At 27.4% G+C, this 72,089-nt stretch overlaps 3 protein-coding genes and 1 pseudogene across 3 annotated transcripts; 1 reads left to right on the forward strand and 3 right to left on the reverse strand.

Annotated features, from left to right (window-relative positions):
- The first annotated feature begins 2,320 nt into the window (after positions 1-2,320).
- On the forward strand, positions 2,321-5,661 carry LOC132932552 (uncharacterized). Its single transcript, XM_060998939.1, has 5 exons — positions 2,321-2,614; positions 2,676-3,289; positions 3,895-4,148; positions 5,040-5,197; positions 5,260-5,661. The coding sequence occupies exons 1-5, from the start codon at positions 2,321-2,323 to the stop codon at positions 5,659-5,661; spliced, it is 1,722 nt and encodes a 573-aa protein (XP_060854922.1).
- A 3,281-nt stretch (positions 5,662-8,942) lies between these two features.
- On the reverse strand, positions 8,943-14,352 carry LOC132936912 (uncharacterized; annotated as a pseudogene).
- A 2,256-nt stretch (positions 14,353-16,608) lies between these two features.
- On the reverse strand, positions 16,609-20,198 carry LOC132932553 (zinc finger MYM-type protein 1-like). The gene is made up of 6 exons (XM_060998940.1): positions 20,087-20,198; positions 19,639-19,713; positions 19,316-19,390; positions 18,999-19,073; positions 17,477-18,863; positions 16,609-17,422 (listed from the first exon to the last, which is right to left on the reverse strand). Exons 1-6 carry the CDS (start codon positions 20,196-20,198, stop codon positions 16,609-16,611), a joined length of 2,538 nt encoding a protein of 845 aa, XP_060854923.1.
- Positions 20,199-31,174: 10,976 nt separating this feature from the next.
- LOC132932554 (uncharacterized) lies at positions 31,175-34,873 on the reverse strand. The gene is made up of 4 exons (XM_060998941.1): positions 34,760-34,873; positions 31,747-32,005; positions 31,485-31,634; positions 31,175-31,284 (listed from the first exon to the last, which is right to left on the reverse strand). Exons 2-4 carry the CDS (start codon positions 31,937-31,939, stop codon positions 31,175-31,177), a joined length of 453 nt encoding a protein of 150 aa, XP_060854924.1. The 5' UTR covers positions 31,940-32,005; positions 34,760-34,873.
- Between the last annotated feature and the right edge of the window lie 37,216 nt (positions 34,874-72,089).

The raw sequence follows: 72,089 nt of genomic DNA on the forward strand, positions 1-72,089 counted from the left end.
TAAAGTTAACATTTATTTATTTCACTGTAACAAAATTCAGTGCATCTTTTATTATCTCAATATACCTGCCTACTGCAATGGCAGTTTTATATTATTTTACAATGTTATTATAAAAGATTGTATTAAGGTTAGGTTAGGCAGGGCTTGTATATTGGTGTAACTTGATCACATTGAACACACATTCAAAAAAAAAAAAAAAAAAAACAATTTGAACCACAACATGTATGCTTTTATTTGAGTGACATAAACCTTATTTCATATAAATTCACTTATTGCATATTATAGGTACCTACGCTTACTGTCATAGATATCAATCTAGCGAAACCACAGCCAAGGAGGTGGGGCCTGTGTGTTTCGCTGGGCGTCGCGGGGTTGACGGACCGCGGCGCTTGCCGATGGCCGGGGCGTCCACGTCGCCGGCGGATGGATACTGACTTAGAAAGTTTGCTAACACCGAGCCAATCGTCCCATTTACGGTCGATTACGTGAATCAACCGGTGACACGAGATCCAATCATGGCGTCTCCGACGAACGACTCGCTGAAATGCGTGAGATGAGAATCACAGAAGGCTCCTATACGCTTAAGGCGTCGCGTCGGGTGATTACTTCTCCGAACATCCCTCATGAGTACCTTGACCGATATATGGTTCGCATTAGCTATGAGCAAAGATGCGTCCCTGGCGGGAGAGATCAAACCGAGCGGATGGGAAAGCGCACTGGCGACTCGGTTAGAGCTCGAACAAGGCTACACCCTCGAGCGCCCTCACGAAAAGCTCACTCATGATTGTGCAGAACCGTGTGGAGCAAAAAGAGCCGCGGGATTGAGACCACGGCTGACGATGTCCTGCCCGGGTACAGGACTGGGCGGATGACGAACGGCCGAAAGGCGTCTTCGCACCCCCGGGCCACTTGAGGGCCCCGTCCCGATCTCAACGCCAGTGGAGGGCGCATCTCCAAACCGAGCTTCCCGGGGTAATAGGAAGCACCTGGTGGTGGTCTCAGAGACTTACCGGTGGCGACGGGAAAGGGTCATCAATGAAGGAAAAGAGGACTGGCTAGGCAGTTTTCAGCAGACCAGCCACTCCAACAGTATACCCCGGAGATGGGCAGCTTGCCAAATGCAGGTCCTCAAGGATCGCAGAGCATCTGCTTACACATACGACTGCCCGACCGTCAACTACGAAAAAGATCCGCGCTCAAGGTGCAAGCGATCGGAGCGGACCGAAACGCAGAGCGCGGACCCACGGGAAAAACCAATAACCGTGTTCCAGGCGTATCAACGCACTGAGGAAGGGTAGACCTGATAGGCACGTCAAAAGACCCCGACGTGGGTCCCCGTATAAGGACGACCGAGGTGATGGAGGGCACCTTCCTTTTCCGCATGGGAACCATCTACCCAAGTGGGGAATCATACCACCTGCGACAAACCAGTGGGCTTGAGCGAGAAGCGCCAGAGCATGACGTGAGAAGCAAATGCGGACCTCCGTCAGCGCGCTGGTGCTTCTAGCACGAACCTGACTGAGAGCACACGGGCCCGACCAACTTGTGTGCGAACACGTGCAAGGTGGAAGTCCGGCTGGGGGACATACACCGTCAAGCACTCAAACCCGAGCATTCAGTACGGACACGGCACCCGGCAAAAGAAAACCGTACCACTCAAAAAAGGTCGCATCGCGTCAGCGTAAGAACTGCCCCGGTGTCGATGCTAGTGGGAAAAGAGTCGTTGTGAGTACTCTGGATAACGGATCCTTCAATCTCATCTCGCGGGCGACGAGGACAGCCCCACTGAAAACCCGACCTAGCTTACGCCCGAACGGTAACAGTGCCCGTCGAGCTGTGTGGCGTGCGACCGGCTGACGCGCGCGTGTACCGCGCGTGCTCGCGCTCGCCGGCCGCGCGTTCGCGACATATGTGGATAACCTCGCGGGGGCTGTCGGGAGTATCGCCTTAGTAGAAGGGGAGTTACTTGACTGTGTCGAATCCAGCGCTCGCCGACGCGGTTATACGAAACCCACCGATCTATCTCGTACGAGAGCAGCCGGCGGGAGATTGTCAGCCTGGCGCCAGGGCGCCCTGACGTAACCCGTCAGAGGGATGTTTCCGCGTCACCCAAAGGCGTGAAGGAGCCGCCCTCGTGACATATGGCTAAAGGTGTAAAAACCCCCGAGGGAATGGTCTTATAACTCCCCGTCACACAGTGGTTAGAAATGTCATAGATAGCAATAATTATTGTTGTTATTATTATAATTATATAGAATTATCAATACAATTGTACCTACTCTAAACTCAACCTAACTTTTAGGTGCTTGGGGATGTCGAGATGGAAGAAAGGGAGGACGTGGAGGTCGTCGGCGTCCCCGTGGAGGGTGTGGAGTACGTGGAAGTTGTTGGCGTCCCATTGGATATAGGGGATGATGTGGAAGGAGTGGAGGTGGTGGAGGACGTGGAATTTGTTGAGGTACAGATGGACGGAGGGGATGACGTGGAAGTGGTAGAAGTCCAGATGGACGGAGGGGATGACGTGGAAGTGGTAGAAGTCCAGATGGACGAAGTGCAATTGGAACTGGAGTTTGTGGACATGCTCGACGAGTTGCAGCCAGACGTCGACGAAGAGGTCAGTAAATATGTCTTACTTATAAAAAAACCATAAATAAAACTTATCATTTAAATTGCAGTTCCGACCACTTGCCGTGGGTGAACAACCCCGAGGGCGTGCGCCAATAATTGACAGGCAGGCAGGCGTGACACACCCGCTTCCAGAGCAGCACAACGCGGGCGCGTTAAACAGAATCTGCACACAGTGTAACGCCCGCCACTTCGAAGGCGAGGTTGTGGGCCGGGATGCCAATAGGCACTTCTCCACTTGCTGTAACAACGGTCAAGTGACCGCTGCAGGACAGCACGCGTTGTTGTCCGCCCCTTTTTTACTAATGAGTTTGTTGATTGGAGATTCACAGGATGGTCGTAGATTCCGAGACGACATCCGCCGGTACAACAACGCCCTGGCATTCGCTGCGTTTAGCTGTGGCACAGACGACAGGCGTTTGCGAGGGCGTGGACCGCGAACGATGTGTATCCAAGGCCAAACTTATCAGAGGATAAATAATGACGTGGCCGTTGACCGAGTAGATGCCAACTACTGTCAGTTGTATTTCCTCGAGTCCTCAGAGGCCAACGCCCGCCGCGTTGGGATGGCTCTGCAGAGAAATCATCGTGAACTGTCCGTAGTTGTGATGGGACTATTGGACGGTTTTCTGCGGGACGTAAATCCGTACGCAATGGCTTTTAAGTAAGATATAAATTTATTGTATTTATTAACATTAGGAATATGAATTGCCCCTTAGAGTAAATTTCTTTTACAGATCCCTTTCTCAAAGTAGACAGAAAAAACAAAAAAATTTACACACTGTAACCAATAAACTAACTATGTTAACTGTCAAACTAGATATTACGTTGATATTAGACACTCACAGCTACCAATATACTGCAGTTATTACTTAATGTTCATTCAAAATAGTATACAAAGCAAAAAATTTTCTTACCTTTATTACTTAAATTATATTAAATATTATATGTATTTTATGTGTTTATTATAATTTTACTCTGCTACCAACAGAGTTATATGTACTTATGAATGATACAGGTAACATTAAATATAACTTAGGGCTGGGACGTTTTTATATTTTATATGAAGTATAGGTTTTATTGTTATTACCTAACCTATGTGGTCTCCTAAGCTTACTACACTTCACACACATTTATAATATATATATTTATTATTATGTATTATGTTAATTATACAATTATAGAGTTAAATGCACTGAATGATTTATTTATGATTTTTACATGGAGTCTGTCTAAGTATAAAAATATACATGTCTATATTTGTTCCAGGAACATGCGTGAGGTGTGGCTGGCAGAAAGAGACCTAGCCGACGCCGATCCCGCAGGTGTGCGACCTAGGCCAGTGACGATGCATTTTGTCCGAGATGCGGCCCGGGACGACGGGCGAAACAACCTGCCTACCGCAAACGAAGTTGCGGCCGTGTTCGTAGGCGAAGGGGGTCGTCCGCCAAGAGACATTAATCTGGTCATCTACGATACGAATCCAATCAACCCGCAACACAAGATGCAAACCATACCAGCGGGTTAGTTAATAATTATTTCCTATAAACACAAATGACTCAAATTGTTCACTTATATTCACTATATTTATTGCACATTAATATCAACACCATCAAATAGAATCATAGTTTTTGTTGTACAGTAAAGCTGACACTGCGATTTTAAATTTACATTAAGTATACACTACATTTTGGACATTCTTTTGAATGAATCTATTAAATTCTATTACTTAAACAATCTGAGGTACAATTATTTTAATAAACTTTACTGATGTTTTGACAAATCCTGCAGCAGTCTCCTATTTTTTTTATGCGAAATAAACAGATGAAAGACTATGAAGGATAATTATATTATTGTTCGCATCTCCGACAATAAGTGTCGTTCAAAGATTTATCAGTGATTAGAATGTTAGATAGACAGGCCAGGAATTCTATTCAGGATATAATTTAATCATAATAGATCAGGTATTGCTATTCGAGCTAGGGGACCTATGTATACATAAAATATTAGATAAAGTTAAATTAACAATATTAAATTCCTTACAACCATATTCATTATAAATTATATTCATCTTGTAGTGATAGTATGACAATAAGTCGTGTTATGATTTGTATGTAGTGTACTATATAATTTATCAATAATCAAACATAATATAGTCACATTACTTCGGTGCTTAATTTCATGATTTGTTTGGACTTCATAACAGACATCACTTACAAATATACACTATAAATCCTTGGAATACAAAGAGATCAGAGTTTATATTTTTTTTATACATTACCTTTCTTTTGCGGTTATGTACTTGCTATACTCACAACACAATCACAACTCCATCCTCTAACCCCCAGCTACTACAAATCGTTGATTTAACAATTCACTTTAAATAATATATACCATTCGTTACATTTCACAAGGGTCGTGTCACTCGGATCCGATGTTGTATCCGCTGTTTTTCCCGTACGGCGAGGCCGGTTGGCATAACGTGATGTTGCAAGCGGGCAACCGACGAAACAATGTCCGCAATCGCAACAGTATCAGAGAGTTTCCTACCGTTTGGCTGTTAGATATCAGGGTAATAACGACCAAAGGCATGAACTGTTTAGTTTATTACATCAAGGTCGGTTCTTGTTGCAGATGTATGTGTGCGACCAGTATGTTCGAATGGAGTCGAACAATCTGAACTACATACGTTTGCACCAGAGGGATCTCCTCGCCGAAGCGTATCAAGGGCTCATGGACCATGTGAACCAACAGCTCCACATCGATCCCATGGCGGTCGGGCGTAGGGTCATATTGCCGTCGACGTTCACGGGTAGCGACCGATTCAACAAGATGAATTATCAAGACGCCATCACCATAGTGCGTACCAAAGGGAAACCCGACCTGTTCATAACGTTTACGTGCAATCCCAGGTGGCCAAAGATCACTGAAAACCTGGCTGCCCACAGCACGGCAAGCGACAGGCCGGACCTGGTGGCCAGAGTGTTCAACTTCCAATCGACAGGCGCTTACACGACTGCGTCAAGTCTCACATGATCCACGGGCCGTGTGGAACAGTCAATCCACAGTGTCCGTGCATGGTGGACAACAAATGCTCCAAAGATTTTCCGAAAGCGTACGCAGAGGAGACTGTATACGTTGCGGACGGCGGATATCCAAAGTACCGCCAACCGGATGTCGGCCGGGTGGTACTTGTGAGAGGTCGTGAGGTTGGTAACGAGTGTGTAGTGCCATACAACCCTTATCTTCTGGCCAAGTATGACGCGCACATCAACGTCGAGATATGCACGTCCATAAAGAGTGTCATGTATATCTACAAGTATATATACAAGGGACACGACCGTGTGACGTTGGAAGTTCAGGACCAGGATGAGATTGCCAAGTGAGTCTTAACTTAATTTTATAATTTACATATTTCTAAATTTAGGTATAATGATTATAATAGTATATTGTATATGTTTATTTAGTGTGTTTTTTGTGTAGGAATTATTTACTACTTTTTATGTTCAGGAAATTTAAATATTAAATTGGACATTTTTTAAAATTCACATAAAAATCTTAAATTTAAAAATTCTGTTACTTAATTACATTTGTTTTTATTCCATTGTATTACTCTTATTTTGTTTTTAATTTTAAATATGTACGTTTTAGTTTGAAATAATAAAATTACTTTGGTTTGACATTGGCTAAAAACTAAAATTTTAATGATTAAAGAACTTTACTTTTTTATGAAAACATTTCTACATTTTAATAAGAATATTCAGTTGAGCAAAACTTTAGGAACTTCTACATTTATAAACTATTATTATTATTATTATTATTATTATTATTATTATTACATTTAATGCGTTATATCATGTGTTTTCATTCAAACTGTGTATAATAAACATTCTATTGCATACAGTAATAAACATCAATTGAATAAATAGTTAACTAATAAATCATTTATTAATTTTTAATAATTCCCATCAATAGTGTCTAAGATTTTTATAATTTTATATTACATTTAATCCTTTTTTTCATGTGTCTTCATTCAAGCTGTGTACAATAAACATTCTATTGCATACGGTATTAAACATAAATTAAATAAATAGTTAATTAATAAATGATTTAATAGTGTCTTAGGATTTTTATAATTATATATTAATTAATATGTAGGTTGTACCTTATATTATGTACTTCTATACAGAGAGTTCTATAGGTGGTCTACATTATTATTGATAGATTTTTATTATAGGTATTACATTGAAAATTATTACCATTCCATCATTATTAGCATATAACAATATTTTATGCATGTGTCATTTTTAGCAGTGTGTCCAGTGTGTATGAATTATTTTACTCACTATTTTTTAGGTTTTTAGGGTAGTTGTAATCGTTTACCGATAACTTTAAGTTTTTTTTACTATTGTATACTAGCTATATTATATACTTAACATTTAATGTGTGTTCTTTAGGTATTATTATTATTACATTAAATTTGTTATTTTATGCTTTTTCATTCAAGTTGTTTATACACATTACATTGCATACAGAACTAAACATCAATGACATTAAGTACACCAATTAACTAATATACCTAATAGATATAAATTTTGGTTTATAACCTGATCTAAGTTTAACCGTGATCACATAATATACTGTCTCAAATTGTAAACTTCAACACCTCGGCAATGTGAAACACGCTTTTATGGATTGTTATTTTCGTTGGCATAAATTAACATTCCTACAGCTTTGCCATTCTTAAATAATATTATACAGTTATAATGTACTCCACCTGATACAATATAATATAATATAATAATAATAATAATAATAATTTAAATTTTGAATATTTTATGTGTAATTCGAATATAAATCGAATTAAATACACCGATTGTACACTGTTATCACCTTGATCACCTAATATACTAATACCAACTCTGTAAATTATAGATTAAATTGTATAATTATATAAATTAATTCATAACATTCACTAGACGTCCACTATGATTATATTTAGCTACTCGAGTTGACATTAACAATTTGATTTCGCCACATTTATTTATCAAAACATCATAATATATCGTTCAACGGTTGTAGGGATTCTTCGTCATATGCACATTGTAATGCAATGCTTTGTGTCTACAGAACAAAAAAAAAATTACATTTACTTGAATTATATAATAATAATAATACCAATCACAACACCAGACGGTATCATCTATAGAGCCATTGTTAGTTATCTTTTCAATATTAATTTTCAGTTACGTAAACTCAAGATATGTCACCTCACCAGAAGGCATCTGCCCATATAGCAAAGGGATATTTAATACATATTCTATGTATATGAAATTTTTTATATTGATATCGGTTAAATATCTCAAATGGCACTATAGAAAATTTTTAGATATCAATGAGATATTGAATGTATGTCTTATGAACCAAAAGTTCATAACTGGTGTATATATGAATTAAGATATCTATTCAATATTTCTACTATAATAACCAAGAGATATCTCACATATATTTAACCATTGTTTTATGAATATTGATTTGTGTTACAAAATATATCTGTAAGATGTCAATAAAATAACCGTAGAATTTTTTGGATATCAATGAGATATTGAATGTATGTCTTATGAACCAAGAGTTCACATCTGGTGTATATACAAATTACGATATCATCTTTTCATTATTTCTACCGTAATAATAGCCATCATAAGAAAATATATTTATTGATTTTTTTTATAAAAATAACTATAATATACACCTATATATATTCTGTAAGATATCAACAACATATATAAGTATATAACTGTAGATCATTTTTAAATATACATGATTATATTTTCAATTCAATATATATTTTATGTATATATTTAATATAATAATATGTGATATTAATCTAATTAGATAATAAGATAGTGTATATATATTATTCAAATAAAGATATTTATTATTACCAATTCCATAAACTTAACATAATAATAATTATTATTACATTAATTAATAAATGATTAACATTTATGAGTTCTATTGAATTAAGTTTTAATTTTATAATGTAAAATTAAATTTGAACTGATAGTGTAAATATATTATGAGCCTTATTTATAGCCTAAAAATACAAAATGCAAATAAAAATAAAAATATACCAATTAATAGTATAATATGCTCTCATTATATTGAAACTCTTTTATATATTATAGCAGTCGCAGCATAAAAAAAAATAATAAACTTTTAATATAATTATGTTTAGGTACATTATAGCACCTATAATTAATTGAAATTAACATAGAAACCTAAAAACAAATGTTATAAAAAAAAATAATAGTGTATCAACTATTATTACAGCTGTTGGTTTTTTTTCTCCAGCCTTCCCTTAGCACTGGTGAGCCATTTTCCTATAGCTGTAATTACCTCATCATCACAGCAGCTTTTGAACTTTGACTTTTTGATAGCCTCTAAATAACAGCAAAAGTTTAATAAACAATTATTCTAGGTTATGTCTAGGTATATTATTATACAAAAAAAAATTATTTTAATTAAATTACCAAATATTGCTTTATTTATAGATAAAATTGAAAAACTATTTTTATTTCTTAGTTCGTAGTAAGTATATTCAGTTAATACTTTATCTGTAAACACCTTTTTCAAAATTTTATATATCATATTTGGCAATGATTTTCCACCAGTTCTGGCTAATTCACACACCTATAAAATAATTTAAAAAAAAATCAATATATTGATTATAGCTGGTAATAATTTAAAATCTTACAATAAGTTTTTGAAAAGAATTGTCTGATTTCATTTTGTCTTCCATATAATTAATTCCGTTTATATCAGATATTGGCCAATTTGACACAAAATAATCTATTTCAAAATTACTTTCATCAGCTGCAGCTGTCAGAGATCTACTAAATTGCGAGTAATTAAACAATTCAAATAGTTCTTCCTGTCTATTAGATATCTTGCATACCTCTACTTTTAAAAATGCCAAATAGTTTATAATAGTTTTTTGAAATTCTATAAAAAAAAAAATATATTTAAAAAATAATAACAATAATTTATAATCATATAGAAGTACAATCAATTTTATATACTTTCATTATTCGCAGTCTGCAATAGTGATGAAGAAATATCCTGTTGTGTGTAAGAATAATTTAAAGTATCAACTGAAAAATAAAAATCACAATATTTGTATTAAATATCACGAACATAAAAATAAAAATTGAATTGTGTTGACATTTTACACGTACTAGCTGGGTTTGGTAGTGTTTCATTTTTTTTTTTTCGTTATTATTGGTGGTAGGTAGTACTACCATTTTTGAAGAATTTATAACATGTTTAGAATTATCATCTGCATTATTTGACTCATCATCGCCATAATCTAACAATAAATAAATTAAAATTCTTTAAATTGTAATAACTGTGTAGATTATTCAGTAAAAATATATTAAAAATGCATAATTTACCGTTCATCAATTCATCACGATCAAGAATATCTGAAAAAGTAAATTACAATGTTTAGAATAATTGAAGAGGAAACTTTTTCAAACATCCAAATTAGTTTGAAATGTTTACAATTTTAATATACAATTCATATTATATTATGTAATATATCACTTTTATTGTTATGTTATATCACATATTATATTGGACCTATATATTATGCATGTATAAAATATTAAAATACCTGATATATCAAATAAATTATTATTCCCATCATCATTTTCAAGAAGAATATTTTGATTGGTAATAAGTGATGGATTGTAATCTTTATCAAGATCAGCATCATCTGCAATTGATGCTATATAAATAAAATAAATAAATATTGATTTAACTTATTTGGTTTTTTAAACCATAATATATTATAGTCATTATCAATATAAATAATTGATATTCATTATTGAATAACATAGACTCACAAATCTCTGAAGAACATTGATCGTTATCAACATCATTATTACAATCAATTAACGGTGACATACTGCAGTTGGAAGACTTATCTTTCTTATTTATTTTTTTTTTTTCATTGATGTTTTGTTTCTTAAATATTTTTAAATCTGGTGAATCTAATAATGTTGTATTCGGTCTTTTTAAAGAATTTCCTGGTGTTTTAGCAAAGGTTGATTTTCTTGGTAAATCAGTAACAGATGCTAAGACAAACAATAAAATAATATGTGATATAATTAGGGTTTTAAAATTTCATAAATACAGTGTAACAATATAATTAATATTATGAATTTGGAATGTACAACAAATAGATATTTTTAAAAGCAATGATTTTTTTATAGTTAGGTCTTATAGTTAAATTTCATTATGTTTTTTTTTTCAGGAGAGAAGGTGTATTTACTACCTGACGGCTTTGAAAACTTGTTTTGTTTTACTGTGGTGGTTGTTGATTTTTTTGGTTTGTAACTGCAAATGGTTGTTTGAACATCAAAGTCATCCAGATCAGAAGTATACAGTCCCCGTTTTGCTTTGTCTAGTGCATCAGTAAATGATACTATATAAAAATAAACAAAACATAAATATCTAATCCTATTATTTAATAATATAATAGGTATAGCTAGGTACCAATTATTATCTATTTAATTATTTACATAAATTAAACTTACATATGTTTGTTGAAAGCACACGACAGTCATAATATGAAAAATCATATCCATTAGGCCTTGTTTTATTTGCTCGATACTTGGCAATTTGCGCATCATTATTTGGCCATGCGCATTGAGTGCTATTATGATTAAGCCAATCCGTTGGAACGGGCTCCACTGAATCATCGGTTATAAAGTGAACAATGGTCCACATTTTTGATATTTAATATATCTTAGTTGTTAACTTATTAACTGCAACTATTAGCAGGTATAACAGGTACTATTAAATACAAAATAAAAATTACTTAAATTGATGTAATTAATTGTTTGACAAGAATATTTTTAAATTAAAATAATAGTAATCATATGAATTTATACTTATAATATTAGTACACATATAATAGATATTCTATTATGAAATATAATACTATCACTAAAATAAAACATTTTTATAAAAGAAAAGTATAAAAATAAATTTCCCTATCAAGGTAAATTGATATAATGTTGAATGCGAGATTAAATGTAAAAATTAAAAATTAAAACTTGCAGGATACCTACAACTTGAATTAAGTTATTTAAAAGTTAATAAAATAGATACTATAGATTAGGTGGGTACTTAGAATGATGCATTAATAGTTGTTATTAAAATGAATGATTGGATAAGCAACATTCAAGTCGTTAATTGTTAGGATCATATATTTAGTTACCACATCTTCAATATTCCAAATTCTTATTTGCTTAGAGAATTTTTCTACTTTATAAATGCCTAGTTTTTCACTTTTTAATGGTTTGGAAAAAAAGCTACCAATTTTTTCAAATTGTCTTCCTAATAGAATCAACTTCTGTAGATCTTGACTATAGCAAATATTTAAGACTTTAATAATTATAAATATATTTTCTATTTTCAAGCCAACATATGAATTAGGAGCAGAATGGGTTTTAATTTTAATTTTATCTAATAATAGTATTTTATATTGAGGAGAAGAAGTTCCATCTATTAGAGGACCGTCACTATGCAAATATTGAAAGTTCTGGTTAAAATCATTTTCAAGTTTATCTGTTTATCTACTAAGATGTTGGGTTTGAATTGTTCTTCACACCTTCTCACCACTTGTTGTAGCGGTTTATCATTTTTTCGAACCATTTTTTTTTAAATGGCTCATATAATTTTCAAATTTAAAACAGCTTACTGTATCAAGGGACCCATAGTTATCATAATCTTCAACCAAATGAATTAAGGCATGTATATTAGCCGAAATAAAGTGTTTTCCATATAAATTTCCAAACTTTTGTACAAAATTAATCATTAGTGATTGAGCAAAAGATGATAAATTATTGTAATTAGGACTTAGAAAGATAATCATCGCTACGTGTAAACACAAAAAATGTTCATATAATTCTTTAGATACAATTGATTGAATAGCTATAGGCCCAATATACAATAAAAATAGCCTAAACTCAGTGGCTTTCCATCTCGGTAATTCTTCTAAAGATCTTGGTTTTCTTGCAAAATCATTAGGTATATTATATTTTAAAGACAAAAGTCTTTCTGAAATTTTCTTGATCAAATTGGGGTTTATTTTTTGTTTATTTACATCTCTACCTAAGCCATCTCCTCCTTTCCATAACATGATCATTTTTTTCATAGCACCAAGACATACAACATGCATATAGTCTAAACTAAAATTCTTTACTATATTAAGAGAAAGGATATTTAATATTTCTGTTGTATCATCACAGCTACTATGATATTGTCGTTGAATTTTATTAACAAAATCATCATGAGTTCTTCTAGGACATTCTGTATCAGGGAAACAAACTCTTCTAAATAAATATTGACCTTGAACTGTGCACCTAGTGCATGAAAAAAATCCCGTATGTGATTTTGTCTTAAGCAAAAATGATTTAGCTGGCATATCGCAACAAAAACAATCAATAACTAAATCTTTATGAACTGTGGTTAAAGTTTTATTGTTGAAAATATCTACATCAATACCATTTTGAATAAGGGCCTTTACTTCATCAACAAAATCTTTAATATAAATATTACTATCACCAGGTTTGTTATGGCCCCAATAAATTCCAATAGGAAAAACAGTTTGATTGGTTTGCCTTATGTAACCTAGAATCGACCAGAAACAACTACCAGAACTCTTGGCTAATGATAGGCCGTCTATTTCAATGACTAATTTAATTGTTTCATCAGAAAATTGCTTATCTAAATGTTGTTTAATATTATAAGCTACTCCGAAATGATAATAATACCCAGGAGAAACACTTTTCATTTCAACAGGCTTATTATACGAAACACTGGAATACATCTTATAGAAAGTTCTGCTCGTAATTGGAAGATCTTGAAAACATTTATGGCCTTTCAAAATTTTTAGCAATTTATCAAATGTACTATTGAGTACATTATTTTCAGAAGCCCATTGATACAAATTCTCAGTAATAATTGATTGTTTCAAAGATGAAATATGATCCAGATCACTATCTGTATCAGTACTATCCAGGGTACTATCAGTATTTTCGGGTTTTAAAAATGCACTAATGGTATTTGCTTCACCATCAAAATTTGTATTAGAACAAGACGTAGAAGTTTCAAATTGGAAATTATTTACTGTATTTGTAGTATCCTGACTAGTTATATCATTAGGACTATTGCTAATTTCTGATGAAAGAGCAACAACGTTAGGTACTTGTGGGGAAGACGCATCTGCAAGTGAATGGTTAATTAAATTAATCTCGTTGATTATTCTTCTGCGTTTAGTTGATTTACTTAGACTATTTTGTCTTAGCATTATAGCTGTAAAAATGTATTTTATGAAGAAATAATCTGAAATAGTGACAAATATATGAATGTAAAATAAGCAAAATAGTATAGGTAGATAATATTATGTAAAGGTTAATAGTAATATTATGGAGATCACAGCTGCAGTATCATTACAATATCATGATTTATGGACTACCTTAGCTCTCAAATAATGCTAACAAGAACAAAATATTAATTATATAAATTTAAAATAGTAAATACTTTACGAGTCCACGACGTGCTTTACTGAATGTCGACATTAAAAAGATCTTTGAATCTTTTTATTCTTCGAAAATTATAACACTGTAATGATGTATGTGTGTGACACAATCAAATACGATGAATACGAAACGCACGGCAAAACAATAAATTATACGAGTACTAATGAGTACTAATGTAACGGCATAAGTAAACACAAGTCACAACAACTTACGATTCCACGTGCTTTACAAAATAACTTTGAATACCGTAAATATTTTATTGATTATTCTTCTAAATGAATAATTATAACATAACACTGTAATGTACTTGTATAACACAAACATATACGAAAGACGAAAAACACGGCACCACAATTATAAATGTATAATATGAGCTAGTACCTATCTATTATCTAATACTATGCACTATAGCTATGACAATAATACAATATGACATAATTTAGTAACATATATTATTATAGCTGCATCCCATGGTATAAATAACATAACGGTGAGACCGTTATTGCATAGAATACTATAGAAACGACACTCCCCCCACCACTTCACTTTTTTCATTTTGGCAGCGGACTGATTGATGTTGTAAGCATAGCGGGAGAACATGAAGTTATAAACAGTATTCTATGGTTATTGTTTACTTGTTGGCGGTCAGATTATCATTAGGTACGAAAATAATATGCCATGAGTGATACTAGTATAATCAATAAAATTGTTCTGTGATAATATTATTATGCTTGACGTATATACTATAGGTATAGTGACGAGCGCGTACGCTATCGCGTCGATACGTCGATACGTATCGCACAGGCACGAACCAATAAAAGCAGATTTTAACGATCATACCTTTATCATTTTAAAAAGTATAACTGATGCAGGTACTCGAAGCAATATAATATTATTATATTATCTTTAATACCTATATGAATATAATATAAGGCGACATTCATTTTCAACCATACGCATTTGTGTCTAAATCCCATAACCATACACAGATGAACCACATATTAATACTATATTATGTATTAGTTACCTGCACTACGGCAGACGTATTGTTGCGTACCTACGTTAGACGTTTTGTACACGATTCAAGATATTTAGATGTACTATAAGGTATTATAGTATATAATTATATACCTACTATAATTTCTATAAATTTGCTTTTATATTTATTGCACAAATTCAAACGGCCCGTGACGATATTATAAAATTAGAAATATTTAATAAGCTTTTCAGAATAACAAAATATCTTACAATTTTTAAGTATATTAATATTTTATCAAAATGAACCGGTACTTATATATGTGGCCGGCAGTATACATTTTGAATGTGGCCTGCAAGTTAAAAAATTAACTTAATGAGTTTAAAAAAAAATTTTTAAATTGTCCAGCCTTATTATATTGTGTATTTGAGTTATTTGAAATACATTTTAACTTTTAAGTACTATTGTACTGAAAGTAAACAATATTTTTTTTAGATACATTCCTAGTGAGCAATTATATTGTTATAATGTATTAATCAATTATATTAATATGATACTATATATAGTAGGAATTATAATATACACTATACTATATATAGTACAGTGCATACTCCTAGGTTAGGTTAGGTTAGGTTAGGTTAGGTACAGTGCATACTCTTTTCACTTGCATCCAAAATTATAATAATAGTATATTAGTATAGGTATGTTAATAAATGAATATTAGTTTCATTCAAAGATTAAAATGCGCTCAACTGCAGCTGAAGATAGGTAATCTTTTTTTATTTTCTATTTATTTATCAAAAATCTAATTTATTCGAATCAGAGGGATTTGATCAGAGGGATTAAATATATTTAATAATAATTAGAAAAAAAGATAAAATTAAATACTTCTATTATTGCTTATGGACTTACCTGCTGATTTTTTAACCATTTTTGATAAATTAAAATGTACTTAATAGGTAATATATAATTATTACATTTTTATAAATTATTATATAGTAAAAACTAGGTAAATCGTTTACGATCACGTCATAATAATATACTGTGTCATCTACGCCGTCCACCAACCCACCATACCAATATAATCATAAATATATTTTGTGAAAACGCGTGCACGATTATTGGTACCAGTGCCGCAACTACACATTACGGGGCTGGTGTGCAAATCTTAATTTGGGGGCCTAAATATTTTTTCAAAATGAATTTACCTATTGTTAATAAAATATGATAGCCGGCGTTTATATTATGAAAGGTTAATATTATAAGGAATATTATGGAAATTATTAAATTATACAGATAATGGTTGTATAATGTTGTATAATTACATTTATAATGGTTATAAACATAAAACATTTGTAAAATTATAGTATAATTTTAACACATTTGAAACTTAAGTTAAAAGAATTGTTTTTTTCTCGCTTTTGCATATGCGAAGTTGTCAATTATTTTCTCTATATCTATATCTGAAGTTCTTCTTCTTTCTATGTTTAGTATAGAAATTCCACATAGCCGTTCTTGACCTATGGAATTGCGCAAATAATTTTTAATTAATTTAAGCTTAGAAAAACTCCTTTCTGCAGATGCTACCGTAACAGGAATGGTTAAAAATATAAGACATGCAGCTAAAACATCAGGAAAACTTGTTGATAAATCCATATCAATTATATAAAAAGCCAAATTCTGTATGGTCTTAAGTTCCGATACAATAGTTTTATCAATTTTTGTAATATGTAACTTAAGACATAATAATTGTCTTGTAAGATCACATGAAACATCTTCTGTATACGAATTTATAAAATCATATGATGATTTTATAATATAATCTTCATTTTGTTCAATAATGGTTAATGGCGATAGAAATTTAAAATTATTTACTATAGTAACCATTCCTTCAAATCGACTATGTAATTGAAACAGTATAGTATCCAACACAGGTAAAAATACTTTTATTTTAAAATTTTCTTCATTAATATCAAGTCGAAAGTCACCATCAAAATCATCAAACCTTTTATTTGCAAATTGTTTACGTACTAAATGGAATGGCACTGTTATGTTCCATTTAGCACATAATTCTTTTGATTTACTTAATATCCCATCATAATTGTTCCTTAATTCATTGATTTGAGTAATTGATTGATTCATAAGTGTAGAAGCCATCTCAATGGAATAATTAACTCCTTGTAATAATTTTGATACAACATTTAAGATTCTCAAAATATTTTCCCATAAACATAAAATTAAAATAAATTCACTTGATTCCAACTTTTTTTTTAAAGTTAAACTTGAGTTTCTTTCATCTGTTTTCTTGGTAGTTAATGATATTTTAGTTAAGCACTTAACAACATCTATGAACCTCTCTTGTAAACTGAATACTGCATCATGCCTTGCTTCCCATCTTGTTGGGCATACTTTTTTTAATGTTTTCTTAGAAACTTTACATGCTTGTTCATCACCAAGAGCTAATAATACCCACCTTGGTGCACTAGACCCAAAGAAATTAAAAACATCTTGCACTATACTAAAAAATGAAACAATCTTTTGTGAAGTTTTAGCAGCATCAGAAATTACTAGGTTTAAATTATGTGCACAACAATGGACGTAAAGAGCTGTAGGCACAATATTAATAATTCGTTTTTGTACTCCAAAATGGGCACCACTCATTGCAGAAGCGCCGTCATAACCCTGACCACGACATTTTTTTATATCTAAACCAATCTTAGTCAGTATTTTTAGCAACAGTTCAGCATAATCAGATGAACCATGATTTTGTAATGCAAAAAATCCTAAAAAAGATTCCCTTATATCTAATGTGTGATTTTCATATTCAACAAAGACATACCTAATAATCACGCTCACTTGATCAATTTTAGTTATATCTTGGGTAGAATTAAGCATAATTGAAAACCAAGAACACTTTTTAACCTCATCACATATACTATTACGTACATCTGATGCTAAAATTTCTATAAGCTCGTCTTGAATTTTCCAACTTAAGTATTTTACATGTTTTTTTGAATCATTTAATAAATTATGAACAAAAGGATCAAATTTTGCAAGTAATCTAATAGTACGCATAAAGTTACCTTCAATTTCTTGAAGATTACCTTTCTTCCCTTCGTTTCCTCGGAGGGCAATATTACCAGATGTAAGAGTTAAAATTACATGAATAACTCGACGAAGAACATTCCTCCAATACTCTGCTTCTTCAGATATTTGTTTCTCTAAATCTGTATCTAATGTTTTATTTTTTTCCCAATATCTTTTAATTTCTGTTGCATTTATATGTTGAATAGAATTTTCATGTTTAGAAATTTGTTGTGATAAATGTTGCCAGTCGTCAACGCCAGAAATCCATTCATATTTAAAATGCTCATATTGCCGGTTAGCAAAAAGCCAACAAAACTCACAATATGCTTTATCTAATATTAAAGAATAACATAACCATTGCCGTGGAATTTTGATACCTGTTTTAGTTGTTATATAGTAATAACCAGTAGAAAAACATCTATTAACATGGTTCCTAGGAAATTTGATTGATGGTTTGCATTGTCCGAATAACAAAATACTCTTTTTTAATGATGTGCATACTTCACCTTCAAAATGTCCACGATCAGTTGGATACTTCAAAGTTAAATTTAGGCCTCCAAAATCTGAAATATATTATGAAATATGAAAATGAAATATATAAGTACCTATAATTTACAACTTATTTGTGCAATATTTAATGTTTTTTTTTTAAAAAAAATATTTTTATTTATAAATATACAGGTAATCAATAAACATACCTTCTGAACTATCATTCTCTTTTATAATTTCATTTTGTGGATCATTTTCAACAGCATCTGAAGTGTTGGATATAACTGAAAAATAATTGGTAGTAAAAATGTAATTAAAAATTTCCACATTACACAATATAGGTGTCATAATAATGATAATACCTAATAGACTAGTCTTACATTTTTTTTTTAAATACATGATATTCTAATAATATAAAATGAAATATATAAGTACCTATAATTTACAACTTATTTGTGCAATATTTATTGTTTTTTTTTTTAAAAACATTTTTATTTATAAATATACAGGTAATCAATAAACATACCTTCCGAACTATCAGTCTCTTTTATAATTTCATTTTGTGGATCATTTTCAACAGCATCTGAAGTGTTGGATACAACTGAAAAATAATTAGTAAAAATGTAATTAAAAATTTCCACATTACACAATATAGGTGTCATAATAATGATAATACCTAATAGACTAGTTTTACATTTTTTTTTTTTAATACATGATATTCTAATAATATAAAATAAAATATAGGTATAAGTACCTACCTATAATTTACAACTTATTTGTGCAATATTTATTGATTTTTTTTAAAAAAACATTTTTATTTATAAATATACAGGTAATCAATAAACATACCTTCTGAACTATCATTCTCTTTTATAATTTCATTTTGTGGATCATTTTCAACAGCATCTGAAGTGTTGGATACAACTGAAAAATAATTAGTAAAAATGTAATTAAAAATTTCCACATTACACAATATAGGTGTCATAATAATGATAATACCTAATAGACTAGTCTTACATTTTTTTTTAAATACATGATATTCTAATAATATAAACTGAAATACATAAGTATACCTATAATTTACAACTTATTTGTTCAATGCCTATTTAATAATGGCTATTTAATGTGGTTTTTTTTTTTAATAAATTTAAAAATATAATAATATAATCAATAAATGTATATTATATGTTATTTATAATATAATTTGAACATTTTTTTAGATATTCACTTAACATTTCACAATTTACAAAATTCTATTTACTAATATACCTTATACATATAATTTACAAATACTTACCTGATTTTTTAATCCACGATTTCATAACATTTGCTGCAATATTGTTTTCGTTCTGTTGTTTCATTTTTTTTTTGTGCTTATCCCAGCCACTCACATATATACGTTTTGACATTTTTAACAAATTTAAAATACTATTCAAAAATCAAAACATTATATCAGAAAAAAATCACTCAAAATCACTTTCATAATAAAACAATTATATGTTAGACGGTTAAAATTCTTACAAGGTACACTGTACAGTTACTGTAGGTACAGTTTAGTGTAATAGTGTACTATATTACAGTAAATATAAATTTTACAAGTAAAACCACGTATAGATCGTACAGACAAATAATGAACAATCAATAGACAACAATTAAATGACAAATGTATGTTTTCACTTCTACAGATATTGTGATTACTAAATCGTGAATCGTGATTACCATCTTCCCCGATGTCCCGATATTGTACGTATACAAATTAAAAACCCATTGGAATGATCTATTTTTATATACGATTAAATGAGCTCACATTGGTTGAGTGGTTAGTCGCCTGATAACGTAGACCACGGGGCATGGTCGCACGGACCCGCATTATTATTATTATTCTTATTTCTTATTATTATTATTCTGTAGAAGGTATTTCGTACGATTAATTGTATCGCGTATGGCCCGTACATATTATACGTATGGCGGTATGGGACACTTATTAGAACTAGTATTAGCGTATTAAGTTTAGCTTTGGCCATTTCTAACATTTTAACAAGTTAACAGTTTGGCTGTTATAGGTGATGTGGGGCCTATAAGGGCTTGGGGCCTTGGGGGCCGACGTGCAATGCACACCTTGCACACCCGGTAGTTGCGGCACTGATTGGTACATACCTGCTGCAGATAGCTATAATATATTAATATAGCTATAGCTATTAATATGTTATATGTATTATAATACAATTTATATAATTAATCATTATTGAATTATTCGCTAAAAAAATATCTCACTATTATAGCTGATATGCTATTGCTGTATTATATTAAGTAATATTATAATAATTGTATTATTGTATCATAAAATATATTTATAAATTATAAGTAAGCAAAATTGCACTTCAAATCAGTTTTTTGAATTATTTTTCTAAAATTAAATAGATATAAAATATAATATACATATTATATATGTTTGGTATAGTATATACGCATACACAATATATATTATAAAATGTTAACAATTATTAATATATAGAAATATAACTATATATTATGTATAGCTATATAGTCCCGCGCACTTCGTTTCCCGTAAAACATTACAACTTTTAAAAAAATTATGTTTGTTCAACTCCTTTCAGATGCAACTTATAGCCTCCCTATATATATTACTATACTAGGCAATCCATACTACGTCGGGTCGCGGAAAATGTCTGAGGTGAAAATTCTTTAAGACCTATCCTTTACGTATCAAAATATACAATACGGTCAAGCCTTTCTGGATAAATACGTTATTTGAACATTATTATTTTCGTTAGACGGTCGTCGAGTAACCTGCACCATGATTTTGCACCTGATCTGCCCAATTAACCAATATTATGGTAACCAATAATAAATAAATACTAATTTCTATTAGTTATTTTTCTAAAACCAATAGCAACCATTTATAAACAAAAATTTCCACAGTAAATCTCAAAATCTCCGTTTGCATGAGCACCTCAGATTGGACCTATATGAAAAATAGTATACGTCCTATTATTCTCAGATGACCTAGGTATAATGCTGCCAAATATACACACAAAATTATGTCATGAAAATCGGTCAAGCCGTTTTGGAGGAGTTTTGTTACAAACACTGTGATATACGAGAATTTTATATATATAAAATTCTCTATTATTGATATAGATATAATTATATCTGCTATTCATCTATTCTATATTATAATATATAGAATATCGCGACCCTCGTGCTAATACCTCTTATCTCACTTTTTTGAAATTGTTCAGGAGAGACAATAAACTAAATAAATCACTTTTCAATCAGAAAAATTTAATTTTTAGACTTTAACTTTATTTAATAACTATGATTAACTAGTAAATTGTATTAATTTCAACAATTAAGACAATTTTTTTTTATTTGTATGAGTTAAGTGTTATTTTGAAAATTTATGGGAGATGCGTGAGTAGTATATATATGTATGTTCTGGCTCACTTCATATTATATCAATAAAAGATCACAAAGAAAACAATGTGCAAAAAGATCAGAAAATTGAAATGCAATAATAATTAAAATATTTTTCTAAAAATCGAAATGCAATAATAATTAAAATATTTTTTCACAAATCTAATTGCAATAATAATTAAAATATTTTTTGCAAAATCACCCCAAAATATTTTTTTCAAAATCGAAATGCAATAATAATTAAAATATTTTTTAATATAATTGCTATATTAAAAATAAAAATCGAAATAACATATTTTTTGAATATCTTAGTTAAAGGAATTGAAATTTATAATAAAAGAATGGAAACAACTATCAATGATTTTAATAAATTACAAAAAAATGAAATGCAAAACGAAATAGAAAAATCAATATTAAATAATGAAATCTTTGTTAAGTTTTGTAAATATGAATACTATAATACTAATAATAAAAATATTAAAATTAAAATTATGAAAAATAATCTAAATAAAATTCCAATTAAAGGAAATATTTTAATTTTCGATCATGGAAATGGAAAGCCGTATGCTTCTAAAATACTAGAATCACCAACATGGCTAGAAATTTGTAAAATAGCTAATGATTTAATAAATACAACCGGTACTTATTCTTTCAAATATCTCCATGATATTTGTGTTGTTCAAGATTTAGGAAGTATTAAAATATGTTGTCTTGCCATGGGAGGTACAGATGCCGATCACAAAATGCTTAGAATATAATAATATAATTAATTTAATTTTTAATAGAATTGTTTTATTAAAAATGTTTTGATATTTAACGCGTCCCCAAACCGGGCACGCGTTATTAAAATCCAAAAATCTTTGAAAATGATTTTACACTATGATACTATGAGGGGGACTTATAAAGAATTAAAATCAAAAATGTTTAATGTAAAAATGAAGATTCTAACATAAATAGCAACGGAGTTATACTTAAATGAAAAATATGAAGCGGGGGGTAAACTTTTAATATGTAGTGTAGATAAGCATATAAAACACATCTGTGTTGATCCGACTTGATAATATCAAATATTAAATGAAATATAGGACTTGTAATATTTAACAAGGTCAAATTATACGACCGTGTTAATAATAATTTAAATCGAAAAAAAAAATAGAAAAAATTTGCAAAAGTAGTCCCCCATTGTACAGACATCGATTTTTTTATTTTTTATATTTTTTTTTTTTTTGTTGACATCTGTACAACAGGACTACTAAGATATATATAGCCGTCATCGTATCATAGCACAATGATGAGACGTTATTTGTAGACTCCAGGGACCAGTGAGGAGAACCTAGATATGATATCACAGGTCACACTAGTGTCTTAAATCCGACTATACTCATCATATAATCGAACAAGCCACGTGTCGTGTAGAGCTGAAAATACCACAAATAAATTCCCCCCAGCCAGTATCGAACCTACTATGTATGCATACAAAGCCTAACGTTTCCCCACTGCGCCACGACACTCGGGCATGTATAATAGTATAACAAACATTATTTAAATAGTGTTAAGCTAGTATAATTGTATCACATTGTATACTATAATATATAATACTTACGAATTATTATATTCACACTGTATACTAGTCAGCTGATAACATTCTACAACAGGATGTTAAAAAATAATCAGTCTAGTTATATATTATTATTATTATTATTATTATTATTAATAAATATATAAATATATAATACTTCGTAAGTATTATATGTTTAAAAAATAATTATTATTTATGTTTTTTAAATTTAATTCTTTCTAGTCGTTTAAAATTCTTAACATAACCATCATCACTATCATTATCATCACTATCATTGTCGCTGTCAGTGTTATTGTATTCATTAATCATATTTAAGATATGTAATATTTTATGTTGTTGTTCAACCAACTTTAAAAGTAATTCCAATTTTTCATTTACCATTTCTTTTATTTATTATAAAAAATAAAAAAAAATTTTTTTAAACAGTATTTAAAATTATATTAATTTCTAAATAACATACTATATTTAAAAACGTAAAAAAAAATAAAAAAAACGACTCGTTAACATAAACGTAAAAAAAAAAAACGACTCGTTAACGTTAACGTAAAAAAAAACGACTCGTTAACTCGTTAAGTCGTTAACTCGTTATTTTTTAATAGAAATATTTCTATTAAAAAAATTATGATATTTAAATAAATTTTTTATAATTTTCAATAAATTCTAAACATAAATGACCACAAATAGGTGGGTCATTATAGTATTGAAATTGGGAAACAGTACAAAAAAGATTATCTTTACCCAAATATTTTAAAAGTTCTTTTGGTGGCTCACCAACTATATGACCAAATGGGTCAAAATATATTTTAAATGTATTGTTTATTTTTTTCCATGCAACCCAATGAGAACCATTTTGAGTAGAATCATTTAAATTAAATACTCCACATTCATTTTCCCATGGTGTTGTAGGTAATTCATTTAACATAAAACACCCTCTATAATTTTTTATTTTATTTCCAAAGTAATTTATATCTATATTACTCAATGGGTCAATTTTTATATTATTTTCTTTAATCCAAAACCGTGTATAAATACCTTCAAATTTTTCAATATTATTTCTAAATGTTTTTATTTCAAATTTATTCATTTTTTTAATTTTTTTTTCAATATTTTTTTTTTTTTTTTTCAAACCAGAACCTTGTGATCTAATTTTTTCCATCTCTTTATTATGTCGAATTGTTTCTTCTTCCAATTTTTTTTTATGTTTAGCATCAGTTATTGCTGTATAAACTGCACTTGCACCTGCAGCCGCAGCACTTAAACCTTCAATCACAGCAATAGCTATTGGTAAAAATCCACCTTTTTTAATTTGAACATGTTTAAGTTCTAATCTTGATCTGGTATTATTTTTTTTAGCGTTTTTTAATTTTCTTATTTGTTCTGACTCAAGAATAAATTTATGTTTTCCACTATCAATTTGATTATTTTCAATTAGAATTGATACATCTTTATTATTTTTATGAGCTTCCAATATTTTATTAAATTGTTTTTTATTTAAATTTAGATTCATTTTATAATACAAAAAAATAAATTAAATTAAATTCATTCCAAATCGTCTTTTAACATTCATTACATTTGCTGTAAAAATGGCTGCAGTTTTTTCACCTATAGAACTATGAGGATCATAAAATCTTTCCATTGCTTTTTGTTCTAAAATTTTATCAGCAATATGTCTTGTTTTAGTATCTTTATTATCTTTATAAAAATAATCATGTTCTCTCGCAGCTTCATCTAATTTGTTTATAGGTTTTTTATTTTTTTCTAACTTTGTTCCCGGTCCTAAATAATTATAACCAGGCCAATGTATTTGAGGTAAACTTGAACAATTCAAAAGAAAATTAACAATTCCTGAACCTGTAATAATTTTCTTTGGTAAACATGAAACATATGATGATAAATAATCTGCACCAATAATAGGTATATCAATTAATTTTTCCATTTCTCTAATACAAATATTAAGAATATCAAGTTTTTCATCATGGTAAATATTATTTCCTGTACTTTCTTCAATTGATATAAAATGTATACGTTTAATTATTTTTTCTTTTGATATATTTTTCACATAATTTGGTAAACAAGTTACATATTTTAGTAAATATTCAATACCTTCAGGAGTATCAATATGGTTTTCCATAATTATTTTAAACAAATGAAGAATACCAAGTTTTTCGTTTTTAAAATTATTATTTCCAGCTCTTTCCTCTGCAGAAATAAACTGTAAATTATCTATAACTTGGTTTACATTACTAATATAACGATATTCAATACGATTTTCTGTGTATTTCTTTAAACCCTCCCCTATTTGATTATCTTCAGCTAATATTTCATTATTTTCTTTCTTTTCCATAATTTCATTATCATCATTATTTTCTTTCTTTTTATTAATTTTTTTATTATTTTTTTTATTATCAGTAGTTTCTTTCTTTTTATTATCCGTAGTTTCTTCATCATTTTCATTCGTTTTAATTCCATTCATTTCTCTCCAAATGTTTTTAATCATATCATTATATTTTTCACCACGACTTGATTTAGCTCTTTTCGTTGAAGGATCATTGTTTTGATATATAGAATTAGTTTCAATTAATATATTTTTATAAATATTAAAATCATCATCTGTATAAAATTTCGGATTGGTAGTATCTACATGAGTTAATAATCTCCACAAACCTAGAGTTCCTGTATATGTTTTTCCATTTAAAATTATATTATCATTTTCAAAATTTATTTTATCTTTTCCAATCATATGAATATCATCTTCTTTATTATAATATATTCCAAAAGAATTAGTATCTTTTACAGTTGGTAAATATCTTGTCGAAATAGCACCTAAGCTTATAACATTTTTAGGTAATGGAGAATTACTTGTTGATTTTTGACTAGAATATTTTGGAGTTCCAAAAGTCTCTTCTGAACTTGTTAATCTTTTTAATTCTGGATTTCTAGGTTGATAATAATAGGGTTTATTTAATTTTTGAATGTCTCCTTCAGTTTTAATAGCAACATCTTTAACTGCATTCATTGTTGTATTAACATTTGTTAATGCGTTCATTATTGGTCCAAACTTTTTTTGTTGTTCTTCAATTACATGTTTTTGTTTTACAACTGTATTTCTAAATCTATCCTGTAAATTTTTTTGAATATTAATTATTTTATTTACATCTGTAGATTTATGTTGTTTTTTTTTTTTTTTTAATATTATCTTCATCTTCATCATCTTTTTTTATAATAACAGTCTCTTTTTCATTAGGTTTAAAAAATTTATCTTTAAATCTATTTTGTAATTTTTTTTTAGTATTAATTATTGTCTGAATCTTTACATCTGATGTGTTTTTTAAATTATTTCCTACCTTAGAATTGTTTTGTTTTTGATCTTCAAATGTAACATTTTTTTTAATTTTTTTTTTTAATTCTTTTTGAATTTGTTTAATATCCATTTATTATACAAAATAAAAATAAAACATAATCATTCATCGATATATAAAATTGTATTACCTTTACTGTCATAGATTAAATTTTTTATCAAGTCTATTGTTATGAAACCATATGATTTTATTTTACTTTTTTTATCATATTTTTTACAATAAGTTTTATTAATTTCTTTAAATTTTTTTAAAGGTACATCTTCACTAATCAAATCGGACCATATTTTTTCAATATAATAATTTGATTGATTAAAAACAATTAAAACATTCCAATTATTTCTTATTGTTTTTATATCTACTGAAGTATAACTTTGTGTTAAATAAATAACACTAATATTCTTTGATCTTGATCTTATAAAATATTCAATTATCATGTCTTGTTTTTCTTTTAGAAAATCATCAAAAATCACTAAACTATTTTCTTCACAATCATCTACAGATATTATTTCATCATTAGAAAAATATGTGTTTATAGAAGGTATATCATCAAATATTTTTTTAATATATTTATAGACTGGTTGATCAATATTTTTTGTAAAAATATATAGATTTAAATAAGGAATCCAATAATTTATAATCAGATTATACAACAAGTTTGTTTTACCACAACCAGATGGTCCTATAATTAAAACACGTGAAGGTAATTCAAATAAAGATTTTTTTTTATTTTCATCTTCAATAAAAAATTTTACTTTTACTTTATCCATTTATTTAAAAAAAAATATATATTTGGTAATATAAATAAGAAAATGGAAAATATTTTAAATAAATATGATAATTATATAATAAATAGCCAATATGAAAGTTATATACCTCAAATCACAACAGAATTAAATAAACCAAACCGAAATACAATAGTTATAGTAGATGGTAAAGATAAATTTCTGAATGTTAAAAATTCAAAACTTTATTTATTACTTGAATATGTACAAGAAGATGGTACTAAATATCCAGCAAAATCTAATGTTATGTTATCTGATAATGGTGGAGCATTTTTGTTTCAAAAAATTACAATTAAATTAAATAATAAAATTATAGATGAAAGTGAGAATACTGGAAGACTAAGTACAGTAAAAGGTTATATGAGTTATGCTGTTGATGGAAATGGTCCTACACAAAATTCAGGATTTCAATCTACATCTGAAGGGGGAGGAAGTGTCGAACTCATCATTCCTTTATCACACTTAGGTTTAGGGTCAATGAAAGATATAAAACAAATTTACAATGCTAGATTTGAAATAATTTTTACAAGAAACACTGATGATGATGCATTGATTCTAGAAACAATCACTGAAGCTACAGCAGAGTCAAAAAATGTTAAAGCAAAACGTGGTAAAGTTAATATTTTAGAATTAAAAGTTCAAATGCAAACAATAGAATATGATGAAATAACAAAAATTCAAATAGTTGATGAATTAATTAAGAAACCGTTTATTTTAGATTTTAAAAAATGGCAATGTATTGAAATCAGAAATCTTACTGGAAAAAATATAAGATGCGATTTATCACCTAATTATCGAAATAATGAACATCCATTTTTTGGTGTTGTTTATTTTCAAAAAAATAAACTAGACAATCAAGATAGTAATGCTGCTTTTTTTGATGATTGTAATGTTGTAAATTATTCTTTTAAAGTTAATGGAAAAAAATATCCTAATGAATTGCAAAATCTTGATTTTAATGATATGAAATTTTGTCAAGCATATGAAGATCATATGAGTTATAAAAAAACCTATTATAAATCACATGAAGAAAATCCATTAATGTATTTAGATAAACAAATGTTTAAAAAGAGACCATTTTTTGTTGTTAACATGAGTAGACATCAAAGTCAAATTGCGGTCACCAACTGTACACTAATTTTAAACGTAGATTTCAGTAAAAATTTACCTGAGAACACAATTTGTTATGTTTGTTTAATTTCTAGTGCTAGTGCAATAGTTGATGAAAGTTTTTAAAAAAAATCGTTCCATACTTTAATTTTTCAAGATATTTTATCTTGAAAAAAAAGTTGCCCTCGGAATTTCCGAGGCCAACTTTTCATATTTATTTTTTGATTAGATCAAGAACACCAATAAATTCTTCATCAAAATTAACAATATTACCTTTCAAATCTAAAATATAAATTTTTATCTTTTGAAATCGATTTTTACTCACTGGTCTATATATCATTTTATGAGGTTTAATCAAAGCACTATTAGAATTATATTGAAATAAAAATAAAACTTCATCATAATGAGATAGCTCATCAATATGATGTGTAATAGATTCTTCAATTATATTACAATGTACTTCTAATATTTTGTTGTTATTATTTAATGATGAATTTTCTCCATAATGTGTATGTATTGTATCATTCAATCCTAAACTTAAATTTAAATCTTTATCAAATGAAAAATAATCTTTTGTTGTTATTTTAATACAATCACTATTATTTTCAAACTTCATAATCGAATTGAATAAACTATTTAAATGATTAATTGAATAATTTCCTTTTAATTCTATTTTACTATTTTCATTAGAAATAATACCTTTTATTTCTTTTAAGAAATCTTGAGTGTAAAATTTTGGATTTTTTTTTCCTATTACCGTATGAGTAATATCTGAGTGTATATGCTCAACACCTGATTCTATTTCTTTCCATTTAGGCCATGTTTTATTAATAGGGAACAAACGTCTTATAAAATCAAAACCTAAACAATTTGACAAATATTCATCAAAGCACAGACCGATTGAAGCAGTTATTTTTAATAAATTGTTATTTATTTCAAGATTTATTTTAGGAAAATTAGCCACAAATTTAGTTCCGAATGAATTAAATAAATTTTCAATTTCGCCTATTGAATAAATACCTATAGATATTGTACCTAGTGGGATTTGACCATTTCGACCTAATCTAAATTCACATTCTTTTTCAATATTTATATAATATTCACCATCAATAGGATGATACATTTTTTTCTCACTTGTCATTGAAAAATCAATTTCACTGTTTTCGAAACCTAAATATTTTTTTAATTTTTCATCTAATTTATAATAACAAGGAGATTTAATTGTAATTCTATTAGTTTCATCAGAAAATGATATAATAAGTGGTTCTATTTCTTTATTCAATTGTTCAATACTATATCTACCTGTTTTTATATGTATTATATTCTGTTTAATTTTTATACAACAGTCTGATTCAATATTAATAAAATTGTTGCCTTTCAAAACTATTGAATAGAGACCTAAAAAATGATCACCATCATCATTGTGAATAGTTTTGTTTAAATTAATACAACCCTTTTTAACTTTTATAAATACCATTTATAAAAGTAAATTTATTTTTTATTTAAAATTAAAATCATGTCTTGTTTTCCCATTCTTTAAAATTTTTTCACAATTATAAATAAGATTCAATTTTGTTTCCGAACATGTATTATACCATGTTATTTTGTTTTCTGTAAATTCATTCTTATATCTTTCTGGTAAATTTAACATATATTCATCGTTTAATACAACACTTACTCTTTTTCCAAACTTTGTATCAATCTTTATGAACTTATTTACTGTGTATGGTTTTCCTTGTTCCAAATCATTAAATTTTATAAATGTATATCCATTGTTCATTTTATTTAAAGCATCTTTAAAGTTTTCCATTTCCATTTCTTATTTATATTAGAAAATATAAATTTTCTTATTTTCAATAATTTTTTTAAAAATTTTCTATTTAAAAAATTTTTTTCAATATAAATATAAAAAATGAACGAAACTATATATTGTCTTAAATGTAAAATTCAAACAAAAAATATTAATGCAACTAAAATTCAAACAGTTAATGGTAGATGGAGAATTTCATCAAAATGTTTCAACTGTAACACAAATAAAAGTAAATTTATAAAAAATCCTACAATTGGACATAATATTTCCAATAAAAAATTAAATGATACAGATAAAATGATATTAGCTAAAGAACTTCATAATCTGGTGAATCTAATAATGTTGTATTCGGTCTTTTTAAAGAATTTCCTGGTGTTTTAGCAAAGGTTGATTTTCTTGGTAAATCAGTAACAGATGCTAAGACAAACAATAAAATAATATGTGATATAATTAGGGTTTTAAAATTTCATAAATACAGTGTAACAATATAATTAATATTATGAATTTGGAATGTACAACAAATAGATATTTTTAAAAGCAATGATTTTTTTATAGTTAGGTCTTATAGTTAAATTTCATTATGTTTTTTTTTTCAGGAGAGAAGGTGTATTTACTACCTGACGGCTTTGAAAACTTGTTTTGTTTTACTGTGGTGGTTGTTGATTTTTTTGGTTTGTAACTGCAAATGGTTGTTTGAACATCAAAGTCATCCAGATCAGAAGTATACAGTCCCCGTTTTGCTTTGTCTAGTGCATCAGTAAATGATACTATATAAAAATAAACAAAACATAAATATCTAATCCTATTATTTAATAATATAATAGGTATAGCTAGGTACCAATTATTATCTATTTAATTATTTACATAAATTAAACTTACATATGTTTGTTGAAAGCACACGACAGTCATAATATGAAAAATCATATCCATTAGGCCTTGTTTTATTTGCTCGATACTTGGCAATTTGCGCATCATTATTTGGCCATGCGCATTGAGTGCTATTATGATTAAGCCAATCCGTTGGAACGGGCTCCACTGAATCATCGGTTATAAAGTGAACAATGGTCCACATTTTTGATATTTAATATATCTTAGTTGTTAACTTATTAACTGCAACTATTAGCAGGTATAACAGGTACTATTAAATACAAAATAAAAATTACTTAAATTGATGTAATTAATTGTTTGACAAGAATATTTTTAAATTAAAATAATAGTAATCATATGAATTTATACTTATAATATTAGTACACATATAATAGATATTCTATTATGAAATATAATACTATCACTAAAATAAAACATTTTTATAAAAGAAAAGTATAAAAATAAATTTCCCTATCAAGGTAAATTGATATAATGTTGAATGCGAGATTAAATGTAAAAATTAAAAATTAAAACTTGCAGGATACCTACAACTTGAATTAAGTTATTTAAAAGTTAATAAAATAGATACTATAGATTAGGTGGGTACTTAGAATGATGCATTAATAGTTGTTATTAAAATGAATGATTGGATAAGCAACATTCAAGTCGTTAATTGTTAGGATCATATATTTAGTTACCACATCTTCAATATTCCAAATTCTTATTTGCTTAGAGAATTTTTCTACTTTATAAATGCCTAGTTTTTCACTTTTTAATGGTTTGGAAAAAAAGCTACCAATTTTTTCAAATTGTCTTCCTAATAGAATCAACTTCTGTAGATCTTGACTATAGCAAATATTTAAGACTTTAATAATTATAAATATATTTTCTATTTTCAAGCCAACATATGAATTAGGAGCAGAATGGGTTTTAATTTTAATTTTATCTAATAATAGTATTTTATATTGAGGAGAAGAAGTTCCATCTATTAGAGGACCGTCACTATGCAAATATTGAAAGTTCTGGTTAAAATCATTTTCAAGTTTATCTGTTTATCTACTAAGATGTTGGGTTTGAATTGTTCTTCACACCTTCTCACCACTTGTTGTAGCGGTTTATCATTTTTTCGAACCATTTTTTTTTAAATGGCTCATATAATTTTCAAATTTAAAACAGCTTACTGTATCAAGGGACCCATAGTTATCATAATCTTCAACCAAATGAATTAAGGCATGTATATTAGCCGAAATAAAGTGTTTTCCATATAAATTTCCAAACTTTTGTACAAAATTAATCATTAGTGATTGAGCAAAAGATGATAAATTATTGTAATTAGGACTTAGAAAGATAATCATCGCTACGTGTAAACACAAAAAATGTTCATATAATTCTTTAGATACAATTGATTGAATAGCTATAGGCCCAATATACAATAAAAATAGCCTAAACTCAGTGGCTTTCCATCTCGGTAATTCTTCTAAAGATCTTGGTTTTCTTGCAAAATCATTAGGTATATTATATTTTAAAGACAAAAGTCTTTCTGAAATTTTCTTGATCAAATTGGGGTTTATTTTTTGTTTATTTACATCTCTACCTAAGCCATCTCCTCCTTTCCATAACATGATCATTTTTTTCATAGCACCAAGACATACAACATGCATATAGTCTAAACTAAAATTCTTTACTATATTAAGAGAAAGGATATTTAATATTTCTGTTGTATCATCACAGCTACTATGATATTGTCGTTGAATTTTATTAACAAAATCATCATGAGTTCTTCTAGGACATTCTGTATCAGGGAAACAAACTCTTCTAAATAAATATTGACCTTGAACTGTGCACCTAGTGCATGAAAAAAATCCCGTATGTGATTTTGTCTTAAGCAAAAATGATTTAGCTGGCATATCGCAACAAAAACAATCAATAACTAAATCTTTATGAACTGTGGTTAAAGTTTTATTGTTGAAAATATCTACATCAATACCATTTTGAATAAGGGCCTTTACTTCATCAACAAAATCTTTAATATAAATATTACTATCACCAGGTTTGTTATGGCCCCAATAAATTCCAATAGGAAAAACAGTTTGATTGGTTTGCCTTATGTAACCTAGAATCGACCAGAAACAACTACCAGAACTCTTGGCTAATGATAGGCCGTCTATTTCAATGACTAATTTAATTGTTTCATCAGAAAATTGCTTATCTAAATGTTGTTTAATATTATAAGCTACTCCGAAATGATAATAATACCCAGGAGAAACACTTTTCATTTCAACAGGCTTATTATACGAAACACTGGAATACATCTTATAGAAAGTTCTGCTCGTAATTGGAAGATCTTGAAAACATTTATGGCCTTTCAAAATTTTTAGCAATTTATCAAATGTACTATTGAGTACATTATTTTCAGAAGCCCATTGATACAAATTCTCAGTAATAATTGATTGTTTCAAAGATGAAATATGATCCAGATCACTATCTGTATCAGTACTATCCAGGGTACTATCAGTATTTTCGGGTTTTAAAAATGCACTAATGGTATTTGCTTCACCATCAAAATTTGTATTAGAACAAGACGTAGAAGTTTCAAATTGGAAATTATTTACTGTATTTGTAGTATCCTGACTAGTTATATCATTAGGACTATTGCTAATTTCTGATGAAAGAGCAACAACGTTAGGTACTTGTGGGGAAGACGCATCTGCAAGTGAATGGTTAATTAAATTAATCTCGTTGATTATTCTTCTGCGTTTAGTTGATTTACTTAGACTATTTTGTCTTAGCATTATAGCTGTAAAAATGTATTTTATGAAGAAATAATCTGAAATAGTGACAAATATATGAATGTAAAATAAGCAAAATAGTATAGGTAGATAATATTATGTAAAGGTTAATAGTAATATTATGGAGATCACAGCTGCAGTATCATTACAATATCATGATTTATGGACTACCTTAGCTCTCAAATAATGCTAACAAGAACAAAATATTAATTATATAAATTTAAAATAGTAAATACTTTACGAGTCCACGACGTGCTTTACTGAATGTCGACATTAAAAAGATCTTTGAATCTTTTTATTCTTCGAAAATTATAACACTGTAATGATGTATGTGTGTGACACAATCAAATACGATGAATACGAAACGCACGGCAAAACAATAAATTATACGAGTACTAATGAGTACTAATGTAACGGCATAAGTAAACACAAGTCACAACAACTTACGATTCCACGTGCTTTACAAAATAACTTTGAATACCGTAAATATTTTATTGATTATTCTTCTAAATGAATAATTATAACATAACACTGTAATGTACTTGTATAACACAAACATATACGAAAGACGAAAAACACGGCACCACAATTATAAATGTATAATATGAGCTAGTACCTATCTATTATCTAATACTATGCACTATAGCTATGACAATAATACAATATGACATAATTTAGTAACATATATTATTATAGCTGCATCCCATGGTATAAATAACATAACGGTGAGACCGTTATTGCATAGAATACTATAGAAACGACACTCCCCCCACCACTTCACTTTTTTCATTTTGGCAGCGGACTGATTGATGTTGTAAGCATAGCGGGAGAACATGAAGTTATAAACAGTATTCTATGGTTATTGTTTACTTGTTGGCGGTCAGATTATCATTAGGTACGAAAATAATATGCCATGAGTGATACTAGTATAATCAATAAAATTGTTCTGTGATAATATTATTATGCTTGACGTATATACTATAGGTATAGTGACGAGCGCGTACGCTATCGCGTCGATACGTCGATACGTATCGCACAGGCACGAACCAATAAAAGCAGATTTTAACGATCATACCTTTATCATTTTAAAAAGTATAACTGATGCAGGTACTCGAAGCAATATAATATTATTATATTATCTTTAATACCTATATGAATATAATATAAGGCGACATTCATTTTCAACCATACGCATTTGTGTCTAAATCCCATAACCATACACAGATGAACCACATATTAATACTATATTATGTATTAGTTACCTGCACTACGGCAGACGTATTGTTGCGTACCTACGTTAGACGTTTTGTACACGATTCAAGATATTTAGATGTACTATAAGGTATTATAGTATATAATTATATACCTACTATAATTTCTATAAATTTGCTTTTATATTTATTGCACAAATTCAAACGGCCCGTGACGATATTATAAAATTAGAAATATTTAATAAGCTTTTCAGAATAACAAAATATCTTACAATTTTTAAGTATATTAATATTTTATCAAAATGAACCGGTACTTATATATGTGGCCGGCAGTATACATTTTGAATGTGGCCTGCAAGTTAAAAAATTAACTTAATGAGTTTAAAAAAAAATTTTTAAATTGTCCAGCCTTATTATATTGTGTATTTGAGTTATTTGAAATACATTTTAACTTTTAAGTACTATTGTACTGAAAGTAAACAATATTTTTTTTAGATACATTCCTAGTGAGCAATTATATTGTTATAATGTATTAATCAATTATATTAATATGATACTATATATAGTAGGAATTATAATATACACTATACTATATATAGTACAGTGCATACTCCTAGGTTAGGTTAGGTTAGGTTAGGTTAGGTACAGTGCATACTCTTTTCACTTGCATCCAAAATTATAATAATAGTATATTAGTATAGGTATGTTAATAAATGAATATTAGTTTCATTCAAAGATTAAAATGCGCTCAACTGCAGCTGAAGATAGGTAATCTTTTTTTATTTTCTATTTATTTATCAAAAATCTAATTTATTCGAATCAGAGGGATTTGATCAGAGGGATTAAATATATTTAATAATAATTAGAAAAAAAGATAAAATTAAATACTTCTATTATTGCTTATGGACTTACCTGCTGATTTTTTAACCATTTTTGATAAATTAAAATGTACTTAATAGGTAATATATAATTATTACATTTTTATAAATTATTATATAGTAAAAACTAGGTAAATCGTTTACGATCACGTCATAATAATATACTGTGTCATCTACGCCGTCCACCAACCCACCATACCAATATAATCATAAATATATTTTGTGAAAACGCGTGCACGATTATTGGTACCAGTGCCGCAACTACACATTACGGGGCTGGTGTGCAAATCTTAATTTGGGGGCCTAAATATTTTTTCAAAATGAATTTACCTATTGTTAATAAAATATGATAGCCGGCGTTTATATTATGAAAGGTTAATATTATAAGGAATATTATGGAAATTATTAAATTATACAGATAATGGTTGTATAATGTTGTATAATTACATTTATAATGGTTATAAACATAAAACATTTGTAAAATTATAGTATAATTTTAACACATTTGAAACTTAAGTTAAAAGAATTGTTTTTTTCTCGCTTTTGCATATGCGAAGTTGTCAATTATTTTCTCTATATCTATATCTGAAGTTCTTCTTCTTTCTATGTTTAGTATAGAAATTCCACATAGCCGTTCTTGACCTATGGAATTGCGCAAATAATTTTTAATTAATTTAAGCTTAGAAAAACTCCTTTCTGCAGATGCTACCGTAACAGGAATGGTTAAAAATATAAGACATGCAGCTAAAACATCAGGAAAACTTGTTGATAAATCCATATCAATTATATAAAAAGCCAAATTCTGTATGGTCTTAAGTTCCGATACAATAGTTTTATCAATTTTTGTAATATGTAACTTAAGACATAATAATTGTCTTGTAAGATCACATGAAACATCTTCTGTATACGAATTTATAAAATCATATGATGATTTTATAATATAATCTTCATTTTGTTCAATAATGGTTAATGGCGATAGAAATTTAAAATTATTTACTATAGTAACCATTCCTTCAAATCGACTATGTAATTGAAACAGTATAGTATCCAACACAGGTAAAAATACTTTTATTTTAAAATTTTCTTCATTAATATCAAGTCGAAAGTCACCATCAAAATCATCAAACCTTTTATTTGCAAATTGTTTACGTACTAAATGGAATGGCACTGTTATGTTCCATTTAGCACATAATTCTTTTGATTTACTTAATATCCCATCATAATTGTTCCTTAATTCATTGATTTGAGTAATTGATTGATTCATAAGTGTAGAAGCCATCTCAATGGAATAATTAACTCCTTGTAATAATTTTGATACAACATTTAAGATTCTCAAAATATTTTCCCATAAACATAAAATTAAAATAAATTCACTTGATTCCAACTTTTTTTTTAAAGTTAAACTTGAGTTTCTTTCATCTGTTTTCTTGGTAGTTAATGATATTTTAGTTAAGCACTTAACAACATCTATGAACCTCTCTTGTAAACTGAATACTGCATCATGCCTTGCTTCCCATCTTGTTGGGCATACTTTTTTTAATGTTTTCTTAGAAACTTTACATGCTTGTTCATCACCAAGAGCTAATAATACCCACCTTGGTGCACTAGACCCAAAGAAATTAAAAACATCTTGCACTATACTAAAAAATGAAACAATCTTTTGTGAAGTTTTAGCAGCATCAGAAATTACTAGGTTTAAATTATGTGCACAACAATGGACGTAAAGAGCTGTAGGCACAATATTAATAATTCGTTTTTGTACTCCAAAATGGGCACCACTCATTGCAGAAGCGCCGTCATAACCCTGACCACGACATTTTTTTATATCTAAACCAATCTTAGTCAGTATTTTTAGCAACAGTTCAGCATAATCAGATGAACCATGATTTTGTAATGCAAAAAATCCTAAAAAAGATTCCCTTATATCTAATGTGTGATTTTCATATTCAACAAAGACATACCTAATAATCACGCTCACTTGATCAATTTTAGTTATATCTTGGGTAGAATTAAGCATAATTGAAAACCAAGAACACTTTTTAACCTCATCACATATACTATTACGTACATCTGATGCTAAAATTTCTATAAGCTCGTCTTGAATTTTCCAACTTAAGTATTTTACATGTTTTTTTGAATCATTTAATAAATTATGAACAAAAGGATCAAATTTTGCAAGTAATCTAATAGTACGCATAAAGTTACCTTCAATTTCTTGAAGATTACCTTTCTTCCCTTCGTTTCCTCGGAGGGCAATATTACCAGATGTAAGAGTTAAAATTACATGAATAACTCGACGAAGAACATTCCTCCAATACTCTGCTTCTTCAGATATTTGTTTCTCTAAATCTGTATCTAATGTTTTATTTTTTTCCCAATATCTTTTAATTTCTGTTGCATTTATATGTTGAATAGAATTTTCATGTTTAGAAATTTGTTGTGATAAATGTTGCCAGTCGTCAACGCCAGAAATCCATTCATATTTAAAATGCTCATATTGCCGGTTAGCAAAAAGCCAACAAAACTCACAATATGCTTTATCTAATATTAAAGAATAACATAACCATTGCCGTGGAATTTTGATACCTGTTTTAGTTGTTATATAGTAATAACCAGTAGAAAAACATCTATTAACATGGTTCCTAGGAAATTTGATTGATGGTTTGCATTGTCCGAATAACAAAATACTCTTTTTTAATGATGTGCATACTTCACCTTCAAAATGTCCACGATCAGTTGGATACTTCAAAGTTAAATTTAGGCCTCCAAAATCTGAAATATATTATGAAATATGAAAATGAAATATATAAGTACCTATAATTTACAACTTATTTGTGCAATATTTAATGTTTTTTTTTTAAAAAAAATATTTTTATTTATAAATATACAGGTAATCAATAAACATACCTTCTGAACTATCATTCTCTTTTATAATTTCATTTTGTGGATCATTTTCAACAGCATCTGAAGTGTTGGATATAACTGAAAAATAATTGGTAGTAAAAATGTAATTAAAAATTTCCACATTACACAATATAGGTGTCATAATAATGATAATACCTAATAGACTAGTCTTACATTTTTTTTTTAAATACATGATATTCTAATAATATAAAATGAAATATATAAGTACCTATAATTTACAACTTATTTGTGCAATATTTATTGTTTTTTTTTTTAAAAACATTTTTATTTATAAATATACAGGTAATCAATAAACATACCTTCCGAACTATCAGTCTCTTTTATAATTTCATTTTGTGGATCATTTTCAACAGCATCTGAAGTGTTGGATACAACTGAAAAATAATTAGTAAAAATGTAATTAAAAATTTCCACATTACACAATATAGGTGTCATAATAATGATAATACCTAATAGACTAGTTTTACATTTTTTTTTTTTAATACATGATATTCTAATAATATAAAATAAAATATAGGTATAAGTACCTACCTATAATTTACAACTTATTTGTGCAATATTTATTGATTTTTTTTAAAAAAACATTTTTATTTATAAATATACAGGTAATCAATAAACATACCTTCTGAACTATCATTCTCTTTTATAATTTCATTTTGTGGATCATTTTCAACAGCATCTGAAGTGTTGGATACAACTGAAAAATAATTAGTAAAAATGTAATTAAAAATTTCCACATTACACAATATAGGTGTCATAATAATGATAATACCTAATAGACTAGTCTTACATTTTTTTTTAAATACATGATATTCTAATAATATAAACTGAAATACATAAGTATACCTATAATTTACAACTTATTTGTTCAATGCCTATTTAATAATGGCTATTTAATGTGGTTTTTTTTTTTAATAAATTTAAAAATATAATAATATAATCAATAAATGTATATTATATGTTATTTATAATATAATTTGAACATTTTTTTAGATATTCACTTAACATTTCACAATTTACAAAATTCTATTTACTAATATACCTTATACATATAATTTACAAATACTTACCTGATTTTTTAATCCACGATTTCATAACATTTGCTGCAATATTGTTTTCGTTCTGTTGTTTCATTTTTTTTTTGTGCTTATCCCAGCCACTCACATATATACGTTTTGACATTTTTAACAAATTTAAAATACTATTCAAAAATCAAAACATTATATCAGAAAAAAATCACTCAAAATCACTTTCATAATAAAACAATTATATGTTAGACGGTTAAAATTCTTACAAGGTACACTGTACAGTTACTGTAGGTACAGTTTAGTGTAATAGTGTACTATATTACAGTAAATATAAATTTTACAAGTAAAACCACGTATAGATCGTACAGACAAATAATGAACAATCAATAGACAACAATTAAATGACAAATGTATGTTTTCACTTCTACAGATATTGTGATTACTAAATCGTGAATCGTGATTACCATCTTCCCCGATGTCCCGATATTGTACGTATACAAATTAAAAACCCATTGGAATGATCTATTTTTATATACGATTAAATGAGCTCACATTGGTTGAGTGGTTAGTCGCCTGATAACGTAGACCACGGGGCATGGTCGCACGGACCCGCATTATTATTATTATTCTTATTTCTTATTATTATTATTCTGTAGAAGGTATTTCGTACGATTAATTGTATCGCGTATGGCCCGTACATATTATACGTATGGCGGTATGGGACACTTATTAGAACTAGTATTAGCGTATTAAGTTTAGCTTTGGCCATTTCTAACATTTTAACAAGTTAACAGTTTGGCTGTTATAGGTGATGTGGGGCCTATAAGGGCTTGGGGCCTTGGGGGCCGACGTGCAATGCACACCTTGCACACCCGGTAGTTGCGGCACTGATTGGTACATACCTGCTGCAGATAGCTATAATATATTAATATAGCTATAGCTATTAATATGTTATATGTATTATAATACAATTTATATAATTAATCATTATTGAATTATTCGCTAAAAAAATATCTCACTATTATAGCTGATATGCTATTGCTGTATTATATTAAGTAATATTATAATAATTGTATTATTGTATCATAAAATATATTTATAAATTATAAGTAAGCAAAATTGCACTTCAAATCAGTTTTTTGAATTATTTTTCTAAAATTAAATAGATATAAAATATAATATACATATTATATATGTTTGGTATAGTATATACGCATACACAATATATATTATAAAATGTTAACAATTATTAATATATAGAAATATAACTATATATTATGTATAGCTATATAGTCCCGCGCACTTCGTTTCCCGTAAAACATTACAACTTTTAAAAAAATTATGTTTGTTCAACTCCTTTCAGATGCAACTTATAGCCTCCCTATATATATTACTATACTAGGCAATCCATACTACGTCGGGTCGCGGAAAATGTCTGAGGTGAAAATTCTTTAAGACCTATCCTTTACGTATCAAAATATACAATACGGTCAAGCCTTTCTGGATAAATACGTTATTTGAACATTATTATTTTCGTTAGACGGTCGTCGAGTAACCTGCACCATGATTTTGCACCTGATCTGCCCAATTAACCAATATTATGGTAACCAATAATAAATAAATACTAATTTCTATTAGTTATTTTTCTAAAACCAATAGCAACCATTTATAAACAAAAATTTCCACAGTAAATCTCAAAATCTCCGTTTGCATGAGCACCTCAGATTGGACCTATATGAAAAATAGTATACGTCCTATTATTCTCAGATGACCTAGGTATAATGCTGCCAAATATACACACAAAATTATGTCATGAAAATCGGTCAAGCCGTTTTGGAGGAGTTTTGTTACAAACACTGTGATATACGAGAATTTTATATATATAAAATTCTCTATTATTGATATAGATATAATTATATCTGCTATTCATCTATTCTATATTATAATATATAGAATATCGCGACCCTCGTGCTAATACCTCTTATCTCACTTTTTTGAAATTGTTCAGGAGAGACAATAAACTAAATAAATCACTTTTCAATCAGAAAAATTTAATTTTTAGACTTTAACTTTATTTAATAACTATGATTAACTAGTAAATTGTATTAATTTCAACAATTAAGACAATTTTTTTTTATTTGTATGAGTTAAGTGTTATTTTGAAAATTTATGGGAGATGCGTGAGTAGTATATATATGTATGTTCTGGCTCACTTCATATTATATCAATAAAAGATCACAAAGAAAACAATGTGCAAAAAGATCAGAAAATTGAAATGCAATAATAATTAAAATATTTTTCTAAAAATCGAAATGCAATAATAATTAAAATATTTTTTCACAAATCTAATTGCAATAATAATTAAAATATTTTTTGCAAAATCACCCCAAAATATTTTTTTCAAAATCGAAATGCAATAATAATTAAAATATTTTTTAATATAATTGCTATATTAAAAATAAAAATCGAAATAACATATTTTTTGAATATCTTAGTTAAAGGAATTGAAATTTATAATAAAAGAATGGAAACAACTATCAATGATTTTAATAAATTACAAAAAAATGAAATGCAAAACGAAATAGAAAAATCAATATTAAATAATGAAATCTTTGTTAAGTTTTGTAAATATGAATACTATAATACTAATAATAAAAATATTAAAATTAAAATTATGAAAAATAATCTAAATAAAATTCCAATTAAAGGAAATATTTTAATTTTCGATCATGGAAATGGAAAGCCGTATGCTTCTAAAATACTAGAATCACCAACATGGCTAGAAATTTGTAAAATAGCTAATGATTTAATAAATACAACCGGTACTTATTCTTTCAAATATCTCCATGATATTTGTGTTGTTCAAGATTTAGGAAGTATTAAAATATGTTGTCTTGCCATGGGAGGTACAGATGCCGATCACAAAATGCTTAGAATATAATAATATAATTAATTTAATTTTTAATAGAATTGTTTTATTAAAAATGTTTTGATATTTAACGCGTCCCCAAACCGGGCACGCGTTATTAAAATCCAAAAATCTTTGAAAATGATTTTACACTATGATACTATGAGGGGGACTTATAAAGAATTAAAATCAAAAATGTTTAATGTAAAAATGAAGATTCTAACATAAATAGCAACGGAGTTATACTTAAATGAAAAATATGAAGCGGGGGGTAAACTTTTAATATGTAGTGTAGATAAGCATATAAAACACATCTGTGTTGATCCGACTTGATAATATCAAATATTAAATGAAATATAGGACTTGTAATATTTAACAAGGTCAAATTATACGACCGTGTTAATAATAATTTAAATCGAAAAAAAAAATAGAAAAAATTTGCAAAAGTAGTCCCCCATTGTACAGACATCGATTTTTTTATTTTTTATATTTTTTTTTTTTTTGTTGACATCTGTACAACAGGACTACTAAGATATATATAGCCGTCATCGTATCATAGCACAATGATGAGACGTTATTTGTAGACTCCAGGGACCAGTGAGGAGAACCTAGATATGATATCACAGGTCACACTAGTGTCTTAAATCCGACTATACTCATCATATAATCGAACAAGCCACGTGTCGTGTAGAGCTGAAAATACCACAAATAAATTCCCCCCAGCCAGTATCGAACCTACTATGTATGCATACAAAGCCTAACGTTTCCCCACTGCGCCACGACACTCGGGCATGTATAATAGTATAACAAACATTATTTAAATAGTGTTAAGCTAGTATAATTGTATCACATTGTATACTATAATATATAATACTTACGAATTATTATATTCACACTGTATACTAGTCAGCTGATAACATTCTACAACAGGATGTTAAAAAATAATCAGTCTAGTTATATATTATTATTATTATTATTATTATTATTAATAAATATATAAATATATAATACTTCGTAAGTATTATATGTTTAAAAAATAATTATTATTTATGTTTTTTAAATTTAATTCTTTCTAGTCGTTTAAAATTCTTAACATAACCATCATCACTATCATTATCATCACTATCATTGTCGCTGTCAGTGTTATTGTATTCATTAATCATATTTAAGATATGTAATATTTTATGTTGTTGTTCAACCAACTTTAAAAGTAATTCCAATTTTTCATTTACCATTTCTTTTATTTATTATAAAAAATAAAAAAAAATTTTTTTAAACAGTATTTAAAATTATATTAATTTCTAAATAACATACTATATTTAAAAACGTAAAAAAAAATAAAAAAAACGACTCGTTAACATAAACGTAAAAAAAAAAAACGACTCGTTAACGTTAACGTAAAAAAAAACGACTCGTTAACTCGTTAAGTCGTTAACTCGTTATTTTTTAATAGAAATATTTCTATTAAAAAAATTATGATATTTAAATAAATTTTTTATAATTTTCAATAAATTCTAAACATAAATGACCACAAATAGGTGGGTCATTATAGTATTGAAATTGGGAAACAGTACAAAAAAGATTATCTTTACCCAAATATTTTAAAAGTTCTTTTGGTGGCTCACCAACTATATGACCAAATGGGTCAAAATATATTTTAAATGTATTGTTTATTTTTTTCCATGCAACCCAATGAGAACCATTTTGAGTAGAATCATTTAAATTAAATACTCCACATTCATTTTCCCATGGTGTTGTAGGTAATTCATTTAACATAAAACACCCTCTATAATTTTTTATTTTATTTCCAAAGTAATTTATATCTATATTACTCAATGGGTCAATTTTTATATTATTTTCTTTAATCCAAAACCGTGTATAAATACCTTCAAATTTTTCAATATTATTTCTAAATGTTTTTATTTCAAATTTATTCATTTTTTTAATTTTTTTTTCAATATTTTTTTTTTTTTTTTTCAAACCAGAACCTTGTGATCTAATTTTTTCCATCTCTTTATTATGTCGAATTGTTTCTTCTTCCAATTTTTTTTTATGTTTAGCATCAGTTATTGCTGTATAAACTGCACTTGCACCTGCAGCCGCAGCACTTAAACCTTCAATCACAGCAATAGCTATTGGTAAAAATCCACCTTTTTTAATTTGAACATGTTTAAGTTCTAATCTTGATCTGGTATTATTTTTTTTAGCGTTTTTTAATTTTCTTATTTGTTCTGACTCAAGAATAAATTTATGTTTTCCACTATCAATTTGATTATTTTCAATTAGAATTGATACATCTTTATTATTTTTATGAGCTTCCAATATTTTATTAAATTGTTTTTTATTTAAATTTAGATTCATTTTATAATACAAAAAAATAAATTAAATTAAATTCATTCCAAATCGTCTTTTAACATTCATTACATTTGCTGTAAAAATGGCTGCAGTTTTTTCACCTATAGAACTATGAGGATCATAAAATCTTTCCATTGCTTTTTGTTCTAAAATTTTATCAGCAATATGTCTTGTTTTAGTATCTTTATTATCTTTATAAAAATAATCATGTTCTCTCGCAGCTTCATCTAATTTGTTTATAGGTTTTTTATTTTTTTCTAACTTTGTTCCCGGTCCTAAATAATTATAACCAGGCCAATGTATTTGAGGTAAACTTGAACAATTCAAAAGAAAATTAACAATTCCTGAACCTGTAATAATTTTCTTTGGTAAACATGAAACATATGATGATAAATAATCTGCACCAATAATAGGTATATCAATTAATTTTTCCATTTCTCTAATACAAATATTAAGAATATCAAGTTTTTCATCATGGTAAATATTATTTCCTGTACTTTCTTCAATTGATATAAAATGTATACGTTTAATTATTTTTTCTTTTGATATATTTTTCACATAATTTGGTAAACAAGTTACATATTTTAGTAAATATTCAATACCTTCAGGAGTATCAATATGGTTTTCCATAATTATTTTAAACAAATGAAGAATACCAAGTTTTTCGTTTTTAAAATTATTATTTCCAGCTCTTTCCTCTGCAGAAATAAACTGTAAATTATCTATAACTTGGTTTACATTACTAATATAACGATATTCAATACGATTTTCTGTGTATTTCTTTAAACCCTCCCCTATTTGATTATCTTCAGCTAATATTTCATTATTTTCTTTCTTTTCCATAATTTCATTATCATCATTATTTTCTTTCTTTTTATTAATTTTTTTATTATTTTTTTTATTATCAGTAGTTTCTTTCTTTTTATTATCCGTAGTTTCTTCATCATTTTCATTCGTTTTAATTCCATTCATTTCTCTCCAAATGTTTTTAATCATATCATTATATTTTTCACCACGACTTGATTTAGCTCTTTTCGTTGAAGGATCATTGTTTTGATATATAGAATTAGTTTCAATTAATATATTTTTATAAATATTAAAATCATCATCTGTATAAAATTTCGGATTGGTAGTATCTACATGAGTTAATAATCTCCACAAACCTAGAGTTCCTGTATATGTTTTTCCATTTAAAATTATATTATCATTTTCAAAATTTATTTTATCTTTTCCAATCATATGAATATCATCTTCTTTATTATAATATATTCCAAAAGAATTAGTATCTTTTACAGTTGGTAAATATCTTGTCGAAATAGCACCTAAGCTTATAACATTTTTAGGTAATGGAGAATTACTTGTTGATTTTTGACTAGAATATTTTGGAGTTCCAAAAGTCTCTTCTGAACTTGTTAATCTTTTTAATTCTGGATTTCTAGGTTGATAATAATAGGGTTTATTTAATTTTTGAATGTCTCCTTCAGTTTTAATAGCAACATCTTTAACTGCATTCATTGTTGTATTAACATTTGTTAATGCGTTCATTATTGGTCCAAACTTTTTTTGTTGTTCTTCAATTACATGTTTTTGTTTTACAACTGTATTTCTAAATCTATCCTGTAAATTTTTTTGAATATTAATTATTTTATTTACATCTGTAGATTTATGTTGTTTTTTTTTTTTTTTTAATATTATCTTCATCTTCATCATCTTTTTTTATAATAACAGTCTCTTTTTCATTAGGTTTAAAAAATTTATCTTTAAATCTATTTTGTAATTTTTTTTTAGTATTAATTATTGTCTGAATCTTTACATCTGATGTGTTTTTTAAATTATTTCCTACCTTAGAATTGTTTTGTTTTTGATCTTCAAATGTAACATTTTTTTTAATTTTTTTTTTTAATTCTTTTTGAATTTGTTTAATATCCATTTATTATACAAAATAAAAATAAAACATAATCATTCATCGATATATAAAATTGTATTACCTTTACTGTCATAGATTAAATTTTTTATCAAGTCTATTGTTATGAAACCATATGATTTTATTTTACTTTTTTTATCATATTTTTTACAATAAGTTTTATTAATTTCTTTAAATTTTTTTAAAGGTACATCTTCACTAATCAAATCGGACCATATTTTTTCAATATAATAATTTGATTGATTAAAAACAATTAAAACATTCCAATTATTTCTTATTGTTTTTATATCTACTGAAGTATAACTTTGTGTTAAATAAATAACACTAATATTCTTTGATCTTGATCTTATAAAATATTCAATTATCATGTCTTGTTTTTCTTTTAGAAAATCATCAAAAATCACTAAACTATTTTCTTCACAATCATCTACAGATATTATTTCATCATTAGAAAAATATGTGTTTATAGAAGGTATATCATCAAATATTTTTTTAATATATTTATAGACTGGTTGATCAATATTTTTTGTAAAAATATATAGATTTAAATAAGGAATCCAATAATTTATAATCAGATTATACAACAAGTTTGTTTTACCACAACCAGATGGTCCTATAATTAAAACACGTGAAGGTAATTCAAATAAAGATTTTTTTTTATTTTCATCTTCAATAAAAAATTTTACTTTTACTTTATCCATTTATTTAAAAAAAAATATATATTTGGTAATATAAATAAGAAAATGGAAAATATTTTAAATAAATATGATAATTATATAATAAATAGCCAATATGAAAGTTATATACCTCAAATCACAACAGAATTAAATAAACCAAACCGAAATACAATAGTTATAGTAGATGGTAAAGATAAATTTCTGAATGTTAAAAATTCAAAACTTTATTTATTACTTGAATATGTACAAGAAGATGGTACTAAATATCCAGCAAAATCTAATGTTATGTTATCTGATAATGGTGGAGCATTTTTGTTTCAAAAAATTACAATTAAATTAAATAATAAAATTATAGATGAAAGTGAGAATACTGGAAGACTAAGTACAGTAAAAGGTTATATGAGTTATGCTGTTGATGGAAATGGTCCTACACAAAATTCAGGATTTCAATCTACATCTGAAGGGGGAGGAAGTGTCGAACTCATCATTCCTTTATCACACTTAGGTTTAGGGTCAATGAAAGATATAAAACAAATTTACAATGCTAGATTTGAAATAATTTTTACAAGAAACACTGATGATGATGCATTGATTCTAGAAACAATCACTGAAGCTACAGCAGAGTCAAAAAATGTTAAAGCAAAACGTGGTAAAGTTAATATTTTAGAATTAAAAGTTCAAATGCAAACAATAGAATATGATGAAATAACAAAAATTCAAATAGTTGATGAATTAATTAAGAAACCGTTTATTTTAGATTTTAAAAAATGGCAATGTATTGAAATCAGAAATCTTACTGGAAAAAATATAAGATGCGATTTATCACCTAATTATCGAAATAATGAACATCCATTTTTTGGTGTTGTTTATTTTCAAAAAAATAAACTAGACAATCAAGATAGTAATGCTGCTTTTTTTGATGATTGTAATGTTGTAAATTATTCTTTTAAAGTTAATGGAAAAAAATATCCTAATGAATTGCAAAATCTTGATTTTAATGATATGAAATTTTGTCAAGCATATGAAGATCATATGAGTTATAAAAAAACCTATTATAAATCACATGAAGAAAATCCATTAATGTATTTAGATAAACAAATGTTTAAAAAGAGACCATTTTTTGTTGTTAACATGAGTAGACATCAAAGTCAAATTGCGGTCACCAACTGTACACTAATTTTAAACGTAGATTTCAGTAAAAATTTACCTGAGAACACAATTTGTTATGTTTGTTTAATTTCTAGTGCTAGTGCAATAGTTGATGAAAGTTTTTAAAAAAAATCGTTCCATACTTTAATTTTTCAAGATATTTTATCTTGAAAAAAAAGTTGCCCTCGGAATTTCCGAGGCCAACTTTTCATATTTATTTTTTGATTAGATCAAGAACACCAATAAATTCTTCATCAAAATTAACAATATTACCTTTCAAATCTAAAATATAAATTTTTATCTTTTGAAATCGATTTTTACTCACTGGTCTATATATCATTTTATGAGGTTTAATCAAAGCACTATTAGAATTATATTGAAATAAAAATAAAACTTCATCATAATGAGATAGCTCATCAATATGATGTGTAATAGATTCTTCAATTATATTACAATGTACTTCTAATATTTTGTTGTTATTATTTAATGATGAATTTTCTCCATAATGTGTATGTATTGTATCATTCAATCCTAAACTTAAATTTAAATCTTTATCAAATGAAAAATAATCTTTTGTTGTTATTTTAATACAATCACTATTATTTTCAAACTTCATAATCGAATTGAATAAACTATTTAAATGATTAATTGAATAATTTCCTTTTAATTCTATTTTACTATTTTCATTAGAAATAATACCTTTTATTTCTTTTAAGAAATCTTGAGTGTAAAATTTTGGATTTTTTTTTCCTATTACCGTATGAGTAATATCTGAGTGTATATGCTCAACACCTGATTCTATTTCTTTCCATTTAGGCCATGTTTTATTAATAGGGAACAAACGTCTTATAAAATCAAAACCTAAACAATTTGACAAATATTCATCAAAGCACAGACCGATTGAAGCAGTTATTTTTAATAAATTGTTATTTATTTCAAGATTTATTTTAGGAAAATTAGCCACAAATTTAGTTCCGAATGAATTAAATAAATTTTCAATTTCGCCTATTGAATAAATACCTATAGATATTGTACCTAGTGGGATTTGACCATTTCGACCTAATCTAAATTCACATTCTTTTTCAATATTTATATAATATTCACCATCAATAGGATGATACATTTTTTTCTCACTTGTCATTGAAAAATCAATTTCACTGTTTTCGAAACCTAAATATTTTTTTAATTTTTCATCTAATTTATAATAACAAGGAGATTTAATTGTAATTCTATTAGTTTCATCAGAAAATGATATAATAAGTGGTTCTATTTCTTTATTCAATTGTTCAATACTATATCTACCTGTTTTTATATGTATTATATTCTGTTTAATTTTTATACAACAGTCTGATTCAATATTAATAAAATTGTTGCCTTTCAAAACTATTGAATAGAGACCTAAAAAATGATCACCATCATCATTGTGAATAGTTTTGTTTAAATTAATACAACCCTTTTTAACTTTTATAAATACCATTTATAAAAGTAAATTTATTTTTTATTTAAAATTAAAATCATGTCTTGTTTTCCCATTCTTTAAAATTTTTTCACAATTATAAATAAGATTCAATTTTGTTTCCGAACATGTATTATACCATGTTATTTTGTTTTCTGTAAATTCATTCTTATATCTTTCTGGTAAATTTAACATATATTCATCGTTTAATACAACACTTACTCTTTTTCCAAACTTTGTATCAATCTTTATGAACTTATTTACTGTGTATGGTTTTCCTTGTTCCAAATCATTAAATTTTATAAATGTATATCCATTGTTCATTTTATTTAAAGCATCTTTAAAGTTTTCCATTTCCATTTCTTATTTATATTAGAAAATATAAATTTTCTTATTTTCAATAATTTTTTTAAAAATTTTCTATTTAAAAAATTTTTTTCAATATAAATATAAAAAATGAACGAAACTATATATTGTCTTAAATGTAAAATTCAAACAAAAAATATTAATGCAACTAAAATTCAAACAGTTAATGGTAGATGGAGAATTTCATCAAAATGTTTCAACTGTAACACAAATAAAAGTAAATTTATAAAAAATCCTACAATTGGACATAATATTTCCAATAAAAAATTAAATGATACAGATAAAATGATATTAGCTAAAGAACTTCATAAACCAGTTAGAAAAAAATTTCCTAAACGAAGAATAATTACTAAAGGTATTGATGATTTATGGGCTGCTGATTTAGTTATAATGAGAAATTATTCTGATGAAAATGAGGGTTATTCTTATATATTAACTGTTATAGATACATTTTCAAAATTTTCTTGGGCTTTAGAACTCAAAAAGAAAGATGGAATTAATGTTTCAGAAACATTTCAAAAAATAATAAAACAAGCTATATCACAAAATCATCAAGCACCAAAATTACTCCACGCAGATAAAGGTTTGGAATTTGAAAATAAACATTTTAAAAAAGTTTTGCAAGAATATGGAATTAAAATGTATCACACCCAAAATGAAGAAAAATCGTCAATTATTGAAAGATTTAACAGAACATTAAACAGTAAAATGAGATTACATTTCGAAGTTACAAATTCTAAAAAATGGATTAAAATTTTAAAAAGTTTAATATATGAATATAATTTCAAAGACATACATCGATCTATTGGTATGAGACCTTGTGAAGTAAATAAATCTAACGAAGATGATGTTTTTCATAAATTATTTTCTACAAAAAACAAACCTAAACCAAAAATTAAATTTAGTGTAGGTGATAGAGTAAGAATAACAGCTTCTAAAAAAACATTTGGTAATAAATATAGTAATAATTGGACAAAAGAAATATTTATAGTTAATGAAATTTTATACACAAATCCTATTACTTATAAAATTATAGATTTAAACAATGAAGAGATTATAGGGAGTTTTTATAACCAAGAGTTACAAAAAACAAAATTTTAAATGATATTTTTTAATAGAAATTATTCTATTAAAAAATTGAATGTAAAAAAAAAAATAATATTTTCTATAATAAAGAATGGAAGGATTAAATAAAATTGAATCTTTAGTTAAAGAAATTGATATCAATAATAAAATGGATGTATTAAATAAAAAAATATATCCTGCTAAAACTTGTGATAAATGTAATTTAACAATTGGTTCCAAAAGTTGGTCTGCTCATTTGAAATCTATTCGACATCAAAAAAATGATATAGATCAAACAATTTTACCTTGTAGAGTTAATACAAAATATAATGGTGTACCAATTAATCAATATAGACTAAAAAATTTTAATTTTTTGAAAGTAATGCGAAATGAAATAAAAAAAAGTATACAAAAAAAAAATAATAAATGTTATGTGAAATTTTGTGCTTTTGAATACTATGAATATTCTGAGAGTATTAAATATAATCTAAATAAAATTCCAATTGATGGAAATATTTTCATTATTAATCAAGGAGATGATGGTTTTGGAAATGGAAAGCCTTATGTTTCTAAACTATTACATTCACCAACTTGGTTAGAACTTTGTCATATAGCCAATGATCAAATTATTGCAACAGATGATTATAATCACTATTATCTAGACGATATTAAGATTGTTCAAGATTTAGGAAATATTAAAATGTGTGAATTTAGTATGGGATCTTAATATTATTTAAATATTATTTTTAATAAAAATTATTTTTATTAAAAAATTGAATGTAAAAAAATAATAATATTATCTATAATAAATAATGGATAATAAAAAAATTGAAACAAGTGTTAAAGGAAATGTTAACAATAATAAAATGGATAACAAAACTTGTGAAAAATGTAACTTAACAGTTAGTTACAAAAATTGGTCTAGACATTTGAAATCTATTCGTCATCAAAACAATGATCCAGATCAAACAATTATACCTCGATTTAGAGGAACATACAGAGGTACAACAACAAAAAATGTAAGAACAAAACAAGAGAGAATACCAAAAACAGATAAAACTTGTGATATTTGTAAGCTAACAGTTAAATACAACAGTTGGTCTAAACATTTACAGTCTATTCGTCATCAAAATAATGGTATAAGACCAAGAATATCAAGAGAGATAATACCTAAATCACATAGAGTTTTTAATTTTAATGAAGAAATATTTGAAATAAACAACACGATTCGACCTATTTTAAAAAATGAAGAAACAGCATTTCAAAGTAGATTAAAAACTTATATTATTAAAAATAATATGGGTATTAAAGATATACAAACATTTTTAAATCGTTTAGATAATCCAGTAATAGGACGACTTAAACAAGAATTAAAAATAAAAAAAATAAAACAAACAAATTTAAAAGTAAATATTTGGTTGTATGCTATATATAAGAGAGGTACTAATAAAGAAAATATGGAATATGAGGAAAAAAGTTTTAAAACACCAAATAAAATTTTAACAAAAAATTCTAACTTAAATGATTTTTATACAAATACAAAAATTAAAATTGTAAAAGAAGAAGAAGATTTTATAATGAAAAAATCTCAATGGAGACTTCATGAAATTTTAAGTTTGGGAATAAATATAAATAAATATGTTCCTTTTAAGGGTTCTTCATATATTCCATTACCTTAACATATTGGAAATAAAAAAGCTATTATAAATGTTCAAAATAAAGATGATAAATGTTTTCTTTGGGCAATACTCTCTGCTTTACATCCTGTTGAAAAAAATGGAGATAGAGTAACTAAATATAAAAAATGGGAACATGAATTTGATAAAGAATTTAAAGATATTGAATTTCCAGTAAAAATCACAGACGTTCCGAAATTTGTTAAAAGAACAAAAGATATTTCTATTAATATGTTTTGTTTAGATAACAAAGTAATTGTACCTTTAGAAACGAATGAAATCGAAAAAACTAATCATATAGATTTATTATATTTGACAGTGGATGATAAGGATAATAAAGGACATTATTGTTGGATTAAAGATTTAGGGAAACTAGTAGGAAGACAAAACACTAAAAATACTAAAAAAAGATTTTACTGTAAAATGTGTTTGAATAGTTTTGGTACAGAAAATATGTTAAATGAACATAAACATTATTGTACTAATAATAAAGCAGCTAAAATAATTCTACCAGAACCCTATAATAAAACTTTAGAATTTGAAAATTATAATCATTCATTAAGAGTCCCTTTTGTGATTTATGCTGACTTTGAATGTACACTTCAACCAATATATACTTGTCAACCAAATGATACAGAGTCTTTTACAAAATGTTATCAGAAACATATACCTAATAATTTTTGTTATTATATTAAATATAGTAATGGTGATTATAAACCACCTGTAAAATATTCTGGTCCAAACGTAGCTAAAGAATTTTATGAATGTATGAAAAATGAAGAAATAAGTATTTCTGAAATATATGATAAAATAGTTCCTATGAAATCATTGAATGCAGAACAATTAAATAATTATTATAATAAATCTAATAAATGTCATATTTGTGAAAGATATTTATCAGATTTACCTCCAATGTTAGAGAAAAAAATTAAAATAATTAAAGACACTATTGAATATTATAAAAATACTGATGATGTTAAAAATTTTAAATTGTATGAAGATAAACTTAAAATAATTAAAGACACTATTGAATATTATAAAAATACTGATGATGTTAAAAAATTTAAATTGTATGAAGATAAACTTAAAATAATTAAAGACGCTATAGAATATTATAAATTATTAAATATTATAAAATATTGTAAATTTAACAAATTTATTTTGAAACAAAAAAGTAAAATAAAAAATCTTATAAAACAAGTTCTTTGTCCTCAAACGGTTAAATTGTATGAAGATAAACTTAAAATAATTAAAGACACTATTGATTATTATAAGAATACTGATGATGTTAAAAAATTTAAATTGTATGAAGATAAACTTAAAATAATTAAAGACGATATTGAATCTTATAAAAATACTGATGATGTTAAAAAATTTAAATTGTATGAAGATAAACTTAAAAACGAAATAGAAAATAAAAATAAAAATATGAGAAAAGTTCGGGATCATAACCACTTAACTGGAGAATATAGAGGAGCAGCACATTCTATATGTAATCTTAATTACCAAAATCCTCGTTTTATTCCAATTGTTTTTCATAATCTTTCAGGTTATGATGCCCATCTATTTATAAAAGAATTTGGGAACGATACTGAAAAAATAAAATTGCTCGCAAATAATGAGGAAAAATATATTTCTTTTTCAAAAGTGATATCACGTGTAGTAACTAGGAATGGTAAAGACATAAAATTATCTACAGAATTAAGATTTATAGATTCATTCAAATTTTTACCTAGTTCTTTAGACAAATTAACAAATAATTTAAGAAATGATTCGAAATTAAATTTAAAAAATAAATTTAAAGAACTTAGTAAATATTTTCCTGAAGAACATTTAGATTTAGTTACTAGAAAGTTAGCTTATCCCTATGAGTATATGGATAGTAAAGAAAAATTTAATGAAACATGTTTACCTCCTATTGAAAAATTTTATAGTTCTCTCACTGATAAAAATATAACTAAAAAGGAATATGAAAACTCACAAAAAATTTGGAAAGTGTTTAATATACAACATATGCGTGAATTCACAAGTTTATATAATATGATTGATGTTTTATTGTTAACAGATATAATAGAAAATTTTAGAGATATTTCTTTAAAAAATTATAAATTAGATCCTATGTGGTATTTTACAACACCAGGATTTGCGTGGAATAGTATGTTAAGAATGACAAAAGTAAAATTAGATTTATTAACAGATGTCGATCAATTGTTGATGTTTGAAAATGGAATAAGAGGTGGTTTATCTCAATGTAGTCAAAGGTATTCAAAAGCAAACAATAAATACATGGGAGATATATTTAAAAAAAAAGAGGAATCAATATTTTTAGAATACTTGGATGCAAATAATCTTTATGGGTGGGCAATGAGTAAATATTTACCTACTGGAGATTTCAAATGGGTTGATAATCTGAATGATTTTAATGTAATGAATATTTCTGATGAATCATGTAAAGGTTATATTTTAGAAGTCGATTTAATTTACCCTAAAGATCTTCATGATCTACATTCAGATTTCCCTTTAGCACCGGAAAGACGTTTTGATGACAAAAAACTCCCAAAATTATTAACAACTTTGTATGACAAGAAAAAATATATAATACATTATGAAACACTAAAATTATATATTAATTTAGGTTTAAAAATAGAGAAAATTCACAGAGTGTTAGAATTTAGTCAATCTCCTTGGTTAAAAGTGTATATTAATTTTAATACTAATCTCAGATCAGAAGCTAAGAATGAGTTTGAAAAAGAATATTTCAAATTAATGAACAACAGTGTTTATGGACGTACTATGATGAATGTTCGAAATCATGTTGATATAAGATTATGTTCTAATGCAGTCCAACTAGAAAAATTAATTGCAAAACCAAATTTTGATCGAAGAACAATTTTTACAGAAAATTTAGTTGCAGTACATATGAAAAGATGTAAAATAACTTTCAATCAACCAATATATGTAGGAATGTGTATTTTAGATTTATCTAAAATGTTAATGTATGATTTTTATTATAATATTATAAAGAAAAAATATGGAAATAAAGTTAGATTGTTATATACAGATACAGATTCACTTATATTAGAAATAAAAACTAATGATTTTTATCAAGATATGAAAATTATGTTAGATCATTTTGACACTTCAGATTATCCAAAAGATAATATTTATGGTTTACCTTTAGTTAACAAAAAAGTCTTAGGCAAGTTCAAAGATGAATTAAATGGAAAAATTATGACTGAATTTATAGGTTTAAGATCTAAATTATATTCACATCGAATCTTAGATACTGAAAAAGAAATTAAAAAAGCTAAAGGTGTTAAAAAAAATGTTGTAGAAAATAAAATATGTTTTAATGATTTTGAAAATTGTTTACTAACAAAAAAATCAAAATATATTAAACAAAATTTATTTAGAACTAAGAAACATGATATTTTTACTGTAGAACAAAACAAAAAAGCTTTAAGTGTTTATGATGATAAAAGATTTATTTTAGAAAATAGTATTGATACATTAGCTTGGGGACATTATAAAACAAAAATAGACAGAAATGATTTTGTAGACCATCTCAATACACTAATTAGAAATCAAAATCAAAAAGATTAGAAAAATAGATAATAATAACGCGCACCCTATTTGGGTGCGCGTTAAATATCAATTTCTTTTTAATACATTTTTGCATTTAGATTTTTATTTTAAATAGAACAATTATATTAAAAAATATTTTAATTATTATTGCATTTAGATTTTCTTAAAAAATATTTTAAGAAATATTTCATTTGGAATTTAATTAATTAATTTCATAAGTTTTGCGAAAAAATATTTTAATTATTATTGCATTTAGATTTTCTGATCTTTTTGCACATTGTTTTCTTTGTGATCTTTTATTGATATAATATGAAGTGAGCCAGAACATACATATATATACTACTGGCTCCTAATGCCTTCCCACTAGCATCTGTTGTTAAGATAAACTCCTTTGTAAAATCTGGGTATTGTAATACGGGTTCAGTGCATAATGCATGTTTTAACTTTCCGAAAGCTCTATCACATTCTTCACTCCAATTAAACTTTACATCTTTCTTTAACAAATTAGTAATAGGCCTAGCTATTGAACTATAATTTTCAATAAACTTCCTATAATATCCAGATAATCCTAGAAAAGATTTAATTTGTTTTATATTCTTAGGTTCTGGGAAGTCCAGAACGGCTTGAATCTTCTTCGGATCTGGTCTTATTCCTGTTTCAGATATAACATGCCCTAAGTATATACATTCTCGTTTTACAAATTCACATTTATCTGGCTGTATCTTTAAGTTGTGCTCACGCAAACGTTCAAACACATATATTAACTTATTGTTGTGATCATCCAAATTTTTCCCATAGATTATTATGTCGTCAAGATATACTAGACATTTTATCCCAATAATTTCTGACATTACACTATCCATAAGTCTCTGGAATGTGAAGGGGCTAGTCTTCATCCCCATCGCCATTCGTTTAAAGTGGTAGTGTGCATTGTTAGCTGAAAAAGCTGTAAGCTCTCGTGAAGATTCTGATAATGGAATTTGGTAAAAACCTGAAGCGAGGTCAATTACGCTAAACAATTGGCATTGTCCTAAATTATCGAGTATTTCCGTGATATTAGGTAAGGGATGAAATTCATTTAAAGTTACTTGATTTAAAGCTCTAAAGTCTATTACGATACGAAACTTTTCCTTACCACTTGCATCTATCTTTTTCTTAACTAGTAAGAGCGGGGCGTTCCAAGGTGAACTGGAAGGTTCTATAATTCCATCCTGTTCCATTTTATCTAACTGTTGTTTAATTTCAGCTTGTTGCGAATGTGGCAATCTATAGGGTCTTTGATAAATAGGTTGTTGGTTAACATTTAAATTAATAACATGCTCGGCTGCATTTGTAAAAGTGAGTCGATCGCCTTCTAAATGGAATATTTCGGAATATTGTTCGCATATTTCAAAGATGGATTGTTTCTCATCAATGCTCATATGGTCACTTCGTATTAAATTAAATATCCTATTTACACGATTATCGTTGTTAATTTCAGTATGTACCGTATGTATATCATAACTTGTCGCGGTATCATATAATATTCGATTCATAACACTTTCATTTATTTCCTTGGTTACTTCAGAAACATTTAGTATACTAACTATAACATTTCCCGATTTCACTGTTCCTACCACATTGGCACAGTAAACATCCTTAATTAATTCCTGTTTATATACTATAATATTTTTAGTCTCCATAGCCGGATCGGCAATTGGTACGGAGATCACTGTTTCCGTCCGTGGGTTCAACTTAAAACATAAATCATCCTTAATTACCTTATTGACTATTTTATTATTTATTATTAAAGAATTATTAGCTACATCAATTACTGCCTTATTTTTCATTAAAAATTGTTGTCCTAAAATACCATCCTTAGGTATAGGGAACGAATTACGTACTACTTGAAATTCTGTTTCTATATTAACATCATTAAATCTTAAGGTTATCTTTATTAGTTCTACTGTTGGCACGATCCTATCGTTCATTCCCTTTAAATATATATTTTTATCCTCCTGCACTAGTGTGTCTTCAGTTAAAGTACTAAATTTAATTAAATTAACATCGCTCCCAGTGTCAATTAATAGTTCCATGAATTCTTTTTTTACATTGGCCGACTGACAAGTAATATGGTTTTTGTTTATGACTGACTTGATGTGTAGACATCGTCCTGGCAACCCTCCTCTACTGTGGCTATTAAGTTTATCGGTCGAGCGCCTCTCCTGTCGTCCGATCTTGGTAAGTTTCCCGAATTATTATTACTCCTATCATTATTCTGCTTTCTAAAACATTTGGTGACGTCGTGTCCAGGAACTTTACAATATGTACACATAAGGTTTACCGGTGCGTTATAATTAGTAGGTTGCCGCGTAAAATTATTGTTGGATGGACGCGAATTTTGATTACAATTCCGCGCAATGTGGTTACCTCCACACTGGTAACATTGTATGACATTACTTCGATAATTACCACCTTGATTGTTATTAAAACCATTGTTACTATTTCGAGGCTGGTATTGATTATTTATATTACCGTGATTTATATCGGGTCTATTAAAATTCGGATTCCGATTATACTGTGGTCTATTAAAATTCAGATTCTGATTGTATTGTGGCCTATCATAATTCGGATTCTGGTTGTATTGCGGCCTATTAAATGTACTAGTACTCGGTCTATTATTATTATTATTTGATGGATTATAATTATTATTGTGGTTACGATTATTGTTGTTAAAATAATTATTCTGCCTATTGACATTATTGTGATTAGAATTATTAGCTTGTCTACGAGGGTTATCACCTCCGTAGTACTGGTATGCCTCCCATTCAGACTTAAGTTCAACTTCTTCGTCCTTAGCAACCTGTATGGCCAATTCTAAAGTGGGTGGCTTTTGAGGTTTTACTATGTTCTTTAAATTAGGTGTCAATCCCTTAATAAATACTACTAATGTCTGTTCTTTTAACTGATCGCGAATGGTAGTTGCCTGCTCTGTACTCTTATTTTTTGTACTAGCTATGCATAAATTGTAAAATAGTTGTTCTACGCGTCGTGCATATGCACTTACGTCTTCGTTGTTCCTCATTCGGATGGAATTTAATGCTACTTGCAATGATGATGTCGACTGTTGTGGTTCAAATGCGTCTAATAAAATTAATTTTATTCCTTCCCAATCACTAGTGTCCCTATATCGACACGCAGTTAAAGCCTGGTCAAACAATTTAGTGTTAATATATTTCGTTAATATGGGCAGATCTTCCCTTTCTACCGCGGAACATGCTAAGTCGCATGCCTTAATGAACTGGTATACATCCCTTTCACCAGTACAGGTGGGGATCATTAGCGTGGCTTTGTCTAATGGAATTTTACTAGTCATTTTGGTTTTTCTTATTCGTTTAACCTCTTCTAATTGGGTATGCACTATTCATTTCTGAGTCCGGGTACCTATTTTTCGTAATTCCATTTCACTAACTAATATCGGTCTTATACTTGTATTCAACAAATTCCTTTCCCTGATGGCTGTTAAATATTTTTCCCTATCGAAATCTACAGAATATTGATATCCTTCGTCTGTACTTAAGTCGATTAATAAATCCTTATTATCGCTATTTGTTGTATCTTTTTCCTTGTCAGTTCCCTTATTTAATTCACTATCACTTGTTACTTCAGTATTTACGGAAACTTTAACCTGATCTACTATTTGAACACTTCCGGTTTCGCTATCAGTTAGGCTAACATTAACTTCTTTTTGACTCATTAAATAATAGTCATAATAATTTAATTAAATAAATATAGAATTCTAATTAAAATAGATTAATTTTAAACTTAACTAAAACGTAAATGACACACTAGCGTAAAATAAATTAAATCGTTTATAATAATTAAATATACAATTAATAGCAGCGATGAATAAATACTAAACAAAATATTAAATTCGTATAACTAACGATAAATAATAACACCGTTATTATATTCCCTATTAAAACCCTTTTAATTTTTTTTATTCAATTTTTTTTTTAACTCAATTAATCAATCCTAGAACATCTATACTTAAATAGTGACTCCTACCAACTGTATTAATTAAATTAATTCAATTTTATATTTAACTCAACATTTAAGGACTTATTCCTTCCTTATATATAATAAATCTCAAAATATAGACTCACTGTTTCAAATAAATTCACAAAATATCAGGACTTACAACTTGGCCTATAAAATTCAATAACTCGACTTCAATTGTCGTAACAACTCAAAATTCAATAAAACTCGACTTCAATTGTCGTAAAAATTCAAAATTCAATATAACTCGACCTTAATTGTCGTAAAATTCAATATAACTCGATCTCAATTGTCGTAAAAATTCAAAATTCAATATAATTCGACCTTAATTGTCGTAAAAATTCAATATAAACGGAAGGACTTACTACACGGCCTATAAAATTCAACAAAACACGACTTCAATAATTGTCGTAAAAATTCACATAAACAGAAGGACTTACTACACGGCCTATAAAATAATCTCAACGAAGACTTCAATGTCTCAAATAAATTCAACAATATAAGGACTTACTTCTCGGCATTTAAATAAAACTCTCAAATAAATTCACAAAATGTAAGGACTTACCACACGGCCTTAAAATTTCCCCCAATATGGACAACAATGTTCCAAAATAATTCACAAAACGTAAGGACTTACTACACAGCCTTAATAAAATGCTCAAATAAATTCACAAAATGTAAGGACTTACAACACGGCCTTAATAAATTCCTCCAATATGGACAACAAACGTCCTAAAATAATTCACAAAACGTAAGGACTTACTACACGGCCTTAATAAATCATTGTCTCAAAATAAATTCCTAATTTTTTTTTTTTATAGATTGTGGCTATATTCAACAATAAGGACTTGACTGCCTTTCAATAATTAAAATATCAAATAATAATTCTCAAAATTATTATAAATAATAAGCACGGTTTAATTCAATTAATTGCTACGTAAAATCTGGATTTTTGTTCAACCTAAATAATTTAATTTATTTATTAATCAATCGTAAAAGTTTTATTTAAATACCTAAAATAATTAATTCAATTTTTCAATAATTTCAATAGTTTTATTTCAATAATTTATTTTTAATTTAAAAATAATTATTAATTTATTTAATTAAAATGATTGAATTTAAAAATAATTTATTATTTTATTTTAGTTAAATGACTGAAAATGTATTTTAGTTTATTTTAAAATTTATTTAATTATAGTAATAATGTTTCAATAATAATATTTTATTTTATTTAAATGTTTTAAAAATTTATTTTAGTTTAATTCAAAATTATTTAATTATATTAATAATAATATAATATTAATACTTTATTTTATTTAAAGGATTGCAAAATTTATTAAAAATAAAAATAAAAGTATTATTTTATTTAAATAATAATTATTTTAGTTTATTTTAAAAATTTATTTGATTATATTAATTATATTATAATATTATTTTATTTAATTTAAATGACTGTAAAATGTTTTTAATTAAAAGTAAAATTAAAAATTTAAAGTATTATTTTAATTTTATAAATTGCTCTAAGTTTTATTCTAATATTAAATTTTATTTAATTTATTCAAATGTTTGTAAATTTTATTTTATTTAATTATTTATTAAATTATTAAATAAATAAACTAGTATTTGTTTTAAAATATTCGAACTACTATTTAATTTAATTCAGTTTGATTCTAAATTATTATTTAATTTAAGTAAAAAGGTTGAAAAATTTTATAATATGTTTTTTTAATTAAATCGAAAATTCATGTTCCACAATCTTAATTAACACAACTATATTTTTTTTTTTTAATAATATACTATGGTCATACGCTATACCATAGGAGACGAACAATGACGGAACTTAACTAGATACTTACAACAACGCAGCTGGTATGATTGTTGACTTTCTCGCTGGTAATTCCATTGCTTCGACGTATTGACTAGTAATTGTTACTTGTACAGGGCCCTTTCTTGGAGTCGTTGGTAGGTGATCGGTCTCCCAACGGTGATTCGATGAAGAATTTGACTCCTTGAATGGACTTAGATTGCAGAAAAATTTTCAAAATTTTTCGAAAATTCGAAATAATTTTTTTTAAATAATTTTTTCCTGTTCTCTAAGTATCTATTGAGATACCCTGTCCACAGCGCCAATTTGTAACGTTCCCCAGTCAATAGGATTGAAGGATGATGGAATAAATGTAAATCTCGAGTGTTTAGTGTGACTTCTAAATTCTAGTTTTGAGTACAACTAATCTATCTATAGGTGAGTAATGTATTTGCAATTGACTTAAGTCTTATTCATCAACTTAATATGTTTTTTATAAATTTGAAATTATGTAACACGAGACTAAAAAATGTTCATATAAGCGTTAATATTGAGTTCTAAATTCTAGTTTTCTGATCATGTAGTTTATGTATTGTGGATAAATGTATTTGCAATTGTCTGAAGTCTTATTCAACAACAATTTATTTTTTTTTTTAATTTGATATGTTTTTCGCCAATAATAAAAAATGTTAATATAAGCGTAATTATTGAGTTTTAAATTCTAGTTCGCAGATCATCTAGTTTATGTATATCGGATAAATGTATTTGCAATTGTCTAAAGTCTTATTCATCAACATATTATGTTTTTTTTTTAATTTGAAATGATGTACCCCAACAATGATTAATGTTAATATTAACGTAATTATTGATTTTAAATTCTAGTTTTGGGTTCAACTAATCTATCTATAGGTGACTAATGTATTTGCAATTGTCTAAAGTCTTATTCATCAAAATATTATGTTTTTTTTTAATTTGAAATGATGTACACCAACAATGGAAATGTTAATATCAAAGTATTTATTGACTTCTAAATTCTAGTTTTCTGATCATCTAGTTTATGTATAGTGGATGAATGTATATGCAATTGTCTGAAGTCTTATTCGTCGACAAATTATGTTTTTTTTTTATTTGAAATGATGTACCCCAACAATGAATATGTTAATATAAGCGTAATTTATTGAGTTTTAAATTCTAGTTCACAGATCATCTAGTTTATGTTTAGTGGATAAATGTATTTGCAATTGTCTGAAGTCTTATTCGTCAACAAATTATGTTTTTTTTTAATTTGAAATGATGTACCCCAACAATGAAATTGTTAATATCAACGTATTTATTGACTTCTAAATTCTAGTTTTCTGATCATCTAGTTTATTTATATAGGATAAATGTATTTGCAATTGTCTAAAGTCTTATTCATCAACAAATTATATTTTTTTTTTTAATTTGAAATGATGTACCCCAACAATGAATAACATTAATATTAACGTAATTATTGATTTTAAATTCTAGTTTTGGGTTCAACTAATCTATCTGTTCGGTGCCGACTCCGGCGGCCACAATATTTATTTTTGTCGCGGGTCTACGCCGCCCCCCCGCCGCCGTATAGTGCAAACCGGCTTCCCGTCCGTCCGCCGCCTACAGAGGCCTACCGCCGCGGTGCACGGACTTTGTAGCAATAATTAAGATAGTCGTCGTTCAGTGCCCACCACCGTTGTCGTAGTCGCGGTCCGTAACATATTTACACGTCGCGTCGCCTTTCGACATATTTGATTACGGAATCAATACGGTGCAGTGCATTTGCCATCGGTGGCATATAATTTTGTGTAACGTCGTGAGTGCGAACGGGCGACTCGGTTATTATTATAAATTGTTAATATAACTGTTTGAAGCACGCGGGTACTTAAAGCAGTAACGGGCAAGATTGAAGTTTAATATTAATAATCGGTAGTTAGTGATCGCGTGCGGGTGTAATCTAACCGGACGCCGAACGTGCGTCGGACATTCGGGCCTGTGTGTACGATGTGTCATCTGGGCGAGGAGACGTCGTATCACATGCATAATTAGTGTGGTTCAGCCATCGACCAGCAACGTGGATCGCGGGATCAGAACGGGCAAGCGGCGTCATGGAGGGTCATAAGGACAGTCGAGTGGTCGGCGGCAACAACCGGTAACGCGGTATCACGACAGTGATACGCGCTTTTATTATCATTGATTGTATATCAACAAATCATTGTTTATGATACCATATCATTGTTTTGTATTTTGTTTGTTTATTTTTCTTATATTGCCTTCGCGGCGTTTTGTATTATTATTATATATTGTCTCGAATATCGAGCAATCGGTTCAATATTATATTATATAGTAGGTGGGCGCCTACATCCCTCACATATGTATTATACGGATGCTAATTATCATTTATATTTATTTTATGTTGTGTGGTGTATATCATTTTAATACAGTCCATTTTTTTTAGATTTTTCCGAAGTTGTTAATTATTTATTATTATTAATAACCTATATCTGTAGGCGAGTACCTAATTATTACAATACACGACACATCATTTGGTCCTTCGGGCCGGATAGAATTAGTAAAACTTATATATCTAAATACTTATATTTAATATCATTACGTACTTATTGTAATTAGATAACACGTAGGAAGGTATTGTTGTTTGATTATTATTATTATTTAGATTATTCCCGACATCCTCCTAATAGGTACCTTTATTATGGGTCGTCCAAAACGCAAATCAGTTTCGGTAACTTCGGAGCCGAGCATGTTATTACGTTCGCGTGCTGCTCGTGATATGACGATACGAAAAATTCGGATTTTGGATACGTTAGCACAAGAGGCGCGAACGGAGGTTGAAAAACATTCTTCGTTTATGGCACGTTACTCATCACTCGACAAATACGTCAATCAGTTCGAGGTACAGCAACAAGAAGTTTTGAATATTATGTTGGATTCGGGATTACAGGACGACTTTAATGATACAGACTTGTTAATTACGGACGAGGTGGAGGAAGTAGTTGGACGTATTCGAATGATTTCTGAAATGATTCGACCAATATCATCCGGCCCAACAAATCGAATTCCGCGTCAAGAGAGCGGAGCCTTTTCAGGTACCAACATAGGTTTGCCCAAAATTGAGTTGCCAAAATTTGATGGTGACGTAGTCCAATGGTGCTCTTTTCGTGATATATTTTGTTCACTTGTGCACAACAACCAACACTATTCGGACATTGAGCGATTTCATGTGTTGAAATCATTATTAGTGGGTCCGGCTTTGGCAGTTATCAAATCTATTCCATTAACGGCTACCAATTACAACATCGCGTGGAATGCTCTTCATAAATCGTTTGAAAATAATCGATTATTAGCGACGGCGCAAATTGATCGATTATTCGCGTTCTCCCCTCTCAAAAAGGAGTCTACGGCAAATGTATTTGCAATTGTCTAAAGTCTTATTCATCAACAAATTATATTTTTTTTTTTAATTTGAAATGATGTACCCCAACAATGAATAACGTTAATATTAACGTAATTATTGATTTTAAATTCTAGTTTTGGGTTCAACTAATCTATCTATAAGTGACTAATGTATTTGCAATTGTCTAAAGTCTTATTCATCAAAATATTATGTTTTTTTTTAATTTGAAATGATGTACACCAACAATGGAAATGTTAATATCAAAGTATTTATTGACTTCTAAATTCTAGTTTTCTGATCATCTAGTTTATGTATAGTGGATGAATGTATATGCAATTGTCTGAAGTCTTATTCGTCGACAAATTATGTTTTTTTTTAATTTGAAATGATGTAACCCAACAATGAATAATGTTAATATTAACATAATTTTTGAGTTCTCAATTCTAGTTTTGGGTTCAACTAATCTAACTAAAGGTGACTAATGTATTTGCAATTGTCTGAAGTCTTATTCAACAACAACTTATGTTTTTTTTTTAATTTGAAATGATGTACCACAACAATGAAAATGTTAATATCAACGTATTTATTGACTTCTAAATTCTAGTTTTACGTACAACTAATCTATCTATAGGTGACTAATGTATTTTAATTGTCTGAAGTCTTCTTCATCAACATATTATGTTTTTTTTTTAATATGAAATGATGTACCCCAACAATGAATAATGTTAATATCAACGTATTTATTGACTTCTAAATTCTAGTTTTACGTACAACTAATCTAACTATAGGTGACTAATGTATTTGCAATTGTCTGAAGTCTTATTCGTCAACAAATAATGTTTTTTTTTAATTTGAAATGATGTACCCCAACAATGAATATGTTAATATAAGCGTAATTAATTGAGTTTTAAATTCTAGTTCACAGATCATCTAGTTTATGTTTAGTGGATAAATGTATTTTAATTGTCTGAAGTCTTCTTCATCAACATATTATGTTTTTTTTTTAATTTGAAATGATGTACCCCAACAATGATTAACATTAATATTAACATAATCATTGATTTTTAAATTCTAGTTTTGAGTTCAACTAATCTATCTATAGGTGACTAATGTATTTGCAATTGTCTGAAGTCTTATTCGTCAAAAAATAATGTTTTTTATTAATTTGAAATGATAGACCCCAACAATGATTAATTTTAATATTAACGTAATTATTGAGTTCTAAATTCTAGTTTTGGGTTCAACTAATGTAACTAAAGGTGACTAATGTATTTGCAATTGTCTGAAGTCTTATTCAACAACAACTTATGTTTTTTTTTAATTTGAAATGATGTACCCCAACAATGAAATTGTTAATATCAACGTATTTATTGACTTCTTAATTCTAGTTTTCTGATCATCTAGTTTATTTATATAGGATAAATGTATTTGCAATTGTCTGAAGTCTTATTCGTCGACAAATTATGTTTTTTTTTTTAATTTGAAATGATGTACCCCAACAATGATTAACATTAATATTAACGTAATCATTGATTTTTAAATTCTAGTTTTGAGTTCAACTAATCTATCTATAGGTGACTAATGTATTTGCAATTGTCTAAAGTCTTATTCATCAAAATATTATGTTTTTTTTTAATTTGAAATTATGTACACCAACAATGGAAATGTTAATATCAAAGTATTTATTGACTTCTAAATTCTAGTTTTCTGATCATCTAGTTTATGTATAGTGGATGAATGTATATGCAATTGTCTGAAGTCTTATTCGTAGACAAATTATGTTTTTTTTTTAATTTGAAATGATGTACCCCAACAATGATTAACATTAATATTAACGTAATCATTGATTTTTAAATTCTAGTTTTGAATTCAACTAATCTATCTATAGGTGACTAATGTATTTGCAATTGTCTGAAGTCTTATTCGTCAACAATTAATGTTTTTTTATTATTTGAAATGATGTACCCCAACAATGAATATGTTAATATAAGCGTAATTTATTGAGTTTTAAATTCTAGTTCACAGATTATCTAGTTTATGTTTAGTGGATAAATGTATTTGCAATTGTCTGAAGTCTTATTCAACAACAACTTATGTTTTTATTTTAATTTGAAATGATGTACCCCAACAATGAAAATGTTAATATAAGCGTAATTTATTGAGTTTTAAATTCTAGTTCACAGATCATCTAGTTTATGTTTAGTGGATAAATGTATTTGCAATTGTCTGAAGTCTTATTCAACAACAACTTATGTTTTTATTTTAATTTGAAATGATGTACCCCAACAATGAAAATGTTAGTATCAACGTATTTATTGACTTATAAATTCTTGTTTTCTGATCATCTAGTTTATGCATAGTGGATAAACGTATTTGCAATTGTCTAAAGTCTTATTCATCAACATATTATGTTTTTTTTTTAATTTGAAATGATAGACCCCAACAATGATTAATTTTAATATTAACGTAATTATTGAGTTCTAACTTCTAGTTTTGGGTTCAACTAATGTAACAAAAGGTGACTAATGTATTTGCAATTGTCTGAAGTCTTATTCAACAACAACTTATGTTTTTTTTTAATTTGAAATGATGTACCCCAACAATGAAATTGTTTATATCAACGTATTTATTGACTTTTAAATTCTAGTTTTCTGATCATCTAGTTTATTTATATAGGATAAATGTATTTGCAATTGTCTAAAGTCTTATTCAGCAACAAATTATATTTTTTTTTTTAATTTGAAATGATGTAACCCAACAATGAATAATGTAAATATTAACGTTATTTTTGAGTTCTCAATTCTAGTTTTGCGTACAACTCATCTATCTATAGGTGACTAATGTATTTGCAATTGTCTGAAGTCTTCTTCATCAACATATTATGTTTTTTTTTTAATATGAAATGATGTACCCCAACAATGAATAATGTAAATATTAAAGTTATTTTTGAGTTCTCAATTCTAGTTTTGCGTACAACTAATCTATCTATAGGTGACTAATGTATTTGCAATTGTCTGAAGTCTTATTCATCAACATATTATGTTTTTTTTTTTAATTTGAAATGATGTACACCAACAATGGAAATGTTAATATCAAAGTATTTATTGACTTCTAAATTCTAGTTTTCTGATCATCTAGTTTATGTATAGTGGATGAATGTATATGCAATTGTCTGAAGTCTTATTCGTCGACAAATTATGTTTTTTTTTAATTTGAAATGATGTAACCCAACAATGAATAATGTTAATATTAACATAATTTTTGAGTTCTCAATTCTAGTTTTGGGTTCAACTAATGTAACAAAAGGTGACTAATGTATTTTAATTGTCTGAAGTCTTTTTCATCAACATATTATGTTTTTTTTTTAATATGAAATGATGTACCCCAACAATGAATAATGTTAATATCAACGTATTTATTGACTTCTAAATTCTAGTTTTACGTACAACTAATCTAACTATAGGTGACTAATGTATTTGCAATTGTCTGAAGTCTTCTTCATCAACATATTATGTTTTTTTTTTAATATGAAATGATGTACCCCAACAATGAATAATGTTAATATCAACGTATTTATTGACTTCTAAATTCTAGTTTTACGTACAACTAAGCTATCTATAGGTGACTAATGTATTTGCAATTGTCTGAAGTCTTATTCGTCAACAAATAATGTTTTTTTTTAATTTGAAATGATGTACCCCAACAATGAATATGTTAATATAAGCGTAATTAATTGAGTTTTAAATTCTAGTTCACAGATCATCTAGTTTATGTTTAGTGGATAAATGTATTTTAATTGTCTGAAGTCTTCTTCATCAACATATTATGTTTTTTTTTTAATATGAAATGATGTACCCCAACAATGAATAATGTTAATATCAACGTATTTATTGACTTCTAAATTCTAATTTTACGTACAACTAATCTAACTATAGGTGACTAATGTATTTGCAATTGTCTGAAGTCTTCTTCATCAACATATTATGTTTTTTTTTTAATATGAAATGATGTACCCCAACAATGAATAATGTTAATATCAACGTATTTATTGACTTCTAAATTCTAGTTTTACGTACAACTAAGCTATCTATAGGTGACTAATGTATTTGCAATTGTCTGAAGTCTTATTCGTCAACAAATAATGTTTTTTTTTTAATTTGAAATGATGTACCCCAACAATGAATATGTTAATATAAGCGTAATTAATTGAGTTTTAAATTCTAGTTCACAGATCATCTAGTTTATGTTTAGTGGATAAATGTATTTTAATTGTCTGAAGTCTTCTTCATCAACATATTATGTTTTTTTTTTAATTTGAAATGATGTACCCCAACAATGATTAACATTAATATTAACATAATCATTGATTTTTAAATTCTAGTTTTGAGTTCAACTAATCTATCTATAGGTGACTAATGTATTTGCAATTGTCTGAAGTCTTATTCGTCAAAAAATAATGTTTTTTTTTAATTTGAAATGATGTACCCCAACAATGATTAATGTTAATATTAACGTAATTATTGATTTTAAATTCTAGTTTTGGGTTCAACTAATCTATCTATAGGTGACTAATGTATTTGCAATTGTCTAAAGTCTTATTCATCAAAATATTATGTTTTTTTTTAATTTGAAATGATGTACACCAACAATGGATATGTTAATATCAAAGTATTTATTGACTTCTAAATTCTAGTTTTCTGATCATCTAGTTTATGTATAGTGGATGAATGTATATGCAATTGTCTGAAGTCTTATTCGTCAACAAATTATGTTTTTTTTTAATTTGAAATGATGTACCCCAACAATGAAATTGTTAATATCAACGTATTTATTGACTTCTAAATTCTAGTTTTCTGATCATCTAGTTTATTTATATAGGATAAATGTATTTGCAATTGTCTAAAGTCTTATTCATCAACAAATTATATTTTTTTTTTTAATTTGAAATGATGTACCCCAACAATGAATAACATTAATATTAACGTAATTATTGATTTTAAATTCTAGTTTTGGGTTCAACTAATCTATCTGTTCGGTGCCGACTCCGGCGGCCACAATATTTATTTTTGTCGCGGGTCTACGCCGATAAGG

Source organism: Metopolophium dirhodum, chromosome 1 (assembly GCF_019925205.1).
Source record: "Metopolophium dirhodum isolate CAU chromosome 1, ASM1992520v1, whole genome shotgun sequence".
NCBI lineage: Eukaryota > Metazoa > Arthropoda > Insecta > Hemiptera > Aphididae > Metopolophium > Metopolophium dirhodum.

Excerpts from the sequence above, each read along its gene's own strand:
- LOC132932552 (XM_060998939.1), top strand. The coding sequence starts at position 2,321 with ATGGAAGAAAGGGAGGACGTGGAGGTCGTCGGCGTCCCCGTGGAGGGT. Across the intron at positions 4,149-5,039 it reads GATGCAAACCATACCAGCGG|GGTCGTGTCACTCGGATCCG; the intron begins GTTAGTTAATAA and ends ACATTTCACAAG. Across the intron at positions 5,198-5,259 it reads TTTGGCTGTTAGATATCAGG|ATGTATGTGTGCGACCAGTA; the intron begins GTAATAACGACC and ends TTCTTGTTGCAG.
- LOC132932553 (XM_060998940.1), bottom strand. The coding sequence starts at position 20,198 with ATGTCAAAACGTATATATGTGAGTGGCTGGGATAAGCACAAAAAAAAA. Across the intron at positions 19,391-19,638 it reads AGAGAATGATAGTTCAGAAG|TTGTATCCAACACTTCAGAT; the intron begins GTATGTTTATTG and ends ATTATTTTTCAG. Across the intron at positions 19,074-19,315 it reads AGAGACTGATAGTTCGGAAG|TTATATCCAACACTTCAGAT; the intron begins GTATGTTTATTG and ends ATTATTTTTCAG.
- LOC132932554 (XM_060998941.1), bottom strand. The coding sequence starts at position 31,939 with ATGTGGACCATTGTTCACTTTATAACCGATGATTCAGTGGAGCCCGTT. Across the intron at positions 31,635-31,746 it reads TGTGCTTTCAACAAACATAT|TATCATTTACTGATGCACTA; the intron begins GTAAGTTTAATT and ends ATTTTTATATAG. Across the intron at positions 31,285-31,484 it reads CAAGTTTTCAAAGCCGTCAG|CATCTGTTACTGATTTACCA; the intron begins GTAGTAAATACA and ends TGTTTGTCTTAG.